Genomic DNA, 66,338 nt, shown 5'->3' with positions numbered 1-66,338 from the left:
CGCACGTGTTCGGTTCCAGAATCTCCAGAAGTGACAGCATCAACGTTGTCCAAAGTTATTTTAGCCTCATTTTCAATGGGCAAAGCACTGCTATAGGCCAAGCAGAGGCACAAGGCAACGACCACGACCACCTTCATGTTCGAACTAAATGAAAACCCAAAGACTTGAAGTGTGACTTGAATCTAACACCCCGGTGGAAGGTTGACAATTTTATATAGGGTTCCGTTAGGGGAAATAAATTATGTTTGAATGAATACGCAATATATGGCATAAAAGATTGGATTGTTCGCCAAAGAGTTGACAAACTTTGGAGAAGAATGGCTTGTTAGTCAATAATCATTGATTATCACCCGCGTCTGCTTCAGATGTGAAACACGTCGACAGAGCGTGTGAGGGTAGACGAAATAGATAAGCCTTTCTTTTGTTGTTGTATGTGCTAATTTCCAAATTTCCATTTAAAATTTAACGCCCGACCAGACAGACACACAATAGACACAACCTGTTTGGCAGGTTGAAAAAGGGTTGTTGACGTTAAGTGTGTGGCCAATAAATTTTATAATTTTATTTGTCTTCCTTTTGTTCGGATGAAATTTAATCGCTCTTTGGAAAAATTACGTTGTAAATTTTGTGCAAAAATAAATGTTCAAACGACATAATCAAAAAAAAAAAAAAAAAAAAAAAAAAAAAAAACATTTTAGATGCCTTGCAAACATACATGGCTACGACTAAGATCCAATATCAAAATTGATGAGAACAATTATAGAATATGTTCTCTCACAAGTATTCATGTCGTGGAAACGTTGCAATATAATAAATATTATAAAAATTAATAAAAAAAATATTATATAAAAAAATAAGAAAAAATTAAAAATTATTTTTAAAAGGTCCTAATATCAAAATAATTCCGTATTCCGTACTACGTTTCCAAAAACTACATGCTATATAAACATGTGAATATAAGTGTTGGAGTGCATTACAATTATAAAAATGCAAATTATAATAAATGCAATTTCAGGGAATGGACTATGAAAGTATGAAAATCCCAAAAGAGATTCGCGTCGTTTCAGTTGCGAATTTGAATTGAATTCGCAACACATATTTGTATGAAGAGAAATTTCTGCTATTTTAAATACCGCACACTCATACAGAATTGGTTGGTCTTGGACAATACGCTAGTCAACAAAAGTAACCAGCTTGTATTTTTTAAACGAGGATATTTTTACAAAAATAAAGCTGTGCAACAAGAAAATAAATAAATAAATAAAAAAACAAGTATGCAAAGGCTATAGTCGTGCGGGGCAGACCATGTGATAACAACAACACTACAATATGTTAGAAGCCCCCTTATATTCAGATCGATTTTGGAAGATTTCTCATTTGAAATTATGTCACGGAGCACTGATCTGACCAGGGACATTTGCCCAATATTTAAGCACTCCGTCATGCTGCCATGTCAGAATCCTTCCCTGTCCTTAACTTTCTTCTCAGGCGTGCCGATTGGCTTCCATTGGGTGATCAAGAAATTTTTTTTCTGTTTTTGGTACATTTGAACCCCTAGATATTTTGGGTCATCTCCAAAAGCAAGAGACACCTCTGTATCTCTAAATTTAGACTCATCTATATGATTTGCTTGTCTACGATATTTGCAGGATTCGTCAACGAAATCAGCACAACAAAAGGCAGAAGTTCGCCTTTTGTGTATTTCGGATATCGCCTATAAGTAATGTTGGTATTTTTTCACACAAAAGTAGTGGTCCATTCTACTGATCTCGAACTTCATGCGAGATTTCGTGTCCTTTGGTTTCTATTTGTGACCTTTATAACGGCTGCATAGACAGGTACATTTTTAGTTGTTGGTCCATCTCAACCCAAAAATATGTTGCGGACATCTTTAAAACCAATAGGTCTATCCCTTCTGAGCCTTACCCTACCATTGTGAAAATTTTCGTGAGGATCGGATAATAATTGCAATCTATATATAACCCCAACCTGTGTTGCAAGTTGAAAAAATATTACAAAATGTACACTTTAATATTAAGTCAAATTGAAAAAATCGCATGCGATAAAAAATATGAAAAAAGTAAAAAAAAATGTCCCAAAATACTACAAAACCTATATTAACATTATTATTGACATCTTTTTATCCGTTTGTTTAGATTTTATACTTTTATGCCAAAAGGGCATTCTGAATTGAAAAAAATTGTCAAATTCGGTTCAGCCATTCTCGAGATATAAGCATTTTAGCTAACACCCCCTTCCTTTGTATTATGTATTGTATATATTTCGCTATTTATATCCGAAATATCTACTATCGGCATCTACGAATGGTCAGGATTGATCTGTTCGTCTATTTGTGATTTCGCCGGGATTAAAAATATTAGCGGTTTAATGGAAAATCTGACTTTTATTTAACACAAATGTTATGGTCTATTTCACCCACTAAATATTACCCGATCACCATCAAAATTGAAAGACTTCTGCCCAGTCCTTAGCTCTGGGCCCATGCTAACTTCCGCTTCGATTGGTCCATAATTGCGACCTGTAGAGCAACTGCAAAATCATGAAATTTTTCAGTTTTTGGTCCATTTCAACCCCTAAATATTATGCGATTATCTCCAAAGGGTTCTATTCTGACCCAAACCCCACCTACATTTTCAATTTCGTGAGGATCGGGCCATAATTGCGACCTGTAGAGTGATTACAAATTAACATGGACAGACGGACGGACGGACATACATAGCTAGATCGACTCAGCTCGGCGAGACAGGAAGATTTCGTATTATGTGAACGATTAGGGCTAAAAACTTGAAATTAGGAGTGGGAATGGAGGTTGAGGAGTAGGGTCGATGTAAGGAGGTAGTTTTGGGAGTGTGTACTTATTAATACGAAAAGTACTAAACAGTACTAAATTTGGTACAATTGCAATTTAAAGGAACGAATGGAACTGGAGTCCTTAATTTGAAATTAAGGAATTATTAATTAACATAACATTATCAAAGTTTGTACTATACAGGAACGGTACTAAATGATACAAAATTTGGATTTGGAATCCTAATAATTTGGAAATAAGATTTCTTTGCATTGTAGGAATAGGGTATGTAGAATTATGGGTGGAACTCTGAAATTGGGAATTTTTACAATTGGATTTTTGTGAACCTATAGAGCTGAAGTCCTCAATTTAGTATTAATTGTACGGATAGAGTTAGATTTCTGTATTTTGGTATTGGCCTCAGAATTGGTGTGTAGGGTTGAGATATGGAGTTGGTTTTGAAAATACGCACCGTACATGTACAAAATCTAACGACACCTATGTTTGAACATGAAATAGTGTCAGCTATCTATATTAATAAAAGAGTAAAGTAATTGACTGACTGACTGACTGATTCATCAACTCCCAGACAAAACGGCTGAAGCTAAAATCTTGAAATTTTGTGTGAGGGTAACTTGGTCCGAAGGGGTCAGATAAGCCTGGATTTTTGGTAATTCGCACTAGAACGATACGAAAAGTACTAAAAGGTACTAAATATGATACCCTTTGTATTTGATGAACCAGTAGAGCTAGAAGTCTTTAATTTGGAATAAGGGTCGTTAATTGAGTGAGTAATGGATATACCAAAGGGATTTTGAAAAAAACTTGAAATTTGGAATGGGAATGACGTTTGAGTAGTAGGGTTGATGTAAGGAGGTAGTTAAGTGTGTACTCATTAATTTGGTACAATTTGAATTTGGAGGAACGGGTGGAGCTGGGGTCCTTAAATTTGAAATTAACATTACAGAGTGTAGGATTGGGGTATGGTCGCAATTTTCAAAATTTGTACTTCTGTACGGGAACGGTACGAAATGGTACTAAATTTGGTACAATTTGGATTTGGGTGAACCAATAGAGTTGGAATCCTGAAATTTGGAACTAAGATTACTATTGCATTGTGGGGCTGAGGTATGTAGGTGGTTTTGGAAATTCATACTTAAATATACTAAATGGTACTACATTATGTTACAATTTAAATTTAGGGTAAACCGGTGGAGTTGAAAGCCTAAAGTTTGAAAATAAGTACTACAAGAGTACAAGAGGTAAGAAAGGCACAAAATTTAGTGTTGGTCGTAGGGATAGTTCGATTTCTGAGTTTTGGTGTATGGGAATTGGTGTGTAATGTTGAGATATGCAGGTGGTATTGGATATATGTTCCGTAGATGTATGAAAAGTATTAAGTGGCACTAACATTTTAATTGTTTGTCGATATTCGTGTGTAGGTTTGAGATATGAAGTGGTTTCGGAATTACGTACTAAATTGTACTTAACATGGTATTTGGGTTATTAATGAAGTTGGAAGTCTAAAATTTGGAATTAGTATCACCTTTTGTGCGAATTGGTTGATATATGGCTGGGAACTTGGAAATACCTACTAAAAATTACGGAAATTACTTAATAGTATTAACTTTGGTACTTGGGGAGGAAATAGAGCAAGAAATTTGAATTTTGGAGAGTCCTTGATGTTGCGGAGGTTAAACAAACTAAAGTGTTTTTTGAAATTCTAAGAATATGAATATAATTAAATTAATGAATATATTTAGTACCATTTGGAATTATATAAACGTATAAAGAAAGAACCTTGAAATTAGATATGAGAATCAAGTATGAAAAATAGTGTTGATATAAGGAGGTGATTTTGTTATGTGTGGTATAGTCCTTGAAATTTGGCATTAGGGTTGATTTAGGGTTGAGAGGTGGAAATTATTCATCCAATTTATAACTTGATATTAATAAATGGTAGTTAATTTTTTAATATATTCTATTTGGGTAATAAACTGTTAAATTCAGTTAATATAAATACCTTATTCCGCATATGAAGTAGCGGGCACTTGCTAGTTCCCTTACACCTCTTTTGCGCGTACGGGCAAAATAAAGAGATCTAACACAAATATGTCGTTCTTATACCTTCCACCATTCTATGGAGGTTATATTAACTTTATCATTCCATTTGTAACTTCTCGAAATACTCATGTCAGATCCAACAAAGCATATATATATTCTTGATCAGCGTAAAATTCTATGTCGATTTAGCGACGTTTGCTGTCTGTATGACTGCCTGTCTTTTGTAATTCCGCTAACGAATTGAGATAGAAGGTTAAATTTTTGCACACATATGTGTTTTGTCAGTAGGCAAGTCAAGTTCATAAATGAGCTATGTTTTCATATAGTCCCCATATAACGGTACCCCCCAATATTCAGTACTTTGATGATTTCAGATTAATTATTAACCAAAATCTCGTAATTGAAATTTGGGTTTTATTTGAAAGGTATTTTTTATAGATTTTTTTTTTTGAAAATTTTCAAGTTCCTTCAAAATTGTGGCGGGTATTAAAAGCTCGGCCATGCGAAACTTAGCTGCCTTAGCTTTATTACTTTCATTTTTATGCTCTACCAAACTATGTGTTGCGATTTACTCTGTTGTCTATCAGCTGTTTTCATAGTTGACGTTTTTATTTTGTTATAGTGACGTCTCTGCTCAGTATTGTTTAACAAGCCATCATAAATAGGTTACCTCCACAACAACGCTTCCAAATCGTGGAAATTAATTTTCAAAAACTGTGTTTAAAAAATTAAACGAAGATCCGGCTTTTTACCCCAAAATTATTTTAAGTGATGAGAAAATTCAAGATGTTATTGCTGAAATACGTCCCCAAATGATAGAAAAAGAAGTCGAAAATTGGACCTCTAGAATGACCTTTGTGCAAAATGGTCGTGGTGGCCATGTGTTCGAAATTATATTTAAATGTTAAATGACAAGAAATTATTTACCAAATATTTTGTTTTGCCATTTCATAATTTGGCATATCTTTTATTTAAATTTCAAATCAGAAAGCTTTTGGGAAAACACCTTTTATAAATCAATTAAATTGCGATTTCATAGAGTTCACCAGAAGGAACACTAGGTCTATATCAAATTTTAGAATAAGTTTCGATTTGTTCGAATTGGTCACCTTTGGCACGAATTACGGCCAATGAAACCGTCACACGCTGCCCGAATGTTGCTCTGCGGTATTTTGGCCCATTCCCGGCGAAGCGCTTGCTTGGGATGATGGACACTTTGGTATTTTTTAGTGCCAACCTTGCTTTCCAAAATACTCCAAAAACAATAGTCCAACGGATTTTTGGTGGCCGAAGCTTTTAGTGGCAATTGTGAAAAAACGTTCTGAATCACTGGCCGCCACAAATGTCACTTAGTCACGTAACAAAGCGTGTAAAAAATAGGTAATTGTAAAAATTGCATTTGACGTTGATAAGAAGATCCTTACATTTGATCATTTATCATACTGTGAAATGGCATGGAACGTTTATTACCAACATTTTATTCACCAATGTTTTTGATTAATTTATTAAAATGTTTTTTTTTTCTTCTTGACAGCTGTCAATAGATACACACCAGTTATCTAAAATGTTGTTTATATTCGCATAAAATTATTAAAACAAATTTATGTTAATCTTTTAATTTATTTAGTTGCACTATTTTGGCAAAACCAGAGGCACAAAACAAAAGACTTAAGACACAAACTTTTTATTAGCAGCGTCTTTCTCTCCATTTGTTTTGTCGATGAAAAAATAAGTAACAAATTGTTTGGAATATAAATTGATAACTTTCAACACAGTGTTTTTGGTTTTTTTTAACAGATCCTCATAATGTGACAAATAGCTTCAAATTTGCATTGTCTTGTTTTGCAATATGTATCGGACGTATTGTAGAAAAACAATGGGATCCATTCAACTCGTGCAAATTTAGCAGTGCTTGGGTGGTGAAAGTTTCTTTATATAAGTGTATTGGGCCAATGCTAGAAGATTTAAAAAATCGTAAAAGAAGATTAAGCATAATCGAAAAGTGGCAGTGGTTTGAATAATTATTTCTTTGTATATTTCCATTTCTCACTTGTTATATAGTTGTGTATGTTCTTCAAGGCAAAAAAAGGAGTACTAGAAATCCCTTATATTTAATTCTTACTTATACCCTACAGCACTATGTGTTGGGATATTATAAGTTTGATTGAGACAAAATTTATGTAACACATCGAAATATTTGTTTCCTACATAGGAAAGTGAATATGGATCTTCCTATCTCGCCGACCTGAGCCCATCTAGCTATGTATGTCCGTTCGTCAGCCTGTCCGCCTATTGCTTTTGGAGGGGTTCGCATAATATTTAGGGGTTGAGATGGACCAAAAACTAAAAAAATCCTGATTTTGCTGCTGCTCTACAGGTTGCAAATATAGACCAATCGACGCGGAAGTTAGCATGGGGCTAGATCTTAGGACTGGGCAGAAGCCTTCCAATTCGGATGGTCATCGGGTAATATTTAGTGGGTGAAATAGACCATAACATTTGGGTTAAATAAAAAACTTGCCGAAATCACAAATTGACAAAAAGGTCAATTTTGACGGTTACGTAGATGCCGATAGTAAACAATTCATAATGCCCTCTACTACCTACACAAAATCGCATAAAAAAGATGCCAACAATGACGTTAATATAGATTTTGCAATATTTTGTGATATTTTTTAACTTTTTTCATATTTTTATCGCATGCGATTTTTTCAATTTAACTTGTAAGTGTACATTTTGTAATATTTTTGTCACCTTACAACACAGGTTGGGGTTATTATATGCAGATTGCAATTATCTTCCGATCCTCACGAAAATTTTCTTACTGGTAGGCTTAGGCTCAGAAGGGCTAGGCCTATTGTTTTTAAAGATGTCCGCAATATATGGGCACAGAAAAATTTTCCTGAGCACACAATTGAAACCAATCGACACGGAATTGTGCATGAATAGAGAGTTAACTACAGGGAAGAAGTCTAGCGTTTTGGATGACCATTGGATTATATTTGGCTGTAAAATGGTCAACAACTTTCGTGTGAAATTGTTTTGAATACCAACACAAAGGAAAGCGTAAATATTCTAAAAATGGCCCCGGTCAAAAATCTATGGGTAGGGCTCTATGACATCATATCAAAATAAATTTAGACATGTCATAGTGTTGTAGGGTATCATATGGTCGGCCCCGCACGAATATGGCCTTTGCTTACTTGGTTTGCTATATTTTTAAGCTCCTATCAGAAGTTTACACAATACAAATTGTTATGAATTTCAGATGTCTTCCACTTCCACATATATTGGTTTGGGTTAAAGATGCGCAGCTACACGAATTCGGCAAATGCTTTATTAGGACACCTTTGGTCCATTGCTTTCATCCTAGGAAAAAATGAAAAATTTGGGTATAGGAGGTATGTAGAAGCGAGGAGGATAAGAAACGATTTGTGAAGAGAAGTGTCGAGTATTTTGCACGACGGTAAATGTTAAGAATTTTTTACATTACAAACAAATGATAAAGAAAAACAATTGAATATTGATAAAAAACGACAAATTGTATAAACAAGAGAATAAGGGAGCGAAAGATTAACAATTATATGACCTTTTATTCAACGATATTATAATTTTTTTTTTTACTTTCGAGATGTCCACGTCACACGAACAAATTGTGATATTTTGACAATTATTGCACAATAAATATTGTCCAATCTTTTGTAAAGGCAGGGTTAACATTGAATGAGAAAGTGTTTTTCATTACTTGCTACCAGACAGTATGCCAAATGTTAACAGGTCTCACGATTTGTATCAAAGGTTTTATTTTCCTCTTTACATGGAGGGTGTTAAGCATTCTCCACTGCCGAACTTTTTGTTTTGTCTTTGAAACAAGAACTTTTTAATTTGGTTGTTCTTAGTAAAGACAACAACAAAAACAGCAAAGCTTTTTAATGCATTCAAAAATTCAGCAAAAAGCTTACTGATATTGAAAACAGGTACCCAATATTTATTTCAAAGCCTGAAATAGACACTTATTGTTGTTTTTGTTAAAAATGAGAATAAAATTCTACCTTCCAAATATGTTTATTTGGGTCACTGAAATTTCGAAAAATAGTCTTTGATTATTGTCTTAAATTTTAGCATCTTGCAGGAATTAGAAGTTTCATTTTTAAGTTTAAGTCTGTATAGCCATTATGCACTCAGTCTTGTGGCTGCAGGATATACATGCCACTTTATATGGTCATAACTATGCTGGTGCGAAACGGCGCTTTTTGACCTCACATTTATTTAAATGATATTCCTTTCGGGAGTTCGATTTTTTCCTGTCTATTGCTCGGATAAGTTCCTGTCTAGACGGTTTTAAGCTCATTTAAAAGAAAAACAAGACAGAAAGTATCAGTCGGTTTTGCTGACGGATGTATGTCCTCCGCCAATATCCGTTTATTGAAATAAAATGGTACCGAAGAAATCGGTCAATATTTTCGATTTCGTATCTGACCCAGGTCTAATACAAATATTACAACGTTCCAGATTTGGACTATTTTTATACCCTCCACCAAACTATGGAGGGTATATTAATTTTGTCATTCCGTTTGTAACTCCTTGAAATACTCATGTCAGACCCAACAAAGTATATATATTCTTGATCAGCGTAAAATTCTAAGACGATTTAGGCATGTCCGTCTGTCTGTCTGTGTGTCTGTCTGTCCGTCTGTCTGTCTGTCTGTCTGTTGTAATCACGCTATCTTTCGAACAAATTAAGATAGAAGGCTAAAGTTTTGCACACATGTATATTTTGCCAGTAGGCAGGTTAAGTTCGTAAATGGGCCATGTAGGTCAAAGAAATCATATAGCCCCCATATACCGTACCCCCCGATATTCAGTATTTTGATGATTTTAGCGACATTATTTGCCAGAATTGTTTCAAATTTGGCATTTGAAGTTCGTAATGAATACTACAGCCTAAGACAGAAAATTATCTGTGCAGGTCCTCGTCTTCGTGTAGCCCCCATATAATGGTACCCTCCGATATTCGGTATTTTGATGATTTTAGCGACATTGTTTACCGGAATCGTTTCAAATTTGGTATTTGAAGTTCGTAATAGATACTGCAGCATAAAACAGAAAATGGGCTGTATAGGTCCAAGTCTTCATATAGCCCCCATATAACGGTACCCCCCATATTCGGTATTTTAATGATTTTAGCTACATTATAAACAGATTTTTCTTCAAGTTTCGCATTTAAATATTGTAATAACTTATGACAAAAGTTGCCTATGCAGGCCCACGTCGTCGTATAAGCATTCGGCATTCTTAAGATATTAACAGAATTTTTAACGGATTTTATTTGTTGGAAATTGCCAAATTTTTACAAATTGGTGGAGGGTATTAAAAGTTCGGCCCGGGAGAACTTACAGCTTTTTTACTTGTTATTTTTAATTCAAATCCTTTGTTGGGAGAAAATATCTAACAGTGTTCGAAAATATTGAAAAATAAGCCGTTGAAATTTCAAAAAGTTCAAGAACTCACACCGCTACAGAAAGAAAATATACTCAAGAGAGCAAGAGTTGCTTCGCTTGGCCGAAAGTGGTGAACTGCCGAATTGGGTTCAGCAGTTTTTAGAAAAACAAAATGATCGTGTTTATTCGCCATAGCAGCCGATGGTCGCTCTCCGGAGCAAGCGCCACCCAAGAATGGTTACAAAATGAGGTTCCTCGCTTCATTTCCAGTGCACAATGACCACCAAAATCTCCGGATACAAATCCGTTGAACTATTGTGTCTGGAGTATTTTGGAAAGCAAGGTTGGCACTAAAAAATACCAAAGTGTCGATCTATCAAGCAAGCGAATTGCCGGGAATGGACCAAAATACTGCATAGCAACATTGGGCAGCGTGTGTCGGTTTAAATTTATTTCAAAATTTGATGCTATTCCCGACATTTTTGCTTCCATTCAATAAAATCTAAAAAAAAAATTATGGCTTTTGACTTTGTTGCATTTTTATACCCTACAACACAGGGTGTTCAGGGTATTATGTCTTTGTGCATTTGTTTGTAACAGGCAAAAGGAAACGAGATAGACCTATAGTTCCTTTTGATGATCTGCATAGAATCACTTTCTGAGTTGATTTATGCATGTCAGTCCGTCTGTCCGTAGGTCTGTCCGTCTGTCCATGTATTCTTGTGAACAAAATGCAGGTCGCATTTATTATCCGATTGAGATGAAATTTTTCAAACAACATTTGTTTGGCCCAAGACGAACCCTATTGAAATTGGAGATAATCGGTATATATTGGAGATAATCGGTAGATATAGCTCCCATATATATCTTCGTCCGATTTGCCTTTTATTGTGCACCAAACGTGTAATATCAGCCCGAATAGTATGGAATTTTGCACATACAACCAAATTAGGCCTGAAAATAAGTATGCCAAATTTTATCGAAATCGGTTCAGATATAGCTATAGCTCCCATATATATTGTTCATCCGATTTGTTATTTTTGTCCTCCGCAGCCGTAATATGCACTCTGTAATAACAATATTTGGGGAAATATATCAAATGCAGCTCAGAAATACCTTTGCTAAATTTTATCGACATCGGTTCAGATTTGGATATATATACTGCTCATCCGATATATACTGCTCATCCGATTTTTTATATTTGCTACCCACAGCCGTAATATGCACTCCGAATACAAATGCTTCGGCATATTTAGTCCTTTGAATTTTAAATTATAATTATAATCATAGCGTATATGATTGAATTCTCCCATAAAAACTTTTAATTATTAAGTGGAGCTCAACTAAATTAGCAAAGTGGTGTAGGGTATCATAAAATCGGCACCGCCCGACTTTAGGACTTTCTTTACTGGTTTTATCTCGCCCTGTATAGTTATTGTAAATTGTGAACATTAGTGGGAAAGCCGATATCTACAACATTCACAACATATCGTTTGCAGACAGAAATATTGAATTGTGCCGTGTTTAAAAGTAATTGGATACTCAGTCAGCATTTTACGAGCTTCATAGCTATTCAAAATGTTGAACCATTATATTACGTTGTACCAAATCATCCAGGACGGACAAACATAGATCGACTCCAAATGCCCTGATACGAACTTAGTTAAAAGAGACCTAAGGTCTAAAATCGTTATTTCGATGAAGCACGTTTTTGGCTGAGGATATAATTAGGATAGTTTTAAGGCGCTTCTAACCATAAATCGCCGGTCAGAAATTGTAACTTATATGACATGCTTTTCCGACATATGTATGATGAGTAATCGCAATCGTAAACATAGGTAAATAATAGTTTTTTTTTGTCAAGCTAATTATAATTGTTAATTCCCGCATGTCTATAATATGACAATTGTTCCATACATTTCCTAAGTAGCCTTCTGTTTGGTTGAAAGCAGTAAAGCCAGAACGATGAGCAATAAATGCAGTTGTTATTGTAAAAATAACAACAGTCTTAAGCTTGGTTATTTTGCAAGAACAAAATACAGGTATTCAATTCTTGTTCTATTTAAATCTGAAATGAAATATTTTATAAAGAAAATACTTTTTATTTAATATTTTCATAGAACAAAAATCCAACCTCAGGTCTTAAGATCTCTAAAGTAACTTTGCCAAATTTGGAAGATTAACACAAGAAAGTTTTTACACAACCTTAACATTTTTCAACAGTCTTACGATGTATTATGTGGGATTTTACAATATTTTAGGAGTTTATGACGTTATATAGTTTTTTACGTTTTATTTATAGGTACAGGTGAAAACCTAAAAACTGACAAACGGGCCATCTCTGCTTCTGGCCAGAACCAGAAACCAGTGTAGTCTCGGATAAAGAAAAAGAGCTTCCGGTCTTCTATTTAGATAAAACAAGTAAAAAAGCTGTAAGTTCTGCCGGGCTGATCTTGGATTACCCTCCAATATTTGGAACGAATTTGGCAATTAGAAAAAATAAAATCCGTTAAAAATTCTATTAAAATCTTAATATTACCGAATGTAGCCATTATATTAAGACCTATACTACGACGTGGACCTGCATAGGCAACTTTTGTCATAAGCCATTACAATATTCAAATGCGAAACTTGAAAAAATCGCTAAAATCATCAAAATAAAATCATCAAAATACCGAATATATGGAAGTGACATTATACGGAGGCTATACCAAAACGTGGACCTGCAAAGATAATTTTCTGTCATAGGCGGTAGTATCGCCGAAAAACTCAAAAAATATAAAGGAACATTTATCAGAAAAACAATTCATGATATACAATGGAAATAGGGCTTGATCAGCGTAAAATTCTAAGTCGATTTAGCGATGTCCGCCTGTCTTTTGTCTTACTGTTGTAATCACCTTATCTTTAGAACGAATTGAGATAGACGGCTAAAATTTTGCGCACATGTGTATTTTGCCAGTAGACAGGTTATATCCGTAAATGGGCTCCATATAACGTTTGGTAAGGATACTACAGCCTGACAAAGCCCATATAAAATGGTATCTCCTTTCATTCCGTATTTTGATAGTACTATTATTCACCGAATTAAAATGAATCGGATGCGTATTTCGGATTTTATGGGAGCTTGGGTTATTGAAAATTTCGACCCCTTTTTGGGGAGGGAGGATCTTGTATTGGGATGTTTGAAAGAAATCATTTCGCGCTTTGAGAGCCTCATAGCGGGTCAACATATTGGCCCTTTGTAGAGAAGGTACCAGAAGGAGTGGACCGATATTTCCCATCTTAATGCTTGATCTTGTTTTAACAAAAATATTGTGATTTTTGAAAACAACAAGACTTCACATTATTTAAGAATAACAATTATTCCAAATGTTGCCCTTTGTGGGGGAGGTACTTGATGGAGTGGTCCGATAATGTACACTTTCATACCGGACCAAGTACTGACAAAAATATTGGGATTTGCAAAGTTTGCACAAAATCGAATGGTCCTTACTACGAGGTAAATTGTTTTCTTTGGAAATGTTGACCTATTTCTATGTACCATGTTTGCACCAAATCCGGTCAAACAGACGGACCCCCTAGATTGATTCCAAATGTCTGGAAACGGATTTGGCCCAAAGAGACCTGGGGCCTAAAAACGATATATCGACAAGGCACGTTTTGGCCGTATCACCAATTTCAATAGAGTTCGTAGTTTGAATAAAAAATACAGGGACCGACGGGTGGATGAAGAGATGGACGGACGGGCACGCATATATCTACTCAGAATGTGATTTTATGAAGATCATCAAAATTACCTATGGTCTATCTTGTTTCCTACTGCATGTTATGTACACATTTACAAAGACATAGGTCCCTGTACCACAGGGTTGTGTAGGGTATAAAAATAGATTCGATAATATCAGAAATGTGTATTTCGATTAAAGAACTCGAATTTGGAGCCTTATAATGATGGTAATATTATTTAGTAAGTCTTATGTAATCCTTATGTAAACAATAGAAACCAATAGTGACATCATTATCAAATTTCAGAATTTCAGTTCTATTATTTCACCAACTTTACTCCTTCACCCCAATTTTACTTCAGTACCCAATGTAGTACCATTTAGAACTTTTCTCAGGCCACACATGAATAGCGACCGTAACTCCAAATTTCAGATTTCAAGCACCAAACTGCTTCAAATTTTATACCATTTAGTACAGTTCGCACACATAGTACACGTTTCCAAAACTACCTTCATACATCAAACTTACTTTCAAACCTTGATTCTCATATCTCGAATTTACCATATGGTTGAGGGTATAAAAAATGTCGTTGTTTTTATTTGTTCTACTCCTTAAGTATGAAGTTCCGAAAATCATGACATACCTCAGCCCTTGGTCATGTCAGTTCTTATCGATCCTTTACTTTTGGAAAAACTTTTCAAAAATTTCGAAGTCCTGACGCCAAATTGAAATCAAAGTCGTAAATTTTAAAACAAATTCGTACTTATGGTAAGTACGTATTTATACCGACAGGTTTCAATAAAACGCGTTTTTTAGATTTTCAATTCCATTGCTTATACGTTAAATAAATGACGTATCTTCGTACACGTGGAATGTAGATGCCGGTGTAAATTAGAGCATATTTTAGTCTATATTAGTCTATAAGCCCCTTTTTCTTTCACACCCCTACGCTCTCTGTTTGAGTTTTGATTTAAAGTTCAGTCGATTGCCTTAAGCGTAATATAGTTTGCAGAAATTCCAACGAAATATGTCAGCCTACAGTACACAAGAGGCCTATTCCGAGTGTTCTTGGCTCTCTAAAAGTTTCAGAATATTTTAAATAATATGCATTGGTTTCCTCACTGTTTTCTTTTTCTTCAAATATGGTGGCGTGATTTTTAGATATGAAACCCAAGTAATAGTTCAAGTCCTAGGGGCTGGATTTTTGTTCTGTGAAAATATGAAATGAAAAATATTTTCTTAATAACATTTTTCATTTGACATTTCTGTTCAAAAGAACATATTTTACTAACACATTTTTTAATTTTGTTTTTATTATTATTTTATTCTATGTCAGCATATAACTGACCTATATAATTATTGTTTGCCTTATGCAGGCCAATAGCCTAAATAAAGAAACACCTCGATTGGTTTCACATTGCATGGGTTATTGGCTGAAGTAATTTATTGCTTAGTTAACTTTAAATGCTAGTTTTAATGAATTCAAAAATGTATAAATAGAAAGCAAAAATAAATATTCTTGGTAGATTACAAGAAATTGTAAACATACCAAGGTTACACAATTCAAGTGTTGTGTATATCTGCTTTAATTAATATTAATAAACATTTTTTGGTGACCCCGACGTGATCCTGACAAGGATTACTTGATTCACTCATAAATTTCGAATTTCCCCCCACCAGTGGTAAGGAATTTGAAATATTTATTTGTGAAAGGAGCTAGTTACGTACAACTAGTAGCACCATCTAAGAGCCAGAAACATCTGGAGAAGAAGCCAGTACCTACATCAAGAATCTGAATCAACTGATAGCTAATCACCGTAAGGCGGATACAGTATGGATCTAGCTACAGTAATCGAGCAACAACAAGCAGCAATTGCCGAGTTGAGGAAGGCAATTGCGAACGTAAAAAAGGCTCCATTGGAAAGAAGAACGGTGGAGTTCTACAGCAAAAAGCTCAAGGAAATGGAAGCACTCTGGGCAGAGATCGATCGCAATGAAAACAAAATTCGTGCAGATCCTGCGGCAGAGTCACATCTCCATATCACCAATAACGAATACCAAGTCATTGGTGAAGAGTACAGAGCTGCAATCGACAACATCGAGGCAGACATCAAAAGGGGCAAAGAACAAATGCCTCAGAAACCGCTTCCCGCAACAAGGGAGGGGGTGCAAAAACAATCAGGCCAGTTTACTGCAACCAGCAGCGTGACTGCATTAGTGAGACGTCAGAGGGCTCTAATGCAGTCCATACAAACGTTAATAAGGGGCAATTCAGGCCAAGCTGCTCCCTGTCAGACAGTGGCTGCAATTGAAAAACTGTGGACACACGTGGAAGATATCCACTTCAAAATGTTCGAGGACTTTGATGACCCAACGTTGGTGGGGTACGATGCATCAGCCTACGTTCTCTTAGAGGAAGAGACGTTAAAGTTCAAAGAAAAAATATCGACGCTAACACAGGTCGATCATTCGTCGTCTCAGCAGAGATCAGGCGGAAACTTGGCAAATCAAGTTAATCTGCCAAAAATTACAATCCCTCAATTTAATGGGGATTATTCGAAGTGGCAGACGTTTGCTGACATTTTTGGGAAAATGATCAACGAGCAAGCCTTGCCACAAGTGCAAAAAATGTGGTATCTCAAGGCCAACGTGACTGGGGAAGCCGAGAAACTCATAAGGCACCTCGAGTTGACCGAGGCGAATTACGACATTGCCTGGAAGACACTCCAAGACAGGTACAATAACAAGAGAGCTCAAGTGTCAACTATACTTGAGAGAATGCTAAACCTGCCCAACATGTCTGGCGATAGCAGATCAGTGAAGGACTTTCATGATAGTCTTCATGAATCGTTATTGGCATTGGAGGGTCTTGGAGTAAGGCCAAAGGAATGGGATCCACTCTTAATCCACATCCTAACAAAGAGGATGGACAAGACTACTCATGTGTTGTATGAGCAGTCGATTGTAGATTCGAAAGAACTCCAAACGATGGATCATTTCATGAAATGTTTGAGGAGTCGTTTCGAATCATTAGAAGCTGTCAATGGGATTCAGAAGAGCAAACCGTCAGCGACGACTGCTTCCACCACGATCCGTAGATGTCACATGTGCAAAGGTGACCACCCCCTATATTACTGCAAACAGTTCTTGGCAATGACAGTGCCCGAAAGACAGAAATGGGTTGCTAGACACAAGATGTGTCTAAATTGCTTCAAGGATGACCATCAGGCAAAAACGTGTACAAGTGGGAAGTGCAGGAAGTGTCAACAAAAACACAATACACTTTTGCATTTTTCAACGAGGCCACAAGTAGAGAACAAGTCAGCAGATTTGTCGGTTCAACAGCCGCCAACAGTAGCATCGGCGAATAGATCCCAATCATACGTACTTCTTGCAACCGCACGTGTTGCGATCAAGGCAAATAATGGAAGAAGCTATGAGTTTAAGGCGATTCTGGATTCCGGTTCACAAATTAATCTGGTGTCAGAGCGACTAGTGCAGAGGTTGGGTATCGAACCCATTCAAACATCTCTCTGTATCGAAGGTGTTGGAGGTAGATCAAGAACCGCAAACCACAGGGTCAACGTGGAGCTTAAGTCACTCACCAGCAAATTCAGAACACGCCTAGAAGCCTTTGTGTTACCAAATATAGTGCCACCCCAACCAAGCACTGAGATCGACATCACATCATGGCCTATTCCAGAAAACATAAAACTAGCAGATCCCTATTTTTATCAAACGACCAGGATTGACGTACTACTTGGAGCAGAGTTCTACTTCAACCTGATTCTCTCACAAGAACTTCGAATGTCCAAAGAGCTTCCTATATTGAAGAACTCAAAACTAGGATGGATTGCTAGTGGAAGAGTTCAGGCTGAATCAGAAACTGTGACATGCGCCGTTTTCGGAGAAGATGAACATGCTTTAGAAGATTTATTAAAGATGTTCTGGGAACAAGACGATGTTTGTGAAGACCAGAAGTTGACAATAGCAGAGGAACAGTGTGAAAATCACTTCAACCAAAATACAACAGTGAATGAGAATGGTCGGTTTGTGGTGCGATTACCGTTTGCAGACGGCCCTGAGAAAATTTCTGAATCCTTGAATATTGCAGCATCAAGATTCTTTGCGTTGGAACGTCGCTTATCTAAGGATGCAAGTCTTCACGAGCAGTATGCTAAATTTATGAAGGAGTATGAGGATCTGGGACATATGACGAAAATACAATCAAGAGAGGTGCGTGGTAATCATTACTATATCCCGCATCATTGTGTCCTACGCCCAAATAGCAGCACAACAAAACTGAGGGTTGTGTTCGATGCGTCTTGCAAGTCATCATCTGGATGGTCACTCAATGATATTTTGCATTCAGGTCCCAGGGTTCAAGGAGATCTGTTTGGAATGCTGTTGCGGTTTAGACTGCCGAGATTTGTGTTTACAACAGACATTGAAAAGATGTACAGACAAGTGCTAGTCGACAAAAGAGATCGCAAATATCAACTAATCGTATGGAGAAACACTCCAGACAAGGAACTCGAACATTACATGTTGAATACGTTAACATATGGTACGACGTGTGCCCCATATCTTGCTACAAGATGTCTGAAAAGGCTAGCAGATACGAACATACAAAGATATCCATTGGGGGCGATGGTATTGCAAAAGAATTTTTACGTTGACGATTGCATGTGCGGGTCTGACAGTTTAACAACGGCAATTGAGATGCAGAAACAAGTTAATATGTTACTACTGGAAGCTGGATTTAGACTACGAAAATGGTGTGCTAACCACTTAAAACTGCTGCATGGAATTCCTCCAGAAGATAGAGAAGTAGATCTCAATTTTGACAAATCATCAACCAAGGTTTTGGGATTAACATGGATTCCTCAAGCAGACCGATTTTGTTTGAAGAGTGATGTGAACGAATGCACCAAGGTCACCAAGCGGAAGGTCACATCTGATTTGGCAAGATTGTTTGACCCCTTAGGAATTGCGGGTCCTGTGGTGTCAGCAGCTAAGATCTTTATTCAGCAACTGTGGAAGAATAAACTTGGCTGGGACGAGGAACTGCCAGCAGAAAGGGCAGCATATTTGCTATCGTTCCGAGAAGGTCTGAAGATGTTAAATGATTTCAGGTTACCCAGACACATGTTTGATGGAGAGAAACCAACAAAAATTGAGATACATACTTTCGTGGACGCGTCAGAAAAGGCATATGGTGCTGTGGTGTATCTTCGAGCTATGCTGCCAGACGGCAGGCATATAGTCAGACTTCTTTGTTCAAAATCAAAAATAGCACCAATAAAGGAGATCACGCTGCCACGGTTAGAGCTTTGTGCCGCTGAATTGGGAACAAAACTTACTGCTAAGGTCAAAGCCGAATTGGGTTACGAAGATCTAAGGACTATTTATTGGTCAGACTCAGAGATTACATTGTACTGGATCAATTCAGAACCATCAGCTCTAAAGACGTTCGTTGCCAACAAAGTAAAAAATATACAAGGCAGATCGATAAACACTCAATGGCGACATGTGGGGACGAAGGATAATCCTGCCGATTATATATCCAGAGGTATGAAACCAGATCGTCTGTCGGGATGTCTGATGTGGTTTTATGGACCCACGTATCTACATGGAAATGAATCTCTCTGGCCGGGGCCCTTCTCAAAGAATAGAGAAAATCAATCCGATCTTGAATTCAAGACAAAATCTACAGTATCAGCAATTGCCTCACAGAGTGGGTTACAGGATATGATCTATGGAATCAACCACAAGGGTTCATTTAGACGATTACAACGTATTGTCGGTTATGTCCTGCGATTTTCAGAAAGGATAAAGGGACGCAAGCATGGAAGTTCGACAGATGTATTGACACCTATGGAGTTGAATCAGGCGATGCAACTAATAGTCAAGACCGTACAGGTGGCAGATTTTGCGAAAGAAATTCAGCAATTGAGGAAACATGGAGCATTGGACAAATCAAGCTCCATACATAGTTTAACTCCGTTTCTTGATGACAGAGGAATACTTAGAGTCGGTGGCAGGTTGGAAGAGGCAACCTTAGCATACGACACAAAACACCCGATGTTACCATACAACGATCCAATTGTGAAACTCATTCTTAGCATGATCCATTTAGAGAATAGCCACTGTGGCTCACAACTATTACTGGCAACATCAAGACAAAAATATTGGATAATCAAGGGGAAGGCTATGGCTCGCAACACTGTGCAAATTGCGTAAGGTGCACCCGGGCGAAGCCAAAGTTATACAACCAAATCATGGGAAATCTCCCACCGAGCAGAGTCACACCAGCAAGGCCGTTTATTGTCTCCGGCGTTGACTATTGCGGACCGTTATGGGTCCACTACAAAATACGAGGCAAGAGACCACACAAGGTTTACATCGCTGTCTTTGTCTGCTTCGCAACAAAGGCTGTACATTTGGAAGTAGTTACAGACCTAACAACGGAAGCATTCATTGGAGCATTGAAGAGATTTATCTCTCGGCGAGGAAAATGTCAAACCCTATATTCAGACAACGCGACTAACTTTGTAGGTGCTAAAAATCAGCTCGATGAATTCAATAAGGCTGTCTTTGGGGAGAAAGGCAAAAAAATAATAGCGGAGACGTGTTCAAGAGAAGGGATCGATTTCCAGTTTATTCCCCCAAGAGCACCACATTTTGGTGGCTTATGGGAAGCCGCGGTGAAGTCAGCCAAGCAACTGTTGCTTCGCACCACTAATAGTGCATCATTAACCCACGAAGAGTTGGAAACAGTTGTTATTGAAATAGAAGCAATCCTGAATTCCAGACCGTTGACTCCTATTTCTGACGATCCAAATGATCTAGCTGCATTAACACCTGGTCATTTTCTTGTGGGAGAACCGTTAACGGCACAGGTTGACCCATCAGCGAACCAATGGTCAACATCATTGACAAGCAGATGGAAGGTCGTATCTCAAATTAGACATGAGTTCTGGAAACGTTGGTCCACGGAGTACTTAAATACTCTGCAAGAAAGAAGGAAATGGAGTACACCATCTCCAAACGTGGAACCTGGTCAATTGGTCATTATTAAGGAAGATAACATGCCTGTAATGCAGTGGCCGCTAGGCAGAATAACCCGAACATATAAGGGCAACGATGGAGCCGTTCGTGTAGTCGACGTAAAGACACAAAACGGCGAAATTAAAAGAGCTATAACCAGATTAGCTCCTTTATGGAAAAAGGAAAAGGAACCTCTTCCGCCTATAGAGACCAAGAGTAGGAGTGAAGAGCCATCTCCAAAGCGATTGAAGACGTCAAGCAGCATGCTAGTATCGATGATGCTTGTGGCTTTACTATTTTTACCTCTATGCTTGTGTCATTCGTTCAACATACACAAGTTTGAGAATAAGCCCGGCATCTATTTTGAAGGAATTGGAATCACAAAAGTAGTAACAGCAGAGTGGAAACTGATCACTTATTATGATCTTTCCCCATTTTGGGCAGATATGGATGGCTTTTCTACCGGGATAGGAACCCTTCAGAAGTTGTGTAAGATAGCAGTTGAGAACAGAAGCTGTGAGATACTTTCAGAAAATCTTATTCAAGTACAAAAGCAGTTGGAATCAAATACACTGAACATATTCCCCAGGCGCATCAGGAGAGGAGCTCTAAACATAGTCGGGAACCTCGCACACTCGTTATTTGGTGTCTTGGATTCGGAATATGCGGAGCAAATGACTGTGACAATTGAGAAGGCAAATGAAGACAAGCAACATTTGTTGGATCTTCTAAAAAATCAGACATCTATTATTGATTCAACAATCAACATAATTAGAAAGGACGAAGATACGAGCCAAAGGAACTTCGGCAACATGCAAGTGGAATTGAACCTTTTGGCAAATAAGGTGAAGAAAGAAGAAGATGTTGTAAAGACAACACAATCAATTATGTTTCTCACTTCACAGCTCATGCTACTTTCATCAAGGTTGAAACATATAGAAGATAACTTAATCGACGTTTTAACGGATGCTCATCATGGTCGGATAAGTCCGTTGCTACTTACGCCACATCAATTGCTACAAGAGCTCCAAACCATCAAGGCTCACATTCCTCCATCTCGTGCTCTACCCGTTCGCGAAGATAATGTTTCGGATTTCTTCAAATTAATGAAGAGTAAGGGAAGGGTTATTAAGAACCATATCATATTCGAGATTCGCCTTCCATTAGTGGATCTCCAGCAGTATGATTTATTCAAAATGATCCCCGTACCTATGCTACGATCCGGTCGATTTATTTCAATAGCTTTGAAATCAACATTATTGGCAGCTAACGTCCATCGGGATGAGTTCATATCGCTAACCGCAGAAGAAATGAACAGCTGCATACATACCACAAATGACGTTTTTATTTGCGACAACCAAGCGAAATTTAGCAAAGGCGATCGATCACATTTATGCGAGGTGATTTTCTTATTGAACAAATCGTCAGAAGCGTGCGACTTGCAATCGACCATGCACCACCAAACTTGGAGACAAATGGAACAAAAGAATAAATGGATGTTTACTCTAGCCAATTTAACAGAATTGTCCTTTGTTTGTGGTACAAAAATGACACACCTGGAGGTGCAAGGAGCTGGAACTTTAGAAATTGGGCCAGGCTGCATTTTCAAAGACAACACATTTACAATATACGGTCACTACGAAAACAAAACAACAGTGCACACATCATATCTGAGACTTAAGCCACTGGATTCCATAATCTCAAGCAGTAAGCTTGTCTTGCTCAACAAAACATTAAACAGCACCTATGAAACACATGCTGCTGAACTCGTCACCTTACACCAACAGCTAAAAACTATTGAAATCGGACGCCTTCCACAATTAATGAAATCGACGGCCATTCACCATCATACCATCAGCTATCTAGCTCTTTGCATTGGAATTGGAGTAGCCATATACGTCATCGTCAAGTTTCGCCACCACAGAACTTCCAACAATAACATGAACCCAACACCTACCCCTCGGCAGTCAGTCTCATCATCATACGTCATTGACCAGACAGTTTCTTGAACGTTCCTCGTTCAACGTGGGGGAGAATGTTCAAAAGAACATATTTTACTAACACATTTTTTAATTTTGTTTTTATTATTATTTTATTCTATGTCAGCATATAACTGACCTATATAATTATTGTTTGCCTTATGCAGGCCAATAGCCTAAATAAAGAAACACCTCGATTGGTTTCACATTGCATGGGTTATTGGCTGAAGTAATTTATTGCTTAGTTAACTTTAAATGCTAGTTTTAATGAATTCAAAAATGTATAAATAGAAAGCAAAAATAAATATTCTTGGTAGATTACAAGAAATTGTAAACATACCAAGGTTACACAATTCAAGTGTTGTGTATATCTGCTTTAATTAATATTAATAAACAATTTCTTTTCTTTATAAAAGTTTCCAGTTCACCTATTTTATAGAACAAGAATCCAACCCCTGGGACCGGAACTACTACTTGGGCTTCATATCAAAAATAAGATGTAATTATTGAATTTTAGATATTTTGTCAAATTATACAACTTGTCTGAGTTTCATTCTGATTTTGTGCCCGTTCCAGATTGAATTCGAATCTTTAAATTCCAAATTGACGTATATTCATATTCAAATTTCGCAGTCCTTTTCACGAACTTTCTCAATTGGAAATTTTGAAGTATTTGGCTTGTGTTCTTTCATTCGATTCAAAAATTTACGTTCTGGAGAAATTTAACCTTTCCCAATTAATAATTTGACACAATAACAAAATAACCAAATAACTTAAAACTGGATACCGAATAAACAAAAAATAAAAAAAAATAAAATACAACAATTATCCACTAATTCTCCGCGCTTTTTGGTAAACAATAAAGACGGTCATGTGCTGAACCTGATTCGATGGCGAATGAATAATACCGGCCAGCGTTTTATTTGTTGGCTTTTGTGGTCAACTCAATTATCGGCTAAAACGAATATTGATGGGAACGCAAAAAAAAAACAAACAATAGACGGATAACAACATAAAACGTAAACTGGTTTCAAATACCGCTACAGCAAAACGTTTTCTATTTTGTCATTTCTTCTTCTTCACTTTCATATCGGGAGAAGTGGTTGGTTGGTTGGTGCCTTGTTTTGTGGTTTGAATTGTTTTTTACTTTTTCCCAAGTTTTGGGGATTCACAGCACAAATCATGTGAAACGTTTGTTATTTGTCTGAACGTTTAAAGACACTTTTTTAATGAGATTAGATCTCTAACGCTATCTTTTTTTGCTAAATAGATTCCCTACGGTGATTAAGGTAGACATTATATGCACGGGTGTATACATGTGTACATACGTATAATGTATGTGTGAAACACGCGTTGCATTGTTTTATATAACGGGATTAGATATAAATTCAATTTTAATCTAATTTTCTACGTTATATTGTACTTTGTATTTTGGGAGCCTAAAAGTATGCACGTTGTTTATCAACTTCCTATTTGCCCAATATCAATAGGTGGAGCTCGTCATGACAAAACATATGTCTTTGCATAAACATAAAACTATAAAGACTGGACAAAATGCATATAGACTTTAATTTTTATATCAGGTAGTAGATGGCAGGCGACATAACATATATGCATTGGAAATTTTAGAAAAATATGTTATTCCGATATCGCCGAAAAATGGCGGAAATACGCAAAAAATAAAAAAAATATCAGGTATGATAGACATGCTCTCAAAAATCTATTCCAGAGCATTTCCTTGTACATTGAATCGATAAAAACCAACAACAACCCTTAAAATGTGTCTGCTCTGTTAAAGAATAACATAATGCTATGTCACGATATCGTCACTAACATATTTTCCCACAACCAACGCCATCTATTGAAGAAAGGTAACACTGTAATGTCCCATCTTCTCATATCATATGTCTTTGGCAGCAACTTTTATGAATTTAAACAAATAAAACATCTGAGCTAAGACTGATATAAATATTACAACGTGGCAGATTTGGACTATATCGACAACTTCCTATACTTTATATGAGACTAGCTGAACATCGGCGCTTCACTACCCCTTTTGATTTATATATGCATTCAAAACTTAATATACGAACATTTGTTTGTTTTAAAAAATGACACAAATTAAAAACGTTACTATTGTAATACTTTAATGCATAAACAAACAAATAGCTCGGTATACCAAATTTATTGGCAAATTTATTTTCTGACCAAATCACATCTCTCATTCCAAATTTCATTAAAATAGAACATACATATCGTGTTTGGTGCATCAAATACCTGTAATCGACCGAAAATGTATGTAGGAGCTACATACAAATGTGAACCAATTTCAATATAATTTGGCAATTTTCCGTTACGCATCCCAAATTTAGTGACTGCATCTGTAATCGATAAATAGATATGTGCATATAAAATCAAAATTTTTGGGAGATACCTCTGATGTTGATGCTACATCTCCAGTTCCAAGTGGATTTTCAAAAATGTATACAGCCTATGTTACTTTCAGGCAATGTTTTAGTATGCTTGGAAATTTTTCTTTTTTATGGAAATATGCGCGATTTAACAGATCCCCAATATCTGTTAACCGAAGTATTCCATTTTCATACTTCATCTAATACAGATAAAAATATTGGTATGGATAAAATTTGAAGGAAATCGAACATTAATATCCAATTTTATGTGACTTCATAAATTTCGCTAAATTACATATTTATATCAGATTTCTGGCTAAGAGAAATATTTAGATAAAGCAAGTTCTAAAAAGGTAAAAAGGGTTTCCAGATATATATCATCTTGGCAACAGATCCTGCGTTAGCAGACATAATTGGATCTGTGAAATTTGAAGAGAGTTTTCTTTTAGCGTTTTGTTTTTCAAAATCTTGAACGCTGTGTGGGGAAGGTGCGATCTCTATCATCTCTATAACAGATCTTGTGTTGAGGGAAATATTGAGATGTACCAAGTCGGAAAGGAATCGCATGTTAATTTCCCATTTTAAGAGCTTCATGAATATTCAAAATTTTGACCCTTCGTGGGGGAGGTACCAGAAGGAGAGAACCGATATATTCCATACTTACACCAGACCTCGAGTTCCTGATGCTTATTTCGGATGTTATAATCGCTTTTGTAATTCTAAACTTTGACCCTTTGTAGGGCAGGTACCAGGAGGAATAGTCCTATCTCTACCATCTTTACAACATACCTTGTGTTAATAAAAATATTGTGATGTACCAAGTCTGAATGGAATCGGATTGTAATTTCGTGTTTCTTGAGCTTCGTGAATATATAAAATGTTGACCCTTTGTGGGGGAGGTGTCAGAAGGAGTCGACCGATATATTTCATCCTTACACCAGAGTTAATAAAATTATTATGATGTGTGTTTTGACCCATTGTGTGGGAGGTACTGGACCTGACCTAGCACTGATGCAAATATTAGGATTTGTAAATCGGATAATTCTTTCTCTTTTTGTGCAGTAAATTGTTATTATTTTTGTTTGTTTTTTCAAAATGTTGAATTTTTGTAGGGGAGGTACCAGAAGGAGTGGACCGATATTTCCCCTCTCCGAACTCGATCTAAGTTTGAAAGTAATATTATCAAGTTTGGATCAAATTGGATACTCCCTTCAAGAGTTATCGTGCGTACCAGCCAGACAGAAGGACGGACGGACATTGCTAAATTGACTCCTAATGTGCTGAGACGGATTTGGTCCAAAGATACCTAGGGCCTAAAACCGTAATGTCGATGATATATATTGTATTTATTTAGTGTAAAATAAAGTCGTTGTATGTTTCTGAGTTATACCTATATTTGTATGTTGTATCTGTTTGTCATTAAATAATAAATTAATTCGTTTAGACAAAAGATCCAATAATCATTATTAACGAAATGTGTTATTAACGATTGACATAAATTAACATATCAAAAGGCAAAATGCATTGGAATTGGTATTTAAAAACAGGAGGACGGTGAAAAAGGAAAGAAAGAGCAAAAAGAAATTGAATAGCCGGGTATTTTTTTTGTATCTTTTGTGTAGCTTTTTTTGTGACTTTTGTGTAGCTTCATGTGTTTGTATAAATTTTGCAAATACTGTCAGATGATCGTCATTTTATTTGGTTATGATTTATGTTAGTACAATTGTATTGAATAGCATTTCTTGGAATTTTTTAAAGAATTAAACAATGAAATATTTTTTATTTATTTTACAAATATTTCGTTGTAAGAATAGTATGGAGCTTTGACACGACAGAAATGCAAAATCCTTTTGTTTCTGAAAATTTAGACGGTGTTCTTCTAGTTCAACGAAGATATCGTATTATATTAATTCTAATAATTTAAGATTTGAAATAGTTATTTGCCACAACTTGAAACAAAGTACTCTTGAAACGAAAGTAATGTTGTTAGTTTTCAATTTTTATTTCCTGAAGGTACTAATTGATACGGTAGATCCGAATGAAATGTACGATTTAATACAAACAAATATATATATATAAACAAATATATATGCATATAAAATCAAACGGGGTAGCGAAGCGCACCGGGTTCACCTAGTATATATATATATATATATATATATATATATATATATATATATATATATATATATATATATATATATATATATATATATATATATATATATATATATATATATATATATATATATATATATATATATATATATATATATATATATATATATATATATATATATATATATATATATATATATATATATATATATATATATATATATATATATATATGATGATTGATTGATTGATTTTATATGCATTCAAAATTTTATTTACGAATATATGTTGGATAAAGAAAAACAAATTTAAAAATTAAAAAAAAAAATATTGCACTAATTTAATGCGTTAATAAACAAAATCATTACAAAAGCAGTAACATGACATGCATACACGAAGGGTTTGTCCTTTGGATTTATTTATTTCATAGCAAATACCAAGCGTGCAGGAAACTGCAATTTTTTTAAGTAGAGTGGCATTTCTATTGCAATTAGTGAATTCGAGATAGCAACTTACTACGCCGTAATAAGCGTATTTCAAATAAATTGTTGTGTGGTTTTTTAGTGTTAGCCTAAGGCGTTGTGTGTCAATGGTTCTTATTAAAATCATATCCCAATCTGATCCGATTTAAATATAATTAAAAAAAAATTACTTTTACACCAAACTCCGCCAAACCTTTCATATTTCATTGAAATTGGTGAGTCAAATATGTGAAATCGGCCAAGAATATATATATGGGAACTATATCCAAATCTTAACTAATTTCCAATTAATTTATCACATTTATTATTATAACCAAATTCCGCCACACATTCTGAATTTCTTTGGAATCGGTCATATATATCGTGTTTGGTGCATAATATGTATGAAATCGGCCGAAATATATATGTTAGCTATATCCAAACCTCAACTGATTTCAATATAATTTGGCAATTTTTGCTGGTGCCAGATTTTGTCTCTCTCGCTTTGGGTGCATCAAATATGTGAAATCGGCTGAGTATCTATATGGGAGCTATAATCACATCTGAGCGTATTTGAATGTAATTTGTCAAATTTATTTTTGTACCAAATTTAGCCACTCATGCCGAATTTCGTTGGCATCGGAAATACGTATCGTGTTTTGTGCATCAAATATGTGAAATCGGCGGAAAATATATATGGGAGCTATATCCAAATCTGAACCGATTTTAATATAATTTGACTAATTTATATTCTAATCAAAATCCCGTTACATTTTCCAAATTTCCTTGGAATCGAACATACATATCGTGTATGTTGCATAAAATACATCAAATCGGTCGAAAATATATATGAGAGCTATATCCAAATCTGAACCGATTTCAATTTAATTCGAAAAATTCATTTTGGCTCCCAATTCCGTTACTTATTTTAAATTTCATTACAATTGGAAATACATGTCGTGTTTGGTCCACCAAATACATGAAATCGGCCGAAAATGTATATGGGAGCTATATCCAAATCTGAACCGATTTCAATATAATTTGGGAAATCAATTTTTTAGATAAAATCTATCGCACGTTTCAAATTTCATTGAAATTGGGGATACATAGCGTGTTTGGTGCATCAAATGCTTGAAATCGGCCGAAAATATATATGGGAGCTATATCCAAATCTGAACCGATTTCAATATAATTTGACAAATTTATTTTCGGATTAAATCCCGTCACACATTCCAAATTTCATTGGAATCGAACATTCATATTGTGTTTGAGGCATCAAATGAACGAAATCGGTCGAAAATATATATGGGAGCTATATCCAAATCTGAACCGATTACAATATAATTTAGCAAACTTATTTTTGTTCCAAATTCCGTTACGTATTCCAAATTTGGAGACTGTATCTTCAACCAATCAATAGATATGTGCATATAAAATCTAAATTTTTGGGAGGTACCTCCGATTCTGATGCTATATCTCCAGTTGCAAGTGGAAATTCAAAAATGTATATAGCCTATGTTACTTTCAGGCGATGTTGCAGTATATATGGAAATTTTCAGGAAAATCTATTCAGCGGTTTTCGAGTCCATAAATTACAAACAAACAAACAAACAAACATACAAACATTTTCCTCTTTTATAGATATAGATAAATAAATTACTCAAAAGCTATAAAAACACCGTATTTCTACAAGTTGTAGATGGACCAAGCAGATTTGTGATCAACTTATACGAAAATTGTACGGAACAGTTGTGATTCCTCGGACACTTGTTACGCATCAGTTTGTATCAAAAAAAAAAAAATCATTTGTTATCAAAGCCATCTTATAAGCTTGACCGAAGGAATCACACACATTACGGTAGCTATCTGGATAAGACGTTATGCTTAAAATGTATGTATCTCTCAGAGATATTAAATATGTAAATGCATGCATTTATATTCAGTATAGATTCATTCTCTGAATCCACTTTGTACCTAAGCTAACGAAACTCATCTACGCATATCTCACGCCCCTTGTTTATGAGTAACTAGCTGAACCCGGTGCGCTTCGCTACCCCTTTTGATTTTATATGCATTCAAAATTTTATTTATGAATATATGTTGGATAAAGAAAAACAAATTTAAAAATTAAAAAAAAAAAATATTGCACTAATTTAATGCGTTAATAAACAAAATCATTACAAAAGCAGTAACATGACATGCATACACGAAGGGTTTGTCCTTTGGATTTATTTATTTCATAGCAAATACCAAGCGTGCAAAAAACTGCAATTTTTTTAAGTAGAGTGGCATTTCTATTGCAATTAGTGAATTCGAGATAGCAACATACTTCGCCGTAATAAGCGTATTTCAAATAATTTTGTTGTGTTGTTTTTTAGTGTTAGCCTAAGGCGTTGTGGGTCAATGGTTCTTATTAAAATCATATCCCATTCTGATCCGATTTAAATATAATTATAAAAAAAATACTTTTACACCAAACTTCGCCACACCTTTCATATTTCATTGAAATTGGTGCGTCAAATATGTGAAATCGGCCGAGAATATATATATATGGGAGCTATATCCAGATCTTAACTAATTTCCAATTAATTTATCACATTTATTATTATAACCAAATTCCGCCACACATTCTGAATTTCATTGGAATCGGTCATATATATCGTGTTTGGTGCATAAAATATGTGAAATCGGCTGAGTATATATATGGGAGCTATAATCACATCTGAGCGTATTTGAATATAATTTGTCAAATTTATTTTTGTACCAAATCAAATATGTGAAATCGACGGAATATATATGAGAGCTATATCCAAATCTGAACCGATTTTAATATAATTTGACTAATTTATTTTCTAATCAAAATCCCGTTACATATTCCAAATTTCTTTGGAATCGAACATACATATCGTGTATGGTGCATAAAATACATGAAATCGGTCGAAAATATATATGAGAGCTATATCCAAATCTGAACCGATTTTAATATAATTTGACAAATGTATATTTGTTTTAATTTCCGCTACACATTCCAAATTTCATTGAAATTAGAGATACATAGCGTGTTTGGTGCATCAAATACATGAAATCGGTCGAATATATATATATGGGAGCTATATCCAAATCTGAACCGATTTCAATTTAGTTTGACAAATTCATTTTGGCTCCCAATTCCGTTACTTATTTTAAATTTCATTACAATTGGAAATACATGTCGTGTTTGGTCCACCAAATACATGAAATCGGCCGAAAATGTATATGGGAGCTATATCTAAATCTGAACCGATTTCAATATAATTTGGGAAATCAATTTTTTAGATAAAATCTATCACACGTTTCAAATTTCATTGAAATTGGGGATGCATAGCGTGTTTGGTGCATCAAACGCTTGAAATCGGCCGAATATATATATGGGAGCTATATCCAAATCTGAACCGATTTCAATATAATTTGACAAATTTATTTTCGGATTAAATCCCGTCACACATTCCAAATTTCATTGGAATCGAACATTCATATTGTGTTTTAGGCATCAGATGAACGAAATCGGTCGAAAATATATATGGGAGCTATATCCAAATCTGAACCGATTACAATATAATTTGGCAAACTTATTTTTGTTCCAAATTCCGTTACGTATTCCAAACTGTATCTTCAACCAATCAATAGATATGTGCATATAAAATCTAAATTTTTGGGAGGTACCTCCGATTCTGATGCTATATCTCCAGTTCCAAGTGGAAATTAAAAAATGTATATAGCCTATGTTACTTTCAGGCGATGTTGCAGTATATATGGAAATTTTCAGGAAAATCTATTCAGCGGTTTTCGAGTCCATAAATTACAAACAAACAAACAAACAAACATACAAACATTTTCCTCTTTTATAGATATAGATAAATAAATTACTCAAAAGCTATAAAAACACCGTATTTCTACAAGTTGTAGATGGACCAAGCAGATTTGTGATCAACTTATACGAAAATTGTACGGAACAGTTGTGATTCCTCGGACACTTGTTACGCATCAGTTTGTATCAAAAAAAAAAAATCATTTGTTATCAAAGCCATCTTATAAGCTTGACCGAAGGAATCACACACATTACGGTAGCTATCTGGATAAGACGTTATGCTTAAAATGTATGTATCTCTCAGAGATATTAAATATGTAAATGCATGCATTTATATTCAGTATAGATTCATTCTCTGAATCCACTTTGTACCTAAGCTAACGAAACTCATCTACGCATATCTCACGCCCCTTGTTTATGAGTAACTAGCTGAACCCGGTGCGCTTCGCTACCCCGTTTGATTTTATATCCATTCAAAATTTTATTTACGAATACATGTTGGATAAAGAAAAACAAATTTAAAAATTAAAAAAAAAAAAATATTGCACTAATTTAATGCGTTAATAAACAAAATCATTACAAAAGCAGTAATATGACATGCATACACGAAGGGTTTGTCCTTTGGATTTATTTATTTCATAGCAAATACCAAGCGTGCAGGAAACTGCAATTTTTTTTAAGTAGAGTGGCATTTCTATTGCAATTAGTGAATTCGAGATAGCAACTTACTACGCCGTAATAAGCGTATTTCAAATAAATTGTTGTGTGGTTTTTTAGTGTTAGCCTAAGGCGTTGTGTGTCAATGGTTCTTATTAAAATCATATCCCAATCTGATCCGATTTAAATATAATTAAAAAAAAATTACTTTGACACCAAACTCCGCCAAACCTTTCATATTTCATTGAAATTGGTGAGTCAAATATGTGAAATCGGCCAAGAATATATATATGGGAACTATATCCAAATCTTAACTAATTTCCAATTAATTTATCACATTTATTATTATAACCAAATTCCGCCACACATTCTGAATTTCTTTGGAATCGGTCATATATATCGTGTTTGGTGCATAATATGTATGAAATCGGCCGAAATATATATGTTAGCTATATCCAAACCTCAACTGATTTCAATATAATTTGGCAATTTTTGCTGGTGCCAGATTTTGTCTCTCTCGCTTTGGGTGCATCAAATATGTGAAATCGGCTGAGTATCTATATGGGAGCTATAATCACATCTGAGCGTATTTGAATGTAATTTGTCAAATTTATTTTTGTACCAAATTTAGCCACTCATGCCGAATTTCGTTGGCATCGGAAATACGTATCGTGTTTTGTGCATCAAATATGTGAAATCGGCGGAAAATATATATGGGAGCTATATCCAAATCTGAACCGATTTCAATTTAATTTGAAAAATTCATTTTGTCTCCCAATTCCGTTACTTATTTTAAATTTCATTACAATTGGAAATACATGTCGTGTTTGGTCCACCAAATACATGAAATCGGCCGAAAATGTATTTGGGAGCTATATCCAAATCTGAACCGATTTCAATATAATTTGACAAATTTATTTTCGGATTAAATCCCGTCACACATTCCAAATTTCATTGGAATCGAACATTCATATTGTGTTTGAGGTATCAAATGAACGAAATCGGTCGAAAATATATATGGGAGCTATATCCAAATCTGAACCGATTACAATATAATTTGGCAAACTTATTTTTGTTCCAAATTCCGTTACGTATTCCAAACTGTATCTTCAACCAATCAATAGATATGTGCATATAAAATCTAAATTTTTGGGAGGTACCTCCGATTCTGATGCTATATCTCCAGTTCCAAGTGGAAATTAAAAAATGTATATAGCCTATGTTACTTTCAGGCGATGTTGCAGTATATATGGAAATTTTCAGGAAAATCTATTCAGCGGTTTTCGAGTCCATAAATTACAAACAAACAAACAAACAAACAAACAAACATACAAACATTTTCCTCTTTTATAGATATAGATTATAATATACTAGCTGGCCCGGCCCGCGTTGCCGGCCCTTACTTTTAATATTTAATATATAGTATTATGTATATAGTATTATATATTATGTAATAGTATTATGTAAGCGGCACAATTTTTATTATAACGCTTTTACACCAATTACCTAAATACAGCAAAATCGATTGGAAAATGTGGTCAAGACCCTCGAAATAGAAAAGCCAAGATGCCAAATAATGGACAAATCAGTAGAAAAACGTGGTCATAGCTGAAATCAGGGGTGCATTCATATGAGGGTTATACCAAAACGTGGCCCAACCAATATTCTCTTGGGGGTTACAAATTCAATAGAATACCAAACTTTACTTAAATAAATTCCTTTGTGGCAATTATCTGTATGATGGTTCCCTATCCCAGGGTAGCATAAATACAATTTTTTAGCCAAATAAATTGATAAATGTGGTCAAGACCAATATTGGTCCTACTCTAAGAATTTCAAATTTTATGCGAAGAAGTTCTCTACCCCCTTGGAAACGAAGATGCCAAATAAGGGCTAAAAAATGAAAAAAGTGACCAAGACCCCAAAAATAGTTTAAATCATACGATGGCTATATAAATATGAAATCGGGTTGTACCCTTATCCGTGAGTTATGATCGATATCATGACCCGCAAAAGCGATTTAAGGTATCTTGAATGATTGGGAAGAATTTCTGGAAGGATAGAAAACCTTTTCTTACTAAAAGTCCCATTCGCCCTACTATTTTGCGCCCTTAATATATGGTATTTTACTAATTGTACTCCCAAATAATTTTGCATTTTGAGCTCTCATTGGACGGATTATTGTCACATGAAAGAAGTAGATCCACGCTTTGAAATGAGCCCCATTAGGCTTTTTAGGTCATTTTTGTTTGTTTAAATGTGTTCGCATCTTCCAGCTGAACCACGATGTAGGCCCTGGAGTTGAATGGTAGATGTCAGTTAACATCGTATTTCGCACTTTTTTCATTTTTTTGGTGAAAAATTGTATATAGTGAATAATAAAAAAATATAAAAAACACTACAAATGTACATTAGAAAAATGTAAGTCCAAATGGAAAAAATTTTGGAATGATAGTCACTGATGGAGTGCAAGATAGATGTATCAGTGTTTTTATGGAAATTCGAAGTTTAAGGTCACCCAAAAGTTCTAAAATGGTACCATTTGGTACGGATAAAGGTAAACACTTTAATATTGGGTATGAGTATCAATGTTAGAAGAAAAGTGAAGGTGGTTTTGAAAATGTGTACTAAGTGCGTGAACTTTACTAAAAAGTACTATATTTTGTACAATTTGTTATTGGGTGAGCAGATGAAATTTGGTATTAGGGTCGCTGTTCATGTGTAGCCTAGAGGTGGTTTCGGAAAAGTGTACTAAAATTGTACAATTATTACTGAACGGTACTATATTTGGTATTGGGTGAAGGAATGGAAATATAATTCTGAAAGTTGATATTAAGATTGCTGATTTTATCTGTGTTTGTGAGGAAATGCGTTCATATATGTTTGGGATAGGGCTGGAATACTCAAATCTGATATGGATATCCTTGCCTTTAGTATAGAGAAGGAGCTCCTTTTGTAAATTCGTATAATTTTACTAAATGGTAGTAAACTTGACAATGAGGAAATTACAGAGCTGAATTCCTGAAATTTGATATTAAGGTCACTATTAGTATCTGAAGTGGAGATATGGATTGCAGGAAAATTTGTATTGCGCGAAAGGATTTAGCTAAAATCTCGAAAATTAATATGGATGTCGATGTTGGTGTCTTAGTTTGAGAAAAAAACATTTGGTTTTTGAAAATCATACTATAATTGACTAAGCTGAAATCCTGAAATTTGATATTAAGGTCAATGATGGTATCTGAGTTTGAGATATGGAGATTGTTTGAAATGCGTACTTTAAGTGTACGATAAGAACTAAATGTTACTAAATTGGTATTGGTTGAAAGGATAGGGCTGGAATCCTGGAATTTGATATGGATGTCTGTAGTTGAGGGAAGGAGCTCGTTTATGAAATTGGTACTATTATTTTACTAAATGGTACTAAATTTGACAAAGGGGATAATACAGAACTGAGTTCCTATAATTTGAGATCGTTTTGAAAATGCGTACTTTAATTGTACGAAATGAACTAGATGTTACTAAATTCGTATTGGGTGAAGGGATTGAGCCGAAATATCGAAAATTAATATGGATGCCACTGTTGGAGTCTGTAGTAGAAAGACGAGGGTGGTTTTGGAAATTCTTACTATAATTGTATTAAATATTACTAAATTTGGCAACTAGGGAAATTACAGAGCTGAAATCCTGTAATTTGACATTAAGGTTGCCCGTGGTATTTGAGGTTGAAATACGTACTTTTACTGTACGAAAAGAACTAAATATTATTATTTGGTATTGAATGAAGGGGTAGAGCTAAAATCCCGAAATTTGATATGGATGTTGGAGTGTTTGGTTAAAAGAAAGGGATTGGTTTTGGAAATTCGTACTGTGAACGCAAGAAAAAGTGCTAAATTCCAAAAAATTAATCGTTAGGTATTGGAATAGAGATGGAATTCAGTTAGTATAGGGAGATAATGAGGTGGTTTGTGCCATGCGTAGTATAACTGTACGAAAAGTATGGTAATAAGTTCTGAATTGGCTCTTAGAATGGAGATGGAATTTTGAAATTTGAAATGGAATCACTGTTGCTATATAATTTTGAGAGAAGGAGGTAGATTTTTCGAATGCGTACTATGATTCTTCGAAAAGTACTAAATGGTATTAATTTTCCGTTGACTGATTGTATAAAGCTTTAATCCTGCAATTTGTTATTAAGGTCACTGTTGCTTTCTAGCATGGTAAAATAAGGAGGTAGAACAGATTCGTAAAACTACAAAAGCACAGCTCTGACGCGGGTATGCGTTCTGTCAAATTTGTTTGCATCAGGTTTTTTTCATTTATTCAATATTTTTCCTTATTTTTCAAATCAGTTAAACAGCAGGGAAAATGATTTAAATGCCAGAATATTCATTCAAAAATATGATCTAAACAGTTCTATCTTTCAATTCCATGTCACAACTAGCGAATAGCTTTAATGCGCGTCTCGCAACGTTCGCATATTCCAATCATTGACCTTAAAAACAGTATGTTCTTATTTTTCAAAACAATAAATACATAAACAAAATTGGCAGAAGTCGCGTACACTTAGAAAAAAATTGTAATCAGCTGATAGCTCTATCCTACCTTTTTACTGTACCATGGTGTTTAGTATTTAGAGATGGAGGTGGACAATTTGCATTATGAAAATACGTTGAAATAGTTTTGACCAGAAAAATTGAATGTGAAACCGTTCTGCAAGGGTTTAACTAATATGATCTTCGATTAATTTGAACGAAATAAGTGAAATACTTAATTTTAAAATGCGGATTTTGGCCGATAATTCGCATTTTCTAAATTTCCCAGAATTTAGCGCCTTTTGTAATAAGGAAACCAGTCCCATTGTGTATTCTTGGTCTGGGAATCAATTGACGCCATATTTGCGATTTCAGGGCACCGCTCATAATAACGCTATACACGTACAGAAACAAACGAGAGGCGAATCAAAACACAAGGTCAGCATTTCGCTGATAACTGATAAATATCTTAGCAATGATACCTGAGATACTCAGTCTTACTTTAGTTAATAAGTTTATTCACTATATTTTCTCTCTTGATCTATTTGCTGTGCCTTAAATACAAATATATCTACCGGTCGCTTGGTTATAAGAGATATTTATAAAAAATCTAAGTTTCTAGTTGTAGGGGGCTTGCCACGCTCCCACTTTACCAGATGAGGTCGATGGTCCCCAGCAAAACTTGCCATACAATGAAATAACAAAAACAAAATCACAATTTTTGTATACTTTTTTCAAATTACTGACATCTCCTGTCTAGTACGTCAATTCTTAATGGTTTTGAGTTGGAGAATGTACTTTCAGAGAATCTTACTATAGCATAGTATAAAACTTAAATTCTTTACTAAAAAATAATTTTTAATTGCAGTCATTCATACGAAGTTATTAATGAATGCCGACACACAAAGTTCAAAGATTTATTAATTATTTAATTTAAAACCTAAACGAAATTTAATAAAAAATGTAAGAACAAAGTTTTGACTTTTTGGGGAATATTTTGTAGTTTTTGTCATACAAATTGCAGCCGCAGATCTCTGCAAAGAGTATAAAAGTAAAATTTGACAAGGATTTATTATTAGTTGCAATCCAGAGTTCATCGGGAATCATTTGATAGAGAGAGATCATTTAAAACGCTTTTAAGTTAAAATGAAGTATTTTGTTGTCCTCTTCGTGTTGGCTTTCGTTGTCATAGTTTATGGTAATCCTTTGGCCATAGAATCGCCGGAAACATTGTCCAGTATAGATGCTGATTTAAGCGTTGATGCTGCATTGAATGAAAAATCGGAGTTAACACGTCTTCCTCGTGGTTATGGATTTGGAAGACGCCGTTACGGAGGCTACGGTGGTTATGGTGGTCGTGGTTTTAGAGGCCTTGGTGGTTATGGACGTCCCTTTGGTGGTGGATTTGGTGGGTCGTACTCGAGTGCTTATGCCAGTGCCGGTTCCAGTTCGTATGGTTTTGGAAAATAAAAATCATTTTGAAAATAACTTTAAATATAAAACAATGAAAAAATAAAACGAAATTCCAAGGAGACACCCTTTAATACAGTTGGTGTAATTTCTAAAACGAATTAATTTCATTTTGCAATGGGTTAAGGGTTAAAAAGATCCAGTAAAATAGACTTGCAAGTGCCCGCTGACTCAAAATATTTCATTTTAGTACTCATGATGCACTATTTGTTCAAATTTCCAAACAAAACTTCATACATCATACTAAGTTTCCAGCTATATTCAAGTGTTTCTTTTATCGAAAAGGATAATAGAAAAGTCTTTCAATTCTTTCGATTTGAAGTTTACCGTAAAGTTAGTTAAACCCTTGCACAATGATTCCACATCCAATTTGTCTGTCCAAAACTATTTGAACGTATTTTTATAATAACATTCGAAATCAACTGTGACCTCAATGTGGAATTTCAGGATTCAAGCTATATCCACTCACTTTACGGTAAATTTAGTACCATTTAGTACTTTTTGTACAATCTAGTACGCATTTTCAAATCCACCGACTTCTCTCCCTAAACTGTATACCAATAATCACCTTCATATCAAATTTCATAGTTCCAGCTCTATCTTAAGACCCAATCTCTAATTTATAACCATATTTTTCGTACATTTATACTATATAAGTCCCAATCACCCTTTCTCTACCCTAGACACCAACTATGATCTCGAAACCAAATTTCAGAATTCCATTTTATTTCAACACCCAACGGCACTTTGTGCACTTTTCATAGCACGAAAATCCAAAACCACCCCTTTCTCTAACCACACCCTTTGCCTCTACAAAATATATAGTAGCATATAGTTATTTTCGTACAGTTAAAAAATTTTTCAAAACAGCCTCCATATCTCAATCTCAGTGAATTTAATATCAAATTTCAGAATTTCAGCGCTGTAATTTCCCCCTTTGCAAAATGTAATACCATTTAGTACAATTATAGTACGCATTTTCAAAACAACCGCCATATCTTAACCACAGACACCAACAGCGACATCTACATCAAAGATCTGTAATTTCCCCCATTATCGAATTTAGTACTACTTATTACTTTTAGTATTTTATAGTACACATTTCCAAAATCACCTTCATATCTCAATTCCAGATACCACCAGAGACCTCAATATCAAATTTGAGGATTCCAAATGCATGCCCCCACCAAATACTTAATTTAGTACCATTTACTACTTTCCGCAGAAATAAAGTACACGTTTCCCAACCACTACCAAATCTCAAACGCGAATACCATCAGTAACAAAATTAACAAAATTCTGATTTTTGTCTCTATCCCATCACCAAATACCAAATATAGTAACAGTTGGTATTTTTCGTATAATTGTAGTACACATTTCCGAAACCTCCTCCATACAGGGTGAGATGAAAAAACTGAAACCAAATGCAGACTGCTGTCATTTCTAAGCCACTTGCCGACAGTAGTTAAAATTATTCCAGTGACAGCTCATTTTATTGTTTGCAAGCGTACAAAATCATTTTGGTGAGAATTTTCCAGAAAAAAAATTATTCGTGATGGAATTCAAGCGTGATAGCGTAATTTTTTTATATTTGGCTGGAAAACAACAAGTGGATATCGTTAGAGCACTCCAGCATTTAAATGTGAATAAATCTTTTGTTTCTCGTACCATCGTTCGTTGCCGTGATACTGGTAGCGTAGCCCGACGTCAAGGAAGTGCTTCCGTCCACATCAGCAGAAATGGCTTGAATGGAAAAGTGAAGAGGCGACTTGATCGAAACCCGCGTCGCAGTGGCCGAAAAATGGCTCATGAACTGAACATAACGCAATATTCCATTCGGCCATTGAAATTCCAAAAGTGCAAGAACTTACACGGCAACATAAAGAAAATAAACTCAAAGAGCTAAAGAGTTGCTTCGCTTGGCCGAAAGTGGTGAACTGCCGAATTGGGTTTTCCCAGATGAGAAAACATTCGTTGTACAGGAGTTTGTAAACAAACAAAATGATCGTACGCAGGCTTCATGTGTAGCAACGATCAAATTTCAGATTTCAAACATTATCTGTTCACTCAATACAAACATACTAAATCATTTTTTAGCCAAATGGTGCCATTTTAGAAGTTAAGTACAATTTTAGAACTTTTCGTAACCTCTAAGTTCAAATTACCCTTTGGTATATCTATCGTGCAATCCATTAGTGACTCTCATTCTAAATTTCAGAATTTCAAACTAATCCGTTTGTCCAATACAAAGTACTCAAGCTTTAGTACATTTAAGTTCTCTTCGCACATTTTTAGAAACAGTGGATTAATATTTTCCATGTTCGCTCTTGACCTCTATCAGCTATAAATCTTACCACATGCTAAGCTTGAACTAAACTAGGCAATCGACTCGTTTTATATGTAATATAGGCGTGATTTCTTTCGACATTTTTGAACTTTTAGGAAGAAAGTATCAGAAATAATGGGTCGGATACTCCCATCTCTTATTGGAATGCGATGTCACATTAACTCATGCAAACTAAAGCTGATACAAATATTACAATATGCAAAGTTTAAATAAAATCGGAAAACCACTTTGCTTTTTATACTAAACGATATACACGCTCTGTAGACATATTAATGAGGAAAATCTAAATCTGTGCAACATTTTCATTTTCATTTCAACATTAGCCTTGCAACAATATTCTAATATCAAGTAAAGTTAATCTGATTTAAAGGCCGAAGCGAAACACCTTATTTTAGATAAGGTATTTTGCTAAAATCTAAAATCAGGAAATCCGTTTCCCAAAAAGTTCCCCACAAATACCAAAATCCCATCTCTCATCCTAATACTTATACACAATGCAAATGAGATTCAATTGTATGTTTTGTATGTATTGCCAATGTGTCTTATTATTTAATTAAATAGAAATTTATTTATTAAAAAAACACGCGCATAAGTTTAAATCGAAATTGTTTAGATTATTCTAGCTTTTTTTCTGGAATTTTTTCATCTGAAGTGCACTGCCCTCTCAAGAAACTTGTAACTGGTTTTAAACGAATTCAGAAATTGTTTATGACGTGTTAACGAAATCGAAAAAAATGATATTGTATATGTCATTCTATATATTTAGAGAAAGAAAAAAATAAATAAATTGTGCCCTTTGTTTATCTTTTCTTTTTAAATTCAAGCGCATCATAGGGTACTTTTTTGATGAACACATTTTTGTTGATGGCCAGAATGAACTCACTTCTCGAAAAAAAAGATTCTTTGGAGGGAGAATGTCATATTGAAATCATCTATACTTCTATAGTCGATTGGTAGAAGTCTTTAACAGTCATTTTAAGGAAAGACACATCACTAATGTTTGCATAGGTCGTGTTGAAATAGACTTATTGCTATTCTTAATGATATTTTGCACATTTGTACGTTGCCCAAAAATTTTTACATCGTGTTTTAAAATGAATAAGTTATAAAGGTGTAACATCGATCGGAACAAACTGCCACTGCTCTCCGCCATGGGAGAAAGTAAATGTTACCCACACCAGTTGGCTTCAAAATCCGTAAAAAATTAGTACAACGTTGAGATAAACGATTTTTATGTATTTTTTTTTTTGAAAATGATTATCTCGAAAAAATGTTTATAAGATCTAAATTAGGTGAGAAAATGGTCAATATCAGCCCACTCCTTCTAATACCTCCTAAATTTAGAAAAAAAAAACATAACTATAATAAAGTGGAAAATGAATTGATTATTTTTTTCAAACTTAGTGCTTTCAAAGACATTTGCAAGATGGCGCAAAAGTAATCGTTCTATGTCTTAATTACAGCCAACACCAAACATCAGAATGTCTGTCAAGTACATACATGCGTATGTCGCAAAGGTAAACTTCCCATGTTTTGTCTGTAAGACATTAGGGGCCAATCGTAAAATGTATAGCATTTTCTGATAAGAATATTACTTTTGCGCCCCTTATATCATCACTAGATCTAAAGCTAAGATGGCCAATATCGGACCTGGTACACAAAAGGTCAACATTTTCAAAGTAAATAATTTATACCATGGAAAATAATTTATACCATAAAAATCACCCGATTTTCTTCAATTTTTACGAGTATCAATATTTGTATCAGGTGAGAAAGTGCATAATAACATCCCATTTTTTCCGCACAAAGGTTTAACGTTTTGAATAATTATATTTCTTTAATGGTGCGAAATAAGAGATTGATTGTCTTCGAATTTCGCACATCCCAATATTTCTTTCAACTCTAGATCTGGTATGAAGATTAGATGGAACGCGACACTCCTAATGCTACCTACCTCAAAAATGTTCACCAAATCTCAGAAAGCCTCTAAATATCTTATTCAAATTATCCGGAGGCTGCAAATAATTGTATCCAGTTTATTCCGAAGCTCATAATATTTTACCCAAGTTATATATAGAGGCTCAAAATATTTCATGCAGATTATTTGAAATTCAAATACGTATTATCTACTTCTTGAAATAAATTATCCTCATTATCCAAAAGCTCAAAATATATATATTTTTATTATTTATCAAAAGGATCAAAATATCTTATGACGATTATCCGATGATTAAAAATGCGTAATCCACTGCAAAAAATATTTTATCCAAGTCATCCGAAAGCTTCTGATATTTTATTTAAGCTATCCAGATGCTTAGTACATTTAAAAATGGTTTATTCGTATTATCCAAATGGTAGAAATGGATTATCCAATTTATACAAATTGTATATTTACATTATCCACGTTATCCAAAGTCTACTTCAGAGTTATCCACATTATTCACACAGTATTTTTATTTTATCCTCGTTATCTAAGTGCTATCTTATCATTATTTACGTTATCAAAAGGCTCTTTAAAAACAAGTAAGCAAAGGCTACAGTCGAGCGGGGCCGACGGTTGAATACCCTACAACACTATAATAATAAACGATACAGTTTATATAGGCGAGATACTCGCAAGAATTCCACAAGATATTGTGACAAATAATAAAAGAAAACCATCAGGTTTCGTTCTCTAATTTTCGGATAATATCAACTTAAACTAATTTGCTCATTTCCAATTTATTGGTAGATGTTGCACTTAAATGGTCTTCCTAGATCTGGAACCAATATTTCCCAAAGACCTATAGTCTCTCAAAAGTGGCAGGAGATTAACATTTATTATTGGTTTTTGACTGAAACGCATCTATATGAGATACAGACATTTGACTATATTCTTCAATGAAATCAGCGTTAACGAAATAGTCAGAAGTGCGTCTTTCCTGTATTTGTGAATTCTCCAAAAAGTCACTGGAATGGACATTTTCGTATTTTCTCTACAAAAGTTGGCAAACTGTTTCACACATTGAATATTTTTGGAAACTGCTTGGCTTTTTGCAATGCCCGTAACCCCCATTCAAATGTGCGTGAGGATGGGGCAATAATTACGACATGCTGACAATTTTGCAGTTTTTTGGTCCATTTCAACCCCTAAATATATGGCGATCATCTCCAAAAAGAGTAGGCTTCTATTCTGACCTCATCTTATCCCCATGCAAAATTTCGTAAGGATCGGGCCATAAATGCGATCTGTATATGATATCCTGATATCCTAACTACTTAGTTTTGTTAGCTGTAGAAATATTACCAAATGTTTAATTCAAAATGAAACAAGTAAGCAAAGGCTACAGTCGAGCGGGGCCGACCGTTGAATACCCTACAACACTACAATAAACGAAACAGTTTATATAGGCGAGATTCTCGAAAGAATTCCAGAAGATATTGTGACAAATAATAAAAGAAAACCATCAGGTTTCGTTCTCTAATTATCGAATAATAGCAACTTAAACTAATTTGCTCATTTTCAATTTATATGTAGATGGTGCACTTAAATGGTCTTCCTAGATCTGGAACCAATATTTCCCAAAGACCTATAATCTCTCAAAAGTGGCAGGAGATTAACATTTATTATTGGTTTTTGACTGAAATGCATCTATATGAGATACAGACATTTGACTATATTCTTCAACGAAATCAGCGTTAACGAAATAGTCAGAAGTGTGTCTTTCCTGTATTTATGAATTCTCCAAAAAGACACTGGAATGGACCTTTTCGTATTTTGTCTACAAATGTTTGCAAACTATTTCACACATTGAATATTTTTGGATGGTCATCCAAAACTGCTTGGCTTTTTGCAATACCCGTAACCCCCATTCAAATGTGTGTGAGGATCGGGCAATAATTACGACCTGCTGACAATTTTGCAGTTTTTTTGGTCCATTTCAACCCCTAAATATATGGCGATCATCTCCAAAAAGAGTAGGCTTCTATTCTGACCCTCATCTCATCCCCATGCAAAATTTCGTTAGGATCGGGCCATAAATGCCATCTCTATATGATATCCTGATATCCTAACTACTTAGTTTTGTTAACTGTAGAAATATTACCAAATGTTTCATTCATAATGAAAATATGCCAAAAATATGACAAAATGGAAAAAATATGAGAAAATGTTACAAAATCAATATTTTCATCGTTAGAGAGATATTTTTATGCGATTTTTTAGACGTTTTTTCTTTCCTGCCATTCTAAATTAATGAGAACTGTCGAAATCAGTTCAGCCGTTCTCGACATATATGAGATCTTTCAAGCATATCTTCTTTGATAGACATATATATCGCACATATTTTGCTATATATCCGATTTGTTGGATCTCAACTTCAATGTAAAGATCAGAAGTAACCTTGTCATGGCTTTGTGTTAAAATATTCGCGGTTTAATGACAAATTTTGAATTTTTTTTACAAAAAAGTTATGGTCTATTTTACCCGCGAAATATTTTCCGATGACCACCCAAATTGGTAGGCTTCTTCCCCGCCCTAAACTCTAGCTACATGCGAAATTCCGCGTTGATTGGTCTATAATTGCGACCTGTATAGCTACTGCAAAATCCGACATTTTCCAGTATTTGGTCCATTTCAACCCCTAAACATTTGGCGATCATCTCCAAAAGAAATAGGGTTCTATTCTGACCCTAGCCCCACCTCCATTCTAAATTTCGTGAAGATCGGGCCATAATTGCGACCTGTAGAGTGATTACAAATTAACATGGACAGACGGACGGACGGACATACATAGCTAGATCGACTCAGCTCGGCGAGATAGGAAGGTCCATATATACTTTCCTATGTGGGAAATCAATATTTCGTGGTGTTACATAATTTTTGGCCCAATCAAACTTATAATACCCCCAACACATAGTGTTGTAGGGTATAAATATGCCAAAAATATGACAAAATTGAAAAAATATGACAAAATATTTTCATCTTTAGAGAGATATTTTTATGCGATTTTTTAGACGTTGTTTCTTTCCTGCCAAGAGGCCATTCTGAATTAATGAGAACTGTCGAAATCAGTTCAGCCGTTCTCGACATATAAGAGATTTTCAAGCATATATTCTTTGATAGACATATATATCGCACATATTTTGCTATATATCCGTTTTGTTGGATGTTAACATCAATGTAAAGATCAGGAGTAACCTTGTCATGGCTTTGTGATTTCGCCGCGATTTAAAATATTCGCGGTTTAATGCAAAATTTTGAATTTTTTCAACACAAAAGATATTGTCTATTTTACCCGCTAAATATTATCCGATGATCACCCAAATTGGTAGGCTTCCGTCCCGCTCTAAACTCTAGCTATATGCGAAGTTCCGCGTCGTTTGGTTTATAATTGCGACCTGTATAGCTACTGCAAAATCCGACATTTTTTCAGTTTTTGGTCCATTTCGACCCCTAAATATTATGCGATCATCTCCAAAAGAAATAGGGTTCTATTCTGAACCTAGCCCCACCTTCATTCTGAATTTCGTGAAGATCGGGCCATAATTGCGACCTGTAGAGTGATTACAAATTAACATGGACAGACGGACAGACGGACGGACGGACATACATAGCTAGATCGACTGAACTCGGCGAGATAGAAAGATCCATATATACTTTCCTATGTGGGAAATCAATATTTCTAGGTGTTACATAATTTTTGGCCCAATCAAACTTATAATACCCCCAACACATAGTGTTGTAGGGTATAACTATCCGAATTATCCAAAGTCGATTATTGCTTTATCCCCGTTATCCAAATTCTTTTAGAACTTTATCCACGTTATCCCAAATCTATTTTTTGCATTATCCACATTATCAAAAATCTTTTAGAATTTTATTCACTTTATCTGAAATAAGCATCCGATTCTTCTCACAGATGGCACATCCCAATATTACTATCGATACAAGATTTTCTGTGAAGATGGGATATAGCGCACAACTCCTTCTGGTACCTCAAACTTCAAAGGTATCAATATTTCTTCCAACTACTACGGTTCAAGTGTGATCATGGGGCTTATCGGCATACTCTTTTTCTTAGAACTTTGAACATTTATATAAAACTAGTAAAAAGGCAGATAATAAAAAGCGGCCGGACCGAACTTTTAATACCCTCCACCATTTGGAAGGAACTTGAACAACTTCAAAAAAAAAAATCGAAAACTACAACTTAAATTAAAACCGTTATATGGGAACTCTACGAAGACGTGGACCTGCTTACGAATTTTTTTGTAATAGGCTGTAGTGCCCATTACGAACTTCAAATACAAGATTTGAAACGCTTCCGGTGAATAACGTTGCTGAAATCGTCAAAATACCGACTATCGGGAGGTACCGTTATATGGGGGTTGTACGAACACATAGACCTGCATATACAAATTTTTGTCATAGGCTGTAGTACCCATTACGAACTTCAAATGCGAAATTCTAAATAGTTCTGGTGATTAATGTTGCTGAAATCATCAAAATACCGACTATCGGGAGGTGTCGTTACATGGGGGCTATACGAAGACGTGGACTTACACACTCAAATTTTTTTCATGGGCTGTAGTACCCATTACGAACTTCAAATACGAAATTTGAAATAATTTCGGTAAATAATGTCGCTAAAATCAGGAAAATACGGAATATCGGGATGTACCGTTATATGGGGGCTATTTTGCTTTTATTGACTCTTCATAGAATGGTGGAGGGTATAAAAATTTTCAGGCAAAAATGGACAATATTGGTACACTCATAACTGTACCTTCCTCACAAAATCATACGAATCTCTTATATAAAATGAATTGGGTGTCCGATGAGGATAGAATCACTTCCTGAGTCGATTTATTCATGTCAATCAGTTTCTTCTTTCGTCCGTTTGCCCATGTATTTTTGTGAACAAAATGCAGGTCGCATTTCTTATCCGATTAACATGAACATTTACAAGAATCGGTTCAAATTTAGATATAGCTCCCATTTGCCATTGTAAATATCTTCAACCGGTTTCGGGTTTATTGTATACCAAAACAGAATTGCAGTAAGAACATCAAAACAAATCTTGTCACCAATACGCAGTATATTTCCCACATTGTAGTGAATCCCAAAAAAAAAAGAATAATTTGAGTTTAGTCTTCTATCAAAAATGCAAAACAATTGTTTTTTTTTTGGTTCTGGTTCTATTAGTCACAAGTGATTTTTTATTTGTATTAAGAAACAAATTGTTATACAAATACTTTAAAATCGAAATTGAAGAGCCCCAATTATTGTTGTTTTAAGTGGTTTTAAGAGATTTGTTTCTGGCGTTTAGACTGCAACTATCAATGAGAGCCAAATAAAATCGAAAATAAAAAATACATGCAAATATTCCACAATGAGATTTATAAAATCAGGTTCCTCCTATTTTGGACTTCTTCACATAATGGCAGACTTATTCGAAATGATAGGTATAAAAACAAGGTAGTAAAAAGTTGCTGCAGTAGTTGCAATTCGGTAACGCATTTAGAAATATCTTCTTTGAAAAGTTTTCTTTTAAACAAAAATAAAAACAAAATGAAATTATTCATTGCTCTTGTCGTGTTGGCAGCAGTCATTTGCTCGACCTTTGCTCAGCCACGTCCAAATGCTGAAGCCGTGGAAACATTGGAAAGTGTCGATGGAGGAGTAGGTGTAGACGCCGATTCAGGATTAACACGCAAAGTACGTGGTTTTGGTGGATTCGGAGGATTCTATCCAAGATATGGCCATGGCTTCTATCCAGGCAGTTATGGCGGCTATCCAGGATTCGGTGGTGGTTTCGGTGGTGGCAGCAGTTATGCTCAAGCTTCTGCGGGAGCATCAGGTTTCGGTGGTGGCTTCTACGGTCGTTGATCTAATTTTAGTAGTTGCAAAATAAAATAAAAAAAATATATACAATGAAATGTTGTGCATCGTTTTAATAAATGTATTTATGGTACAAGATATATATTGATTTTCAATATCAATGCCGACAAATAACATAAATCTTCAACTGAATCATCTACTAAAATTTCAACTTCACACATAAATCTATCAAAATACGCTAAAAGATAAACTAGATGAAGATTTTGGGTCAAATCCACATTCAAGTGGTGAATCATTTTCAAGATCTATAATGGCTCTTTTTTAAATTAAAGCTAATAGAAATACTATTAGCTTTAATTTAAAAAAGAGCCGTTATAGATCTTGAAAATGATTTATAGAAATGAACAGGAGTATTGAACTAAATGTTAAAATTGAAAAAAAAAACTCTATATACTATATAGATACATAAAGGAATAATCAAGCAATATCAACAAATTATTAATATCAAGCAGTAGCTTCAAATCCAAAGTGAACCAATTTAAGATCTTCTGCCTAAAAAATTTAAAAAATACACCAAAGCACACCTAATAACACAAATTTAATGAGAAACCGATCAAATGATACCCTATCCCTGAGTCAAATAAATAATGAAGGAGTAATTTTGCGAGCAATTCCATTCAAAAGACTTGGAAATTAAAAAAGACTTAAGATTTGTTCAAAAATTGTAACAAACATTGTACGGCTTTTTTTATACCCTAACCAAACTATGATACGGGGAATTCTGTCTTTGTGCATTTGAGTGTAACATGAAGTAGGAAATTGAATAGACCCATTGCATGTTTTGGTAATCTTCAAAAAATCAAATTCTGATTCGTTATGTCCATGTCTTCGGCAATATTGCAGATAAGAACACTACAAATATTTTGGCAACAGAGGGCTCTTTTTGGTCAAGTTTTAAACTATGGCTTAAAACTTCTTTTAAACGGGATCGTAGCAAGTCAAAATTATTTGTCATAAAATTCTACTATGAGTTCTAGAATAAGTCAAATTAAAGAGACAAAAAAAAAAAAAAAAAAAAACAAAAACAAAAAAAAAACAAATATTTTCCTCTTTTATAGATATAGGTTAGAAGAATGACATTGAAAACAAAAATATTTTTCATCAAATTTCACTATAAGTTAGCAAAGAAAAGAAATCTTAATTTCGAAATTTATATATTACAGGTAAAAATTTTTTATTTACGTATTTTACAGTTAATTTAACAATTATGTATTCTACTTCAAAATCGCCTTCAGTACTTTCTTTTGTGGAAAGTGTTAAAAAAAGAACAAGTTAAAAAGCAGTAAGTTCGGCCGGGCCGTACTTTGAATACCCTCCACCATTTGGAACGAATTTTGGAATTTTCAAAAAATAGAATCCTTAAAACATTCTGTTAAAATTTTAAAAATACCAAACATAGCCGTTATATTGGGGTTTATACGACGTGGGCCTACATAGGCATTGTTTTTCATAAGCCATTACCTTTGAATATGGTAATGGAAACTTGAAATAAACGGTGAATAATGTAGCTAAAATCATCAAAATGTCGTATATAGGGAGGTACCGTTATATCGGAGCTGTGCGAAGTCCTGGACCTGCATAGACAATTTTCTGTCACAGACTGTAGCCTTCATTACGAACTTCAAATACCACATCTCAAACAATTTCGGTGGGCATTGTACCTAAAATCGTCAAAATACCGAATATAGGGAGGTACTGATATATGGGGCCTATACGAAGACCTGGACCTGCATAGAAAATTTTCAGTCACAGACTGTAGTTCCTATAACGAACTCTAAATACGTAATTTGAAACAATTCTGGAGAATAATGTCGCTAAAATCATGAAAATACCGAATATTGGGAGGTACCGTTATATGGGGCTATACGAAGACGAGGAGTTGCACAGACAATTTTCTGTCTTAGGGTGTAGTATCCATTTCGAACTTCAAATACCAAATTTGAAACAATTCAGGTGAATAATGTTGCTAAAATCATCAAAATACCGAAAATCGGGAGGTCCCGTATATGGGGGCTATATGAAAACGTGAACCTACATGGTCCATTCACGATCTTAACCTGCCTACGGGAAAAATAAACATGTGTGCAAAATTTTAGCCTTCTATCTCAATTCATTCGAAAGATAGCGTGATTACAACAGACAGACGGTCATCGCTAAATCGACTTAGAATTTTACGCTGATTATGAATATATATACTTTGTTGGGTCTGACATGAGTATTTCGAGGAGTTACAAACGGAATGACAAAGTTAATATTCCCTCCATAGTATTGTGGAGGGTATAAAAATGAGACTCGATTTGTAGATCAAGACCCAAACAACCAAAAGCCTTTATATGGCCATATATCCCTGACATTATCCCAGGGGCTTTTGGGGTTTTGTGTATTTTGATATATATTTCACAACATTTAGCTTTGAAAATTTAAAGAGGTCGTTGGAATAATTCAATCAAACAAGTACAAAAGTATCGGTCGGTTTTGCCGACAGATGTATACCCTCAGCCAATGTTCGATTATTTAACAATATTTTGACATCGGTTATGAATTTTCAAACTCTTGACCCTCTATAAAGTTGGTTTTGAAAAAATGGGTCAATATTGTCCATTTCATATCGGACCTAAAAAAATATGATATAAATATTATTATTATGAATACATAAGCAAATCGAACTTTTATATCCAATTTATGGGAAATCTTAAATTCCATATTCATCTCAGGATTCTGGTTGAGAGACATATATTTAGATATAGCAAGTTGTAAAGAATCGCTGAGTTATTTCGCAATTTATGACAGGTAAAAGTATTGAAAATTGTGTCCCTTTGTGGGTGAGGTACCAGAAGAAGTTCGCAGATATATAGCATCTTCACAACAGATCTTGTGTTAGCAAAAATGTTGATATGTGTGAAATTTGAAGAGAAATGGTCCGATCTCTACCATCTTTATAACAGATCTTGTGTTGATGGAAATATTTTAGATGTACCATGTCTGGAAGAGAATCGGGTGTTGATTTCCCTTTTTATGAGCTTCGTGGATATTCAAAATTTTGAGCGTTTGTGTAAAAATATATATATATTTTTTTTTAAATTTCGACCATTTGTGGGGGAGTTACCAGAAGGAGTGGACCGATATATTATATCTTAACACCAGACCTTGAGTTAATATAAATATTAGGATGTGTGAGCTTTGAAGACAATCGGACTCTTACATTACATTTTATGAGAGTTGTAACTATTTAAAATATTGACCCTTTGTGGGGGAGGTACCAGAAGAAGTGGACCGATATTGTCCGTTTTCGCACCTGACCTAGAACTGGCCCAAATATTAGGATGTGTGCGCTGGTGCGTTGGATGTTTTCTCGAATTTGTACATTTAATTGATCTAAAAGGTTGCAATAGTACTCTGAATTTATTGTTTTACCCTTTTGCAGATAGTCAATTAATAAAATACCATTGAAGTCTTAAAATGAATTTTATTTCGCTTAAAACGATCTTTGAGAAATTTTCATTCTTCTGAGTTTTTGATCGACTGTTAACAAATGCGGCACCCATTTTGCATGAAGCTTTTTCATCTGTAGTTCTTCATGCAAAATTAAATGGACTCGATCATTTGGGATACCCATGATATTAGCAATTTCACGCACTCTTATTCGTCGATCTTTTAATACCATATCATGCACTTTGGCTACAATTTATGTTGTTGTTGCTGTTTTTGGATGTTCACTACATGGTTCATCTCCAATGCTTGTACGACCACTTTTAAATTCAGCAACCCAATTTTTATGGTTGCATATTAAGGAGCACTTTCACCTAACACATTCACCATATGATTATGAATTTCTTGTCCCGATAAACCTTTTTTATGTAAATATTTAATGACAGGACGCATTTCTAATATTTCCCTGCGTCTTTTTGAATACCTGTTGCTATTTGAAGGAGTTGCCAGATCGAAACAAAATTTGACATGTGTTCAGAGGTGGAAGTTTCCAAAACACTTAACTTATTATACCCTCCACCACAGTATATATATTCTTGATCAGCATAAAAATCTATGTCGATTTAGCGATATCCGTCCGTCTCTCCGTCTGTGGAAATCATTCTAGCTTCCGAAAGAATTGAAGTAGATTGACAAAATTTTACTCAAATGTATATTATGTCTGCAGGACTTTTGGTATTGAAAATGGGCCGCGTAGGTCCACGTTTTGGTATAGCCCCCATATAACGGTACCTCCCGATATTCGGTTCTTTGTTGATTTTAGCGAAATTATTCAACGGAATTCTTTCAAATTTGGTGTTTGAAGTTTAAAATGTCTACTACAGCCTATGACAGAAAATTGTCTGTGCAGGTACACGTCTTCGTATAGCCCCCATATAACGGTACTTCTCGATATTTGGTATGTTGATGATTTTAGCTACATTATTCACCGATTCTTTTGTTAAGTTTCGAATTTAAATATTGTAATGGCTTATGACAAAAGTTACCTAATGTAGTAGCTACATTCTGCAATTTTAGGATTTTAACAGAATTTTTAACGGATTTTATTGTTTTTGATAATTGCCAAATTCGTTCCAAATGGTGGAGGGTATTCAAAGTTCGGCCCAGCCGAACTTACAGCTTTTTTATACCCTCCACCTTGGAAAGGAGGGTATATTAACTTTGTCATTCCGTCTGTAACATCCTTAAATATTCGTCGTAGACCCCTTAAAGTATATATATTTATAATCAGCGTAAAATTCTAAGTCGATTTAACGATGTCCTTCTGTCTGTTGAAATCACGATATAGCCCACTTTATTTGACGTAGAGCGCCAAAATTTAGCAGAGCAATTTGTATTGTGTCTAGGATGGTTGGTATTGAAAATGAGATACATCGGTCCACGTTCTGGTATAGTCCCTATATAACGGTACCTTCCGATATTCGGTATTTTGATGATTTATGTCACATTTTTTCACGGATTTGTCTGAAAATTGGTATTTGTAGGTCATAACGGGTCCCTGTGCGTGTGGCAAAACATTGCATATATAGGTCCACGTTATGGTATAGCCCCCATATAAAGGTACCTCCCGATATTCGGTATTTTAATTTTTTTGGACATTTTTTCACGGATTTGTCTAAAAATTGGTATTTGTTGGTCATAATGGGTTCCAGCTCCGGTGACGAGACATTGCATGTATGGGTCCATGATTTGGTATAGCCCCAATATAACGGTATCTCCCGATATTCGGTAATTTGATGATTTTTGTTACATTTCTTCACGGATTGTCTGAAAATTGGTATTTGTAGGTCATAATATGTAGATCCACGATTGTATGTAGGCCCACGATTTGGTATAGCCCCCATATAACGGTACCTGCCGATATTCTGCATTTTAATGGCTTTTGCCACATTTCTTCTAATGTTTCCTTTCCCCTAAGGTGGAGGGTATTAAAAAATTGGCCCGGCCGAACTTAATGTTTTTTTACTTGTTACTTGTTAATATTATGCACTGAAAAATCACTTGAATGGATACCATTTTTTCAGGGCTCTGTATTCCCCAAAAAGGTAATATTTTGGTTATTTGTTTTAAATCCTAAGCAATTGTTGCTCATTTCGTTCTGGTTCTATTTGTCACAAGTAATTACTTATTTTTATTAACAAAAAATCTAGACAAATGCTTTCAAATGGAAATTGACGATTCACTGCAAAAAAGTGCCCCAATAATTGTTGTTTTAAATGGGCTTAAGAGATTGGTTTCATGCGTTTTGGCTGTTACTATCAATGAAAGCTAAAATCGAATAAAAAATAGATCGAAAATAAAAAAAAAACACATGCAAATATACCACAATGAGACTCTTAAAATCAGGTTCTTCCTACTTTGGACTTCTTAACATAATGGCAGACTTATTCGAAACGATAGGTATAAAAACAAGGTAGTAAAAAGTTGCTGTTGAAGTTGCGATTTGGTAACGCATTTAGAATTGTCTTCTTAGAAAAGTTTTCAAACGAAAAATAGAAACAAGAATCAAAATGAAATTGTTCATTGCCCTTGTTGTGTTGGTAGCAGCTATTTGCTTGGCTTTCGCGCAGCCACGTCCAAGTGTTACAGCCGCAGAAACTTTGGAAAGTGTCGATGGTGGAGTAGCTGTAGATACAGATTCAGTACTAACACGGAAAGTGCGTAGTTATGGTGGATATGGCGGATTCGGCGGGTTCTATCCTGGCGGTTATGGAGGTGGCTTCTATCCAGGTGGTTATGGCGGCTATGGTGGTTACCCAGGATTCGGTGGTGGTTTCGGCGGTGGTAGCAGTTTTGCTCAAGCTTCTGCGGGCGCATCGGGTTTCGGTGGTGGCTTTTACGGTTGATAATCGAAATAACCTAGTTTTAAAATAAAAAGTATTAATAATAGAAACGAAGCGCGGAAATCTTTTCTAAACTCGGCTTATGGAACAAATGTTCTGTCTTGAGCCAGCTAAGTAAGTAAGTAGGTTGGTTGAGTTGAGTTAAATTATTGATACACGTGAAATTGATGGCACAAAACAAAAAGTCTTTAACAGAGTGAAATATTGAAACTCATATTAATCAATTGGAAAAGCGCTGCCATTTTTTCTTGAAATAATAAATGCTATATCGCAGAACATCCAGGAATATATCAGCTTTCTGATCACGATCATTTAAGAAGTTACTTTTGCGCAAATTGTAAAAGGAATGTAAGGGCTATACACCTGGAAATGAGTCTTAAACATGAGAAATGTTAACATCAGATTTTGCTAGAAGTATAGACAGTCGGTTTGTTTCAGCGTTAAAATAAACGAGCGGACATCTTCGAGAAATGACTAATATTTTGAGGTGTTGCAAACCAAAACTCCAACTTAGATGAGTATTACCCTCTGCATTGCAATGTGGTCGACATATCGAAAGCCTGAATGCAACAAATGTTAACTTCAACTCGGCAAATATTCATTTAACAAATTTTCATATTCCAACAACATTTTTGCATTTTAAACCCATTCTTGTTGTTGTTATTTCGTTTGTAACACCTCGAAATATACCGTTCGAAAAGATTGCAGTTTCCTGTACGGTTGGCATTTGCTATGACGATTAAAAAATCCCAAAGACAAACTCTTCGTGTACATGGACTAAATTTAGCATGTTAGTGCTTTTCTAATGATTAGCTGTACGTGGAATGTTCACGTGAGGGCAGACCTATCGATTTGTTTGTAAACGCACCTTAAGGAAAAACAAAAAAAGAAAAAAAAATATTGTATTTACTAAAGCATTACAATAAATACGTTTTTTAAACTCTTGAATTTGTTTTATTTTTATTTAAAAACCACAATTTTGTATATAAAATTTTGAATGCATATAAAAAGCGAAAGGGTAGCGAAGCGCACCGGGCTCAGCTAGTTTTGCTTAAAGGTAATTCTGGAGGTCCAATTTCTGACCACCGTTTCAAGCATTTGTGGGTGTATTTCAGCAACGACACGTTGAGTATTGGTTTCCAAAGCGTTAATCGTTGCTGGTTTATCCATGTAAACCAATCACTTCATGTATCCCCACAAAGAGTAATCGGAATTCGAACACTGAGTCCAATTCACTGTCTAATTCAAATCAATCCAATCTTCGCCTAATTCATTCGTGGAAAAAATGTGGCGAAAATCATAAAAATACCGAATATCGGAAGGTTATATGGCCGTTATATGGCGGCTATACCAAAACGTGGACCGATACATCTCATTTTCAATACCAACCATCCTAAATACAACACAAATTGTCGACTTAGAATTTTATGCTGATCATGAACATATATACTTTATGGGGTCTATGAAAAATGGTTTGGGATGTTACAGACGGAATGACAAAGTTAATATACCCTCCTTTGAAGTTGGAGGGTAAAAAACCATGATAAAAACACTCTGTATAGGAATAACTGTGGCTGCTATTAAATAAAGATATAGTGGTTTTTGCTGTATTTAAGAACAATATTTTTTAATAAAATCAGAATTGATTCTACACCCGAACAAAAGGGTAATGTTTCTCTTCCCAAAATGCCAAATTGCATCAAAATCTGTTGGGAAATTTTGTCAATATCTTGAAAATCCCGTCAAATCGGATGTAGGGTTATATGGTGAGCATACCAACGTTGACAATTCTTTGCACATAAATTCGATAGCCTATTCGAAATATGAATGTAAAGTGCCAAGAAAAACAGCTAAAAAATATGTTTGAAATAAGACCCCTTTAAAGACCTCAAATGTAGGGTGGGATTCTTTGGGAGCTATTTTAACTTGTAGATATATACAAACAGATTTTTACAAGGACATACGGTAATTATTAACAAGAACAAATGTCGAGTTTCAGTCCATTTTAATGAAGAAATGTACCTAAAATCTTCAATTTTTTCAAAGCGGAGGTAACCTTGAACCTATCATCCCTTTTTATACCCTCCACCATACATAGAATGGAGGGAATATTAAGTTCGTCATTCCGTTTGTAACTTATCGAAATAATATTTTTAGACACAACAAAGTAAATATATTTTTGATCAGCGTATAATTCTAAGACGATTTAGTTCTGTGCAAATATTCGTCTGTCCGCCTATTGTAATCACGCCACGTCAAAACAAATTAAGATAGAAAGCTAAAATTTTGCACAAATCTGTCTTTTGTCTGCAGGTAGGTCGAGTTCGAAGATGGGCAATATCGGTCCACGATATCGTATAGCCCCCATATAACGGTACCCCCGGCGTTCGGTATTTTGATGATTTTAGCCACACTTTTCAATGGAATTATCTGAAATTCAACAAAAGGAGTTCCTTTTAAGTACTTTACCCCCTGAAAGAGAATATCCCCCATATAACGACACCTCCGATATTCGGTATTTTGATGATTTTTGCAACGTTATTCACCGGAATAATTTCAAATTTCGTATATAAAGTTCGGAACAGTTACTACAGCCTATGACACAAATTACTTTGCAGGACCACGTCTTCGTATAGCCCCCATATAACGATTTTCAATTGAGCGGTATTTTCCGACGTATTTTTTTTTTGAAAAATTTCAAGTATCTTTCAAATGTTGGAGGGTTTAAAAGTTCGGCCCGGCCGAACATAGCCACTTTTTTACTTGTTTGGGTTACATTTACATTAAAAAAAATCAGTTGATTAGTAGGATAGAAAAAAATTTGCTTGGCTATTGGGTATTTTTTTGGTAAGTACTTACTTCCTATGTCATGCCTATTTTGAAATATGTGATTTGAAAACAATTTGGCGGAAATTTAAAAAAAAAAAATAATCGAAATCTGAGTTTTTCCTACATGGGGGCTATTCCAAAAAAATAGACCGCTATGACCCTTCTCTATACCAATTATTCTGTATATCATCCCAATATCTATAACATTTCATAGCTTAAACCCAAGCTGTGATATTTCTTCAGAAATAAACAAGGTTTTTATTATTTAAAATTATTGATATTTTTTCATGGTATGTACTGAACATACAAATATCTTTTGTTCAGACACTCAAAATTAAATTTGATTTAGAATATTATATCCTTTGACTCTTTTCCAAGAAATTGAAGTATAAAGGGAGATTCTGACTCGAATTGGATACGTGTTAAATAAACAACGAGTAAATAGCAGCTATGTTCGACCGCGCTGCCATTTGAAGGATCTGGAAAAATTAAAAATAAACCGTTGGAAAATACCTCTTAAATGGAAATCGTTATATGGGGGCTATAGGAAGACGTGCACCTGCATAAGTAATTTTTTTTGTCACAGGGTGCAGTACCGATTCCGAACTTCAAATACGAAATTTAAAACAATATCGTTGAATAATGTCGCTAATATTATCAAATCTGAAACAATACCGGTGATTAATGTTGTTAATATACGAAGACGTGGACCTGCATAGACAATTTTCCATCATAGGTTGTAGTACTCATTACGAGTTTCAAACTTTAAATACGAAATTTGAAACAATTCCGGTCAAAAATGTTGCAAAAAATGTTGGATAAACGATACGGTGGATCTATTTAAACAATTTACTTCCAGGCGGCAAACTACTCAGAAGGAACTCCTCGTGTGGATTTTCAGACAATTCTAATGTGGTTAAAATCATCAAAATACCGAATATCGTGTTATACCGTTACATGGGGGATATACGATATCGTGGACCTATATAACCAATTCTCTTCCTGGGGATAGAGTACTCCTTGTGTAGATTTTGAGACAATTCCATTGACAAATTTGGCGAAAATCATGAAAACATCGAATATCGGGAGGTACAGTTATATGGGAGATGTACTATATAATGGACCTATATAGATAATTCTCTTACATGCGGTAAAGTATCCACAAAGGACTCCTTGTATAGAATTTCAGACTATTCCATTGAAAAATGTGACTAAAACAAAGAGAATGACCAACTCAGTATACCCTCCATGCTATGTACGGTGGAGGGTATAAAAAGCAAACAGATTTTCACTTGTAAAACATAAAATTCGAATGAAATTTAAACACTATTGTACGTAGAAATATGACTTATTTTGAGACTTCTAGTGAAATTTTGTGTAGAATATTTCCTCTTTTGAAACATCCGGACTGGAACGAAATGTTATGTTACTTTTATGCATTAACTCGAAAATAGAACAAAATTTATCGAAAAAATTTTGAAATATTTTCGCTCTTTTTCTGGCAACATAAATGTAAAATTTTTCCTGAAACCGCTTTTCTTTGGTGACTTATATTGAAATTTAAAAAGAAAGTTATTAAAATTTAAAATGACGAAGATACAAAAGGTCAATGAGATTTCATTGTGACGAGAATCTTCAAGAAAAGGATATAAAATAAATGCAGACGTATTAATTTATCGTCATGACTACCTCTGATAATGAGACAAAAGAATTTTTCGAAAAAATGTATTTTTTCTGAATGAACGACGGCACATCGACCCCAAATCTATTGAATTATCTGATGCTGGCATGTGTTTTTTGTGCCTAACCATACTTACGTTCAATTAATCTAATATTGTAATAACTGAATTTGCTGAATTTGTATTAAATGCAATACGCATTCATTCTACGGTTAATTATTTCGTTGGCCTGGTAATACCGGATTTATAATAATTGAAAAGTATAAAAACGATTTGTTGGAAAAATACACTTCATCAGTATCGTGGAATTTGTGTAACCGACATTATCTTTGAGAGAAGCCGTTCTTCGAGTGCAACATGAATTTCGCCACAGTTTTATTGTTTGTGACAGTCCTTGTCGCTGTAGCCTATAGTCAGCCGGTTGAAAATGTCCAAGCTGAATCCTATGCTGCCATCAATGCCGATTTGGTTGTAGATGCTGATACGGGAGCGGTGCGCAAAGCTCGTGGTTACTACGGAGGTGGCTACTATCCAGGTGGATATGGAGGATATGGTGGTTATGGCGGATATCCGGGAGGATATGGTGGATATGGCGGATATCCAGGAGGATATGGTGGATATCCAGGTTATGGTGGTGGATACAGCAGCAGCAGCTCCTTTGCACAGGCTGCTTCATCTTCCGGCGCTTTTTACAGTTGACCAATTTTAAAGTAAAAGTAATTAATAAAATTTAAATAAAATTGAATAAAATGTGTTTCATTTTACATACAAAAATCAATAGCAGTTGTTGGATGTGACTAGTTAGTTAAATTGAAAAGGGGAGACGATAACGTAATCGTGCTTTTGTTGCAAAGAAAGACAGAGTCTTAGTGTTAACATCCTTGACAAAATCCATTAAAAAATTCATTTTATTTACTCTAATGTGATTAGAATCTAGTTGTGCAAGTACTGGAATTTGAAATTTACAAAAGCTGTATAACGTCAGACAACGTGTTGCCATGTTTCGTTGGCAAGTCTGAAGTAATTTAAAAATGTTCGCTAGGTGCTAAATAACAACTGTGTAACACAAAAAATAATTGCAGAAAAAAGCAGATTTTAAAAAAAGTAGAGCTAAAAAAAGAAGATATTTGTATTTGCGTTTAGAAAGTTTGACCCACAAATTAACCTAAATAAAGGAGGAAATTTCCGGAATATAGTGTCTCGGCCGATATTGCAGAGAAAACACGAGGATTATTTTGTTGAATATATTAGCCTTAGCATAGGGGTCGTTTTGATTTTTTTTGAAAATATGGTTTTAAAAATTGCTAAAAACTCCCTTTAAACAGAATCGTAGCAATTCAAGATATTCTACAAAACTATTTGTCATAAAATTCTTCTATATTTCCTAGGAGACGTCAGAAGTCTAAATCTTACCTAGAAGCCAGTAATTAAAATCACATTTTAGGGTTCTGTGAATTTATGTAAAAATATTTAAAAAGCATACTTTTTGGAGGATGACATTAAAGACAAATATATTTTTTATGAAATTTCGCTATAAGTCACTAAAGAAATTTCTATTTGAAAATATTTGCATCAATGTTTCCAAAAAACACTAAATATTTCCTTTTTTATTTTTGTCCTCCGCAGCCGTAATATGCACTCTGTAACAACAATATTTAAGGAAATATATCAAATGCAGCTGGGAAATACCTTTGTTAAATTTTATCGAGATTGGTTCAGATTTGGATATAACTTCGTCCGAGTTACCTTTTATTGTGCACCAAACGTCTAATATTTGCCCAAATGGGATGGAATTTGGCATATATGACCGAATTAAGTCTAGAAGCTAGTATGTCAAATTTGGTGAAGATCGGTTCAGATATAGCTATAGCTCCCATATTGTATTTGTTACCCACAGCCGTAATATGCACTCCGTAACAACGATATTCAGGGAGATATATCAAATAAAGCCCAGAAATATCTTTGCCAAAATTTGTATATACAATATGTATTATGAAAAAATTTCATCAACTTTGTTAATAAAAAATCTTGCTACCAAGATAAGGTTATAATTATTGGTATTAATTTGGGGGAAGCTCCTTTAAAACGGTAAATCTTAAGTTTTCATTCCCAATCAATTCAACTTTACAACCATATCGATTAGAAAATACGAACAAAAGGCTTTCGCAATAAATAAGCTAACGTTGTATCTCAATATATTAGCGCTGTTCTAAAAAGCGACCCTATATTGCCCTATTTTTTTGTCTATGTCGGTTGTACATAAAAAAGGAAATTAAAATAATGTCCAGAGAGACCCCTTCCTTTAGGGTCAAAAATTGTTGGCCAAAATAATTATCGTGTCTTTATCTGCAATATTGCCGAACACACTAACTACCTAATATCGACGGATTTCATAGATTTTTAATCCAAAAATTAAAAAAAAAAAAACAAGTAAGCAAAGGCTATAGTCGTGCGCGGCCGACCATGTGATACCTTACAACACTACAACATGTTAAACGCCCCCTTATATACAGATCAATTTTGGAATATTTCGATTTTAAAATTATGTCACGAGACCTTGACATGCGATAAAAAATATGAAAAACTAAAAATATGTCACAAAATACTAAAAAATCGTTATTAACATCATTATTGGCTTATTTTTCTGCGATTTAGATTTTATACTTTTATGCCAAAAGGGCATTCTGAATTGACAAAATTTGTCAAAATCGGTCCAGCCATTCTGGAGATATAAGCATTCTAACTAACATCCCCTTCCTATGCATATCACATTGTATATATTTCGCTATACAAACCAATATGCTTACTATCGGCATCTACGTAACGGTCAGAATTGACATGTTCGTCTATTTGTGATTTCGTCGGGATTAAAAATATTCGCGGTTTAATGGAAAATTTGACTTTTATTTAACGCAAATGTTATGGTCTATTTCACACACTAAATATTACCCGTTGACCATCAAAATTGGAAGACTTCTAGCTACCCCTAAGCTCTAGCTCCTTGCTAACTTCCGCTTCGATTGGTCCATAATTGCGACCTGTAAAGCAACTGCAAAATCAGGAAATTTTTCAGTTGTTGGTCCATTTCAACCCCTAAATATTATGCGATCATATCCAAAAGCAATAGGGTTCTATTCTAATCATAACCCCACCTCCATTTTCAATTTCGTGAGGATCGGACTATAATTGCGACCTGTAGAGTGATTACAAATTAACATGGACAGACGGACGGACGGACATACATAGCTAGATCGACTCAGCTCGGCGAGATAGGAAGATCCATATATACTTTCCTATGTGGGAAATCAATATTTCGAGGTGTTACATAATTCTTGGCCCAATCAAACTTATAATACCCCCAACACATAGTGTTGTAGGGTATAAAAACAAATGTGGGAGAGGCGGAAACCCGCCCCTCTATTTAGGTTACCTTGCGATGTAACCTTTCAAAACACATGTATTCTGTTTTAAATTCTACTTTCATATTTTGCCGAATTTTCCCTGTAATTTGCAAATCTCAATTTTTCTACCCACTTTTTTTATGAAACTCTAATTATATAAATTTCAGGTCCACTTCTAAAAATCAACTTATCACCAAATTTTGATTTCAATAAGTCGATGCTTGCGTTCGCCGTATGGCACGTAGCGCCATCCTGTTGAAACCACATCTCCTCCGGATCAATGTCAACCATATTTTTAAACAAAAAATCATGGATCATGGTGCGGTAACGATCTCCATTGACCGTAACGCGAGCTCCGGCCGCACCACACGGTGCATTTTTCTGGATGTAATGGAGTCTGTAGGGTCTCTTGTGGATTGGTATCACTCTATATGCTGCAATTTTGCTTATTAACAAATCCGTTAAGCCAAAAATGCGCCTCATCACTGAACACAGTTTTGCGATAAAACAACGGGTCATTTGCCAACTGCTCTAGAGCCTGATTTTCAAAGTAAATTTGGATAATTTCGTAGCGTTGTTCAAGCGTGAGTCTATTCATGATGATTTGTCAGAGTATACTAAAACAAATAAAAAAAGTTTCATCAAAATTTAATTTTTATACCCTCCACCATACTATGGAGGTATATTAATTTTGTCATTCCGTTTGTAACTCCTCGAAATACTCATGTCAGACCCAACAAAGTATATATATTCTTGATCAGCGTAAAATTCTAAGACGATTTAGCCATGTCCGTCTGTCTGTCTGTCTGTCTGTCTGTCTGTCTGTTGTAATCACGCTATCTTTCGAACAAATTGAGATAGAAGGCTAAAATTTTGCACACATGTATATTTTGCTAGTAGGCAGGTTAAGTTCATAAATGGGCCATGCAGGTCCAAGTTATCATATAGCCCCCATATAACGGTACATCCCGATATTTGGTATTTTGATGATTCTAGCAACATTATTCACCTGAATTGTTTCAAATTTGGTATTTGAAGTTCGAAATGGATACTACACCCTAAGACAGAAAATTGTCTGCGCAAGTCCACGTCTTCGTATAGCCCACGTCTTCGTATATATGAATTTCCTATCTCGCCGAGCTGAGTCGATCTAGCTATGTATGTCCGTCCGTCCGTCTGTCCATGTTGATTTGTAATCACTCTACAGGTCGCAATTATGGTCCGATCCTTACGAAATTGAAAACGGAGGTGGGGTTAAAGTCAGAATAGAACCCTATTTCTTTTGGAGATGCTCGCATAATATTTAGGGGTTGACATAAAACTATTAAATCTAAAAAAAAAATGCATTAAAAGATGCCAATACTGATGCTAATACAGATTTTGTAGTGTTTTGTGACATATTTTTATTTTTTCATATTTTTTATCACATGCGATTTTTTCAATTTGACTTGTAATATTGAAGTGTAAATTTTGTAGTATTTTTTCACCTTACAACACAAGTTGGGATTATTATATACAGATTGCAATTATCGTCCAATCCTCACGAAAATTTTTACAGGGGTTAGGCTCAGAAGGGCTAGGCCTATTATTTTCAAAGATGTCAGCAATATATTTAGGGGTTTAAATGGGCCAACAACTGAAAATAATCCTGAATTTGCAGCCGTTATAAAGGTCACAATTAGAAAACAATGGACACGAGATATCGCATGAAGTTAAAGTTTAGGACAGCGGGTAGCATGGACCACTATTTTTGTGTGAAAAAATACCAACATTTCCATTCTACCGATGATCGCAAAATATTTAGGGGTTCAAACTCACCAGAAACAGAAAAATTTTCCTGATCACACAATTGAAGCCAATCGACACGCCTTAGAAGAGAGTTAAGGATGGGAAGAATTCTAGCATTTTGGATGACCATTAGATTATATTAAGCTGTAAACTGGACCACAACAACTAACAGTAAGCCGGAGTGCGTAAATATTGGGCAAATGTCGCTGGTCAAAATGCTAAGGGCAATATCTGCGCAGTGTTCCGTGACATAATTTCAAAAGCGAAATCTTCCAAAATGGATTTGGACATATGGGGGCTTCTAACATATTGTAGTGTTGTAGGGTATCACATGGTCGGCCTCGCACGACTATAGCCTTTGCTTAAAGATAACAATTTTTTGTTAAAGAAAACTCAAGTTATTGAAAATTCCGAAATTCTCTTTGTAGCCATAAGACTCAGATGAATGCTTGTCTTCAAAATATCGACATTTTGAGACATCTACGCGGCTAGTAGCTTCTTCAAACCAGCCGTCGAAAGTGGGAACTTTGAATGAAACCATTGAAAAACTAAAATGCCAAATTCTATCCAATACCCTTAGAAGTTGAATATCTAAAATCAGGACGCCATATTCCAAAACGTAGAGAAAGATGTGAGCTCAAATTTTAGTAGGTTTTAATAGATACAATTGGAGTGACGAAAAGAAACAAAGATAATCATTTATTTTGAAGAACACGTGTGATTGCAAAACAAAAGAATTTTTCGGCATAAAAACAAATTTGGGAATGACAAAAAAGGATATTAACCCCAAATTGGTTCAATATTTCTATGTGATACTGCTTTTGTGCCAAGCAATATTCCTTTTTTAATTATCTAATATTTTAATTAGATTTTGTCTGTATCACAAATAGAACTCGAATCGTGTAAAAATCATTTTAAATACCTGGTCGCACCGGATTTACACAAAATGGAATTGTATAAAAAACAAATTGATTGAAAAATGTATTTCATTTGTTTTGTGGAATTCGTGTAACCCTTTCTATCTGAGAAGCCAACCGTTCGGGAACAAAATGAGATTCGCCACAATTCTATTGTTTTCGGCAGTTATGATCGCCGTTGTTTATTCTCAACCAGTTGAAAAAATAGAAGCTGAATCTTTGGCAGGTGTCGATGTCGATTTGGCTGTAGACGCTGATGCAAGAGCGATACGCAAGGCTCGTGGCCACCACGGACATGGGCACCATCCAGGTGGTCACGGTGGACATGGTGGATATCCTGGTGGATATGGCGGCGGATATCCTGGAGGATATGGCGGCGGATATCCTGGAGGGTATGGAGGTGGTTATCCTGGAGGTTATGGTGGTGGAAATAGTGGCAGTATTGCTTTTGCGTTATCTGGAACTCTTTCTGGTGCAAACTTTGGATAAACATTTCGAAGTACAAGATATTAAAACAATTATCTACATTAAGTGTGCTTTCTTTTGATATTTATATGAACCGAAGTTTATTATTGAACAGATAGAAAGGAGG

General features: G+C 34.9%; 7 protein-coding genes across 7 annotated transcripts in view; 6 read left to right on the top strand and 1 right to left on the bottom strand.

Moving 5' to 3' along the window:
• The window catches only part of LOC101887224 (uncharacterized), a 746-nt gene extending 269 nt beyond the window's left edge, over positions 1-477 (bottom strand). Inside the window, exon 1 of the mRNA XM_005181818.4 lies at positions 1-477. This exon is cut by the window's left edge and continues 269 nt beyond it. Coding sequence (XP_005181875.1) covers positions 1-137 — 137 coding nt within the window. The 5' untranslated portion in view covers positions 138-477.
• A 15,399-nt stretch (positions 478-15,876) lies between these two features.
• On the top strand, positions 15,877-20,286 carry LOC131801749 (uncharacterized). Its single transcript, XM_059120693.1, has one exon. The coding sequence runs from the start codon at positions 15,877-15,879 to the stop codon at positions 20,284-20,286; it is 4,410 nt and encodes a 1,469-aa protein (XP_058976676.1).
• Positions 19,410-23,430, top strand: LOC131801607 (uncharacterized). Its single transcript, XM_059120425.1, has 2 exons — positions 19,410-19,546; positions 21,804-23,430. The coding sequence occupies exon 2, from the start codon at positions 21,906-21,908 to the stop codon at positions 23,100-23,102; it is 1,197 nt and encodes a 398-aa protein (XP_058976408.1). The 5' UTR covers positions 19,410-19,546; positions 21,804-21,905; the 3' UTR covers positions 23,103-23,430.
• Positions 23,431-38,247: 14,817 nt separating this feature from the next.
• LOC101895753 (protein suex-1-like) lies at positions 38,248-38,571 on the top strand. Its single transcript, XM_005191230.2, has one exon. The coding sequence runs from the start codon at positions 38,248-38,250 to the stop codon at positions 38,569-38,571; it is 324 nt and encodes a 107-aa protein (XP_005191287.2).
• A 9,899-nt stretch (positions 38,572-48,470) lies between these two features.
• On the top strand, positions 48,471-48,788 carry LOC131801748 (uncharacterized). Its single transcript, XM_059120692.1, has one exon. The coding sequence runs from the start codon at positions 48,471-48,473 to the stop codon at positions 48,786-48,788; it is 318 nt and encodes a 105-aa protein (XP_058976675.1).
• Positions 48,789-54,799: 6,011 nt separating this feature from the next.
• LOC131801747 (keratin, type II cytoskeletal 2 epidermal-like) lies at positions 54,800-55,135 on the top strand. The gene has a single exon (XM_059120691.1). The coding sequence runs from the start codon at positions 54,800-54,802 to the stop codon at positions 55,133-55,135; it is 336 nt and encodes a 111-aa protein (XP_058976674.1).
• Positions 55,136-59,918: 4,783 nt separating this feature from the next.
• On the top strand, positions 59,919-60,390 carry LOC131801693 (prisilkin-39-like). Its single transcript, XM_059120621.1, has one exon. It carries the CDS (start codon positions 59,998-60,000, stop codon positions 60,337-60,339), a length of 342 nt encoding a protein of 113 aa, XP_058976604.1. The 5' UTR covers positions 59,919-59,997; the 3' UTR covers positions 60,340-60,390.
• Positions 60,391-66,338: the final 5,948 nt, after the last annotated feature.

This window comes from Musca domestica, unplaced genomic scaffold, assembly GCF_030504385.1.
Source record: "Musca domestica strain aabys unplaced genomic scaffold, Musca_domestica.polishedcontigs.V.1.1 17, whole genome shotgun sequence".
Classification (NCBI taxonomy): Eukaryota; Metazoa; Arthropoda; class Insecta; order Diptera; family Muscidae; genus Musca; species Musca domestica.
This window is presented reverse-complemented; position numbering and strand designations above follow the sequence as displayed.

Coding starts and splice junctions, on each gene's coding strand:
- LOC131801749 (XM_059120693.1), top strand. CDS start 15,877: ATGGATCTAGCTACAGTAATCGAGCAACAACAAGCAGCAATTGCCGAG.
- LOC131801607 (XM_059120425.1), top strand. CDS start 21,906: ATGCAAGTGGAATTGAACCTTTTGGCAAATAAGGTGAAGAAAGAAGAA.
- LOC101895753 (XM_005191230.2), top strand. CDS start 38,248: ATGAAGTATTTTGTTGTCCTCTTCGTGTTGGCTTTCGTTGTCATAGTT.
- LOC131801748 (XM_059120692.1), top strand. CDS start 48,471: ATGAAATTATTCATTGCTCTTGTCGTGTTGGCAGCAGTCATTTGCTCG.
- LOC131801747 (XM_059120691.1), top strand. CDS start 54,800: ATGAAATTGTTCATTGCCCTTGTTGTGTTGGTAGCAGCTATTTGCTTG.
- LOC131801693 (XM_059120621.1), top strand. CDS start 59,998: ATGAATTTCGCCACAGTTTTATTGTTTGTGACAGTCCTTGTCGCTGTA.